At 31.4% G+C, this 52,107-nt stretch overlaps 8 protein-coding genes across 12 annotated transcripts; 2 read left to right on the forward strand and 6 right to left on the reverse strand.

Annotated features, from left to right (window-relative positions):
• Positions 1 to 617: 617 nt before the first annotated feature.
• On the reverse strand, positions 618 to 2,625 carry LOC126671243 (uncharacterized). The gene is made up of 4 exons (XM_050364997.2): positions 2,426 to 2,625; positions 2,109 to 2,226; positions 1,798 to 2,026; positions 618 to 952 (listed from the first exon to the last, which is right to left on the reverse strand). Exons 1-4 carry the CDS (start codon positions 2,575 to 2,577, stop codon positions 924 to 926), a joined length of 528 nt encoding a protein of 175 aa, XP_050220954.1. The 5' UTR covers positions 2,578 to 2,625; the 3' UTR covers positions 618 to 923.
• Positions 2,626 to 3,512: 887 nt separating this feature from the next.
• Positions 3,513 to 7,370, reverse strand: LOC126671532 (superoxide dismutase [Cu-Zn]-like). 2 transcript variants are annotated; one of them, XM_050365309.2, is made up of 8 exons: positions 7,265 to 7,370; positions 7,139 to 7,181; positions 6,953 to 7,047; positions 6,343 to 6,450; positions 6,157 to 6,252; positions 5,458 to 5,565; positions 5,275 to 5,328; positions 3,513 to 3,773 (listed from the first exon to the last, which is right to left on the reverse strand). In XM_050365309.2, exons 1-8 carry the CDS (start codon positions 7,308 to 7,310, stop codon positions 3,535 to 3,537), a joined length of 789 nt encoding a protein of 262 aa, XP_050221266.1. In that variant the 5' UTR covers positions 7,311 to 7,370; the 3' UTR covers positions 3,513 to 3,534. The 2 variants fall into 2 exon arrangements, with proteins under 2 accessions (XP_050221266.1, XP_050221268.1); XM_050365311.2 differs by lacking the exon at positions 3,513 to 3,773 and adding an exon at positions 4,801 to 4,944 and having other exon boundaries at positions 7,265 to 7,369.
• Positions 7,371 to 8,476: 1,106 nt separating this feature from the next.
• On the reverse strand, positions 8,477 to 11,038 carry LOC126674336 (superoxide dismutase [Cu-Zn]). Its single transcript, XM_050368773.2, has 7 exons — positions 10,919 to 11,038; positions 10,567 to 10,655; positions 10,370 to 10,471; positions 10,183 to 10,278; positions 9,871 to 9,978; positions 8,857 to 8,910; positions 8,477 to 8,726 (listed from the first exon to the last, which is right to left on the reverse strand). Exons 2-7 carry the CDS (start codon positions 10,640 to 10,642, stop codon positions 8,704 to 8,706), a joined length of 459 nt encoding a protein of 152 aa, XP_050224730.1. The 5' UTR covers positions 10,643 to 10,655; positions 10,919 to 11,038; the 3' UTR covers positions 8,477 to 8,703.
• Positions 11,039 to 15,138: 4,100 nt separating this feature from the next.
• Positions 15,139 to 21,743, reverse strand: LOC126674796 (coiled-coil domain-containing protein SCD2). 3 transcript variants are annotated; one of them, XM_050369308.2, is made up of 19 exons: positions 21,148 to 21,733; positions 20,924 to 21,064; positions 20,617 to 20,775; positions 20,132 to 20,496; positions 19,724 to 19,799; positions 19,166 to 19,207; positions 18,843 to 18,905; positions 18,688 to 18,737; positions 18,580 to 18,607; positions 18,339 to 18,407; positions 18,108 to 18,218; positions 17,943 to 18,003; positions 17,485 to 17,598; positions 17,227 to 17,351; positions 16,759 to 16,819; positions 16,609 to 16,650; positions 16,478 to 16,518; positions 16,277 to 16,403; positions 15,139 to 15,533 (listed from the first exon to the last, which is right to left on the reverse strand). In XM_050369308.2, the coding sequence occupies exons 1-19, from the start codon at positions 21,454 to 21,456 to the stop codon at positions 15,448 to 15,450; spliced, it is 2,070 nt and encodes a 689-aa protein (XP_050225265.1). In that variant the 5' UTR covers positions 21,457 to 21,733; the 3' UTR covers positions 15,139 to 15,447. The 3 variants fall into 3 exon arrangements, with proteins under 3 accessions (XP_050225265.1, XP_050225266.1, XP_050225267.1); XM_050369309.2 differs by having other exon boundaries at positions 17,227 to 17,348; positions 21,148 to 21,729; XM_050369310.2 differs by lacking the exons at positions 15,139 to 15,533; positions 16,277 to 16,403 and having other exon boundaries at positions 16,759 to 16,815; positions 21,148 to 21,743.
• A 2,092-nt stretch (positions 21,744 to 23,835) lies between these two features.
• On the forward strand, positions 23,836 to 27,059 carry LOC126675078 (protein CANDIDATE G-PROTEIN COUPLED RECEPTOR 2). The gene is made up of 6 exons (XM_050369654.2): positions 23,836 to 24,353; positions 25,525 to 25,716; positions 26,028 to 26,190; positions 26,278 to 26,380; positions 26,467 to 26,548; positions 26,705 to 27,059. Exons 1-6 carry the CDS (start codon positions 24,036 to 24,038, stop codon positions 26,780 to 26,782), a joined length of 936 nt encoding a protein of 311 aa, XP_050225611.1. The 5' UTR covers positions 23,836 to 24,035; the 3' UTR covers positions 26,783 to 27,059.
• Positions 27,060 to 27,920: 861 nt separating this feature from the next.
• Positions 27,921 to 29,808, reverse strand: LOC126674878 (acyl carrier protein 1, chloroplastic-like). Its single transcript, XM_050369399.1, has 4 exons — positions 29,663 to 29,808; positions 29,023 to 29,130; positions 28,648 to 28,770; positions 27,921 to 28,241 (listed from the first exon to the last, which is right to left on the reverse strand). Exons 1-4 carry the CDS (start codon positions 29,711 to 29,713, stop codon positions 28,113 to 28,115), a joined length of 411 nt encoding a protein of 136 aa, XP_050225356.1. The 5' UTR covers positions 29,714 to 29,808; the 3' UTR covers positions 27,921 to 28,112.
• A 6,258-nt stretch (positions 29,809 to 36,066) lies between these two features.
• LOC126674732 (vesicle-associated protein 1-2) lies at positions 36,067 to 39,857 on the forward strand. Of its 2 annotated transcripts, none has more exons than XM_050369223.2 (9): positions 36,067 to 36,339; positions 37,062 to 37,178; positions 37,509 to 37,579; positions 37,689 to 37,770; positions 37,997 to 38,112; positions 38,235 to 38,417; positions 38,595 to 39,143; positions 39,265 to 39,342; positions 39,497 to 39,857. In XM_050369223.2, exons 2-9 carry the CDS (start codon positions 37,130 to 37,132, stop codon positions 39,605 to 39,607), a joined length of 1,239 nt encoding a protein of 412 aa, XP_050225180.1. In that variant the 5' UTR covers positions 36,067 to 36,339; positions 37,062 to 37,129; the 3' UTR covers positions 39,608 to 39,857. The 2 variants fall into 2 exon arrangements, with proteins under 2 accessions (XP_050225180.1, XP_050225181.1); XM_050369224.2 differs by lacking the exon at positions 36,067 to 36,339 and adding an exon at positions 36,535 to 36,796.
• Positions 39,858 to 43,078: 3,221 nt separating this feature from the next.
• On the reverse strand, positions 43,079 to 48,481 carry LOC126673628 (sodium/hydrogen exchanger 2). Its single transcript, XM_050367843.2, has 15 exons — positions 48,129 to 48,481; positions 47,768 to 48,041; positions 47,086 to 47,204; positions 46,841 to 46,938; positions 46,365 to 46,424; positions 46,228 to 46,274; positions 45,938 to 46,132; positions 45,588 to 45,634; positions 45,176 to 45,242; positions 44,984 to 45,084; positions 44,794 to 44,895; positions 44,522 to 44,660; positions 44,369 to 44,431; positions 44,136 to 44,219; positions 43,079 to 43,715 (listed from the first exon to the last, which is right to left on the reverse strand). The coding sequence occupies exons 2-15, from the start codon at positions 47,939 to 47,941 to the stop codon at positions 43,374 to 43,376; spliced, it is 1,638 nt and encodes a 545-aa protein (XP_050223800.1). The 5' UTR covers positions 47,942 to 48,041; positions 48,129 to 48,481; the 3' UTR covers positions 43,079 to 43,373.
• Positions 48,482 to 52,107: the final 3,626 nt, after the last annotated feature.

Below are 52,107 nucleotides of genomic sequence, written 5' to 3' on the forward strand. Positions count from 1 at the left end.
CAATATTAACTTTTTATTTTATGTTCTTTTTGTAAATAATAATAATAATACTAAATATTAATAATGTAATCGTCAAACTCTTTAAATTAAAGAGTTATGATAATTTTAAAGAGTGTTTTGGAGATGCTATTAAATCTAAACCTTCACATCCATTGTCAATTACTACTAATTATATATTTTTAACTTACGAATCTTTTTAATTTAACCAAATCTGAACTTTTTTTTCAGTTGAAAAGTACTTATAAAAATTAGAATTACCAATCACAAAATTGAAGATGTGATTATAATTAAAAAAACATTGTATTTTGTTGATAAGTGAGTAGTGGGCTAAAATTAAAATGTACTTATCGACAATAAACTAAAATTGGCAGTTTTAAAAGCCTTGATTAGAATTGAACAATAATCGCAAAAGTTTGGCTTTTTTATGCGATTAAACAAAAATAAAGAACTAAATACACATACAATTATTTTAAATTTGCAAGTATACAATATAATGTCTTTTTAATGTTTTGGAACATAGCACTACAAGTTAATTCTTCTTCACTGAGCCCAATTCTCATAGCTAAAATGCAAAAGAAAACATATCCAAATAAAGTTCATATCAGAAGCTAACTATATAATCATAATAGCACACATTCTAATATAAAATCTTGAGTCGAGATTGAGCCCACTTTCATGCATTTCATGGCTGGCTAAAGATCACCTCGTGTGCAATGACTAAAGAGTAGCAGATATCAAGCTCAAAAGTGTATTTCAGTGTTACAAATTTGGACATGTTTTATGGACATCTATAAGAACTTCTGAAGTACATTTTCATGAAAAAAAGAAGGGAGGAGAAATAAAGTATCTGACTTGGTGATTGATTAATGAAAACATGCTCTCACATCTGAATTTCCGATCCCGTATTTGTTGTCATCATTCAATCAAGCCTTTATCCGGACGACAAATGAACCTGTTTAGAGTTAACATGGTCAGAAATGCAAATCCAGATGTGCCTCCAAATGGACAAAGTAAATTCATAGCATTTCAAGCAATGGCTTTACAGAAGATTCAGACAGTGCCGATGCTTGATGTGTGAGATGTTATGGGGAAGACAACATTATGTAGATAAGCATGCTTTAGTTGAAAACAAAAACACGTTCGTGAATATCTTTCAGAAAAACACTATCCTGAATACACTTGACAAAGTCATTTCAAGTGAATCCAAAAGAGAATGTGTTGAAGAGAACACGGGATGGAAGGTTATAAGTTATAACTGGAAACTACTAACATAAATAGAAGCCTTCAAAGTTCAAAAGATGGAAACAAAAAGGCAACGTACTTATGCGAACTTGAGGAATGGGAAGAGTGATTAGCTGTATTGGGTGGAAAATTTATGCCTAAGTAAAAGAAAATGATCTAAATTGGAAAATAAATGAAAAAACCAAGACAGTAACCATGGATGGCAAAACTGGAAGAAATTGATAGGATGAGCGATTTTGAAAACACTGGATCTCACGGTCTAGTAACTCTTTACAAGATGTTTAGATGTGAAAAGGATCATGATCTGGTAACCAACTGTACTAACAACGCAGAAAATAATACATATGCATTTCTGAAATCTGAACAGGGAGCAATACGCCCATAAAAGTTCAACTCAGCGAAATATCACAAGAAACCTAGCATCTATATTTGCTTCATACGTAAAATGGAAAAATCTACAGTTCCATATAAGATAAAATCAATTAAAAAGACTATAGTTATATATTCAAGAACGGTTAAACACGGAAAAATGCACATTAACAAAAGGTAACTCACATGCTGGAAGATTGGATATGTCAGCAGAAACAGCACAAGGGATCCCTAAGTTCGAAAGAGCTCCTCTTATGATTCCACAAGGAAAATATAGATGCATACTCATTGCCTGAGCAGACTTGCTTTCAGCTACAACATTAGGATCTTGCGACTTCTCGACAATTTCAGTTGATGGATCAACCGACATTCGTGAAAGCCAACGGAACTTATTATCTTGCAATACAAAAGTTCCCTAGAAAAAAACCACAAGTCAACTATACAGCTTCCAAAACAACGACATTAAAACAATTCCGAAATCAAAAACCTCGGCTTACTCGATGATTCGTCTTCAAATTATCTATCTGCTTCTTGAAAACCTCAGACCAAAAATCTTTACAAATAAACTTAATCGCCTCTAAATGATCATTAAAACGCGGTCGCTCCATAGTATACCTAACATGAATTAAAAATATAAAACAAAAACAAATACATTTTCAAAAATTCAATTCAATTGCTGACCTAATAAACACAATTCAAATTTAAAGATCTAACAAAACATCAAATAACAGTAATAATCATAAGATTTACACATCAATTAAGTAAATGAGGCATTAAAAAAACAATATGAAGAGATTTAGAAATAATTGTATACCGTTCGGCGAGCTGATGACCGACCTGATAACCGATGGCCTCGATCCTCCGGCCGGCGAGCTCCGGTTTATTTATATCGAACCGGTTGCAATATGAAGAAACCATCTCCGTCAGTAGACTGTCGATGCAGCTCTCCGACACTTCTCTTCCCATTTTAATTTTTTTGAAGAAAATTAATTTTTCTGAATTTTGTTTTGCTGCGTGTAGCTAAGCTAAACCAGCTCTGTAACTCTGGAACACCAAGAGTTAATGGGCCTTTCTCTCATCATATATTGGGCTTCTCAAATACATTGGGCCTTTAAGGAAATCCAGTCCGTGAATATTTACTTTTTAGAACAATCTTTTTAAATACTGTATTAATTATTGAAAAGGGATAGAATGATCGAATAGATTTTTGTTTAGCATGTCATTCGTGTGGATAGAGCTAGTTAAAATTTATAATATCATTGAATGGTATTATGTAAACTATAAAATTATTATAATAATTTTACTAATTTTATTCGGACAGATGCTTTCAAATTGATATAAATAAATAATTCATGTGGGAAAAATCCTGTAACCGCCACATTGAATAAATTAGAATCTCAGCTACTATACTTTTTCATAGGTCGAGTTTAGACATATTTTTATCAAATTAAACCAGTCATAACTTCAATAATAAAAATCTAAATCTAGTTTGAACATGGTTGGATTCTAATACCAATATAAAATTTATGTGGATTTAGATTTAAATTTTTGAATTTACGTAACATTTTATTTAAAATACAGCTCAAAATCCGCAAGCAAAAAGCTATTTAAAAACGGTCTTAATTTCAAATATGCTTAGTAAAAATAAAAATATATAAATTTGACTCGGTTGGTCGGACGTGGACGGGTCAAATAGATTCAAAACTCAATGATCGGTCTAATAAACAACTCAACCTTTACTAAATAAGCGAGAACAGATAAAAAGAAAATTAGTTCTTCAACATAAGATTTGAATCATATTATATACACTTTTTTCTTTTACAAGATTCAGAATGTTTTTGATGCCATTATTTTTATTAATCAACCATACTTATTACAAATATACCCTTCTTTCTTCCCAATATTGTAGATGAACCCACAAATCTAACCCCATTGACAAGGTAATGTAAGCATTGGAGTGTACTTAGAGGCAACTTTAGAAGCTTGGCACCGGCAAATAAAAGTTTCGCAAAATACACGTTTACAAGTTTTAGGGCATTGATTAATACAATCTGTGTCCCCATAGCAATTAGGGTATGGCTCTATATCCGTAGGGTTATTTCCTTTCTTCTCCACCTTCATCTCTTTTCTCATTTTTATTGATTCAATCCCATTAATCAAACCTATCAAAAACAAAAATTGAACTCGTGAATTTCACCATTTCAGTGTTAAAAAATTAATATTACAACCAGCGACGAGTCAGGATTACTATATAAAAGGTCAAATCGCAATATACGCAATTTTTAAAAGTTAAAGAGCCAAATCGCCATATAAAATAATTTTGTATACTAGTTTAGACAATGTTTAAAAGTTTAAGGGTCAGGCCCTCATGCCCCTTTAACTCCATCATTGTTTACACCTCATAGGTAAAATAATTTTATTCAAATAAAGAAAGCTATTTACACTCAAATTTATGAATTGTACTCGTTTTTATATTTTAATCATGTTTCATACACATTCATAATATATACATTGTTTCGTAGCAACCAATTAAAACCCGCTGAAAATTGATGACGTGAAGGACAAAATTGATCTCATCATTCACACATCAAAACAAACCGTTTACGAAATTCGGCGTCCACGTTATCAATTTTCACCGATTTTTCAGTTGATATATTGATTTGCCAAGGGGGCCAGTTTTTTTAAACGTAATTAGATTGTAGAAACATTATTTGTTCGTGAATTTGTATGTAAACATTTAATCCGAGAAAAACAAATCAATTAAAAAAGAGAGACTTACATGAAACAGTGAATAATAAGATGATCAAGAATGCTAAGTCGGATGAAAATGCCTTCATTTTTGGATTATCAGAAATGTTAAATGTTTTTTTGAGTCTGTATAGCAAACGTTAATTTATAGGGAAACGGCGTCGACACTTCATATTCAAATTGGCTAAGTACAGTTAATTAATAATCTAATTAGATTAGAATGGATAAACACTGATTTAATTCCTATTTTAATCTTCATTAATTTGTTTTCGTTGTATAGAGACTAAAATGCCAACTATGCTTTGTTACTCTCTGATTTATTTCCTTTTCTCCTCTCAGTTAAGCACAACATTTAATTCACCAAATTTTTTTAGTTAAAATTTTGGAAATTTCATCGTATCGAGTGCGGAACTAAAAAAATTACTATAAGATGAACAAAAATATAAAATGAGGTATGTTTTATTATAAGATAAAATAAACGTTTATTTACGGTAATACATAAATATATCATTCATTTTTTAAAATGAGGCCAACAAGCTCTATATTTTCTTCTTCATCCTTATTATTCTTCAAATGAGATGTACCCTGTAAATAATAAAAATGAATAAATTAATTAAATTTAATGTATAGACATATAAATAAACTTTATAGTTTAATATTAGTAAAACATTTATAGGAGTAGACGAGTAGTCCACCAACTAAGTTTAGGATCGACTTATAATTTATTTACTCCATAAATTTAAAATAATTACCATTTCTACTATAATATTTATTTATTTTTAACTAAAATCTAAAAGAGTTTTCGGTTATCTAATATCTAAAATTTAGTATTAAAATTTAAGAGAAGAATAATTTTGATATAGCAATTTACCCTATTTAATATGTAATTAACAACGTTAATTCACTACAACTTACCACAGGCAATTCGTTCTCCTGCATTTCCGGTGGTTTTGGATAGTTCATTCCCCCCTGCAAATAAATTAATGTATTAAAAAAATGGTCCAATGTGTCACAGAAAATCCCGACCGTTTAGCCCCTTTACAATTTCACCTCGATCTTTTAAGATAATGAAAGCCGGGAAATGAAAAAATTACGAACCTTTGCCGCAATCATCAGGGTTTGAATGGATATCTATTGTCATTCCCATAATATTATTTTTTCCGGTGAGAGGAATCTGATCCCCAGTAATTGTGAAATTGGCAGTACCTACAGTAGTATTTTAAGTGTGACTAAACCAGATATACATATGTTGCACCAGCGTTTTGTTTTTATTTTCATAATCGTTTCTAAAATGCCGGCACTGTATATTTGGAACATATTTTTATAAATATAGTGTGTTTATGTTTCATTTTTAAAAAAAATCTGTTTTAATATTCAGTTTATGGTACGCCATAAGTATATATTTTAATTTTTTGATAACAAAAACATTGGATGCATGATAGACCGATCTATATGCGATTTTATTTGGCGAATTAATTCATTAGTTTCAATAAATGAATCCATAAAAAATTAACTAATTGTTTTAAGAATAATTTATGAAATGCAGCTCATGAAAACATTAAAATTTATGGTCCAATTTATTTATAAATGTTGTACTATCATATGAAGATTGCTTTATTCTTTTAAAATATAGAAATATTTATAAAAAACATTTTTTAATATCATAATTAAAAATTATATATCTTGCAGTTTAATTTTTTATTGTATATATAAATATTATCGTATAAATTTCTGAATCCGCTAGTAATTTGGAAAGTCATATAAATATGATGAAGAAATAGAAACAAAAATCGATACCATCTTCACCGACAATAATATTTCCCAGATCACCGGCATGACGAATTTCATCCCCGGGGCCACCGTGTTCTTTCTCAGCAGGGTTAAAATGCGGCCCTGAAAAATAAAAAATAGAACTTCATATATAAATACTGAGTTTCGTACATAAATTAATAAACCAAATATTTATATATTTTCAGAAAGAACCTATTGATTTTGTTGCCAGGCAATCAATTCGCTCTTCATCAGTGTGGATATGCATACCGTGCAGGCCAGGCTGCAGACCCGATACCATTCCATGTAGAGTAGTAGGACCTTAGAGAAAAAATATTTGAAAATGAATTAATCCGAGACGATAAAATTAATAATTAATTATAAACTTTAGCGTGTTTAATTTTTAAATTACAAAAAAAGACCAACTTTAATTTTAGCAATTTCAATGTGACACAGTATCGGTCGGTTCGGTCATTAAATCAAACCGAACCGAATTAACATTTCACTAAATTTTTTGAATTTTTCATAACCGTGATTGAATTATATAAAAAATGATAACCCAGCTAAAATAATTATTTATTTAAGTCGGTTATTTAAGTCAACCGAATAACTAAATTTTATCAATATTAACTATTAAAAAAGAAAAAAAAACATCAGTTTTGGTAAATACAAAATTAATAAATCCTAAAAAAATAAAAACTTACTTTACCAAACTAAAAATCGAACTAAATTAAACTTTTAGTTTGGTAAAGTGAGTTAATTTCGTTATATCCAAATACTATACAGTATACACCCTTAGCAATAATCATGCACAGTACAGTACCTTCTCCTAGTTGACGAAAATAAATATCTCCTCTCACTCCTGCTGCCCTGCCTTTGATCTCAGCAGAAGCCTTCCACGACGTCGTATGCGGTGTACTGCAGCAAAGCTTAATTATTTAGTTATTTAATCACAGTCAATCCACTTTAATTACAGATTAAACAGAGGATTAATTAACACCAAAAAAACCTTAATATTTTATCAGCAGCATTGATGTTCCCTTCAGCAAAATCTAAAAAAAAATGACAATCAAGTCATATAAAGAAACAATATTGAAGAACATCGATTAAGAAATAATAGTTATCGATACTTAACTGGACGAAAATGAGAGAGCCATCACAAACATTAATATGATTGCCATTTTTCTGTTTATATTGTATTAATATTCTATTTTCTGATTTATATATTTTGTATATGCTGGTTCTCACAATTTATAGGCACTGATATTCAATTGGCAATTGATCATGTCCTATACGTAAAATGTATACAAGTGCATGCTTTTTATACATTGATTACTGGTTTAGTCAGTTCATCTCATCCAAATCATCATGCTTTTGTAGTGCATTGAATCATAATCAACTTCCATTTGATATTTGGTGGATTAAAAAAAATTATTTGTAAGGTTGATGGAGATGAAAAGATATAATTTAATGAAAAGAAGAGGAACGGTTTAGTAAGAAAAAGTATATTTAATACTTTTAATTTAAATAATTCCCTCATAGTTTAGAAAATTCATTTATAGTTTAATTAGTACTAATTTAATTGTGTATTAAAAAACTAGTACTATTAAAAAGAGAACATGTTGCAGAAAAGGAGGAAGCAGGGGAGGGGAGAAGGTGGTCTAGACTAGGAGGATGCTGTGTGCATTGACTGAAAAAATAAACTGAATTAATTACAACCAAATAGTACTCCCTCCGTCCCATTCTAATTGAGAAAATTTCAATTGCACATTATTTAAGAAATTTTAGTAACATTACTTTTATATCCTTACATTACATTAAATGCATCACAACTTTTCAAAAATATACTTTCTAAATGCATTAATTGAAGAGGGTATACAGAGAAAAGTAGTGTGAAAACTACTCTATAAATGGAAAGTGTCAATTAGAATGGGAGATCCAAAAAGGAAATAGTGTTCAATTAGAATGGGACGGAGGGAGTAGTATCTTTCAATTTTAGCTAATAGGCTGAAAATCTACCAGCTTTAAATTTATTTATTCAATACCACCATAATCTCGTAAAACGGTCAATTTTATCATATTTCGTAATTTTAACTTTCAATAGCACTCTAAATTAGAAAAATTAAATAATTTTATTACTGTAAGAATGAAAAATATATGTTTGATTATACCACCGTCTCCGCAGCAAGCAAGTCAAAATTACTGGAAAAATGAATTCCAACAACAGACAAGACAATGAATTACTACTCCAAGTATCCTAGTATACTTGATGGGTGGAAATTGTAGTTAGATGTGCCTCTAGCTTGTAATATAGACATTCACAATCCTTGCGAACTTAGAAGAAAAATACAACAAAATCGCCCACAATTTTTATTTCGAGAACATAAAGTATAGTTTAACCAAATAAAAACACTATTTTCATATCATGAATCATAACCAGCTGAGAGTACAGAACTGTTGTTTTATTGGAAAGGAAATAAAGTCCCATAATATTTTTGTAAGATATTCAGCCGAACAATGATCAACCATATTGGCGTTAATAAAATATTTTTTGATGCCTAAAGAAGCTGCTGTCTATCCTTGCAACCCAATAATACCTGCATAAAACATGATCGAATAAGTAGCAGCAACATTAATGATTCAGATAAATATAATTTTTAACTTATTCAAATGAATAGCTTAAAACGCTATAGTATACCAATTTGGTCAAGAAAGTTTACTACTTACCACATGCTACTCTGCCTCCTGCATTTCCAGTGGTTTTGCTCAATTCATGTCCTCCTGGAAATAGGAAAGAGATGAATCAGACACATTTATGATCAGAAATATCAGGAAAAGCAAACAGTTGCAAAAATATAGGAAAACTTAGTGATAACAATTCTGATAATATAGCTAGAATGAATGTGAGATTGCATTCACGAGGAGAAAGGAGGGAGGATTATTAAAGCGCATTTAAAAAATAATGATAATATAGGTGGGACGAAATTAGGAATTTCTCATCTAGATCAGGTCTTCAGGGGCTCATACTCATCAGTCCATTATCCGAGGACAGTGGATCTCATACGACTTTAGTCCATCAGGATCCGATCTAGATAAAAATTCCCTGAATCTAAATCATTGCAATTGCTAGGAGAGAGGAGGCTGGACTAGCAAAAGGCGGATCAATGCATTAACACGGACTACTGGTGCAACTGCAAGCATTCTGCTTATCCCATAACACTACTTTGATGATGGAGAAACAATAAACTCAGAGAAGACTCTACAGCAAGAGTACATATTCAGGTTGCAATTTGAAAGGAAAAAAAAATTGATGCCACTTTTTTCCCTGTTCAAGATATAAATTTCGAGACATTGGAATAACAAGATGATACTTTCAACCAGAACTAAACCGACAAAAAAGTGGATGCACAAAATGAAAAGACGGAGCAATGCCCTTACAATATTGAGAAAATATAGCAGCAATAGATTTACGAAAGCAGGATTCTATAACACCAGTAACTTCATCTCAAAATGAAAGATAGAACACTAGTGACAGACTCTAATTGGGAATCTTTGCTTAACATGTTTACTGAAGTTTACTCTGTATTTTAAAGACCGATAACGTTGTTAGCATATCTGGGACACTCCAGTCATGGAAGTCAGTTCTATCACATAAATGGAATATTCAGCTTGCTTACTGATGATATAAAGCAACAGTAAGAACTTGATTTTTTTTTTCAAAGCTAATAAGTTAAACATTACCCTTGCCAAGATCATCAGGATCAGCATGTACGACGACTGCTCTACCAATAATGGAATGGGGGCCAGTAAGAGGAATCTGCTTGTCAACAATTGTGAATTCAGCAGTGCCTGCACCAAGCAATATGCATAAGTACTACTCACGCACAAAAAATAGCAAGCACTAAAACAAGAAAAATAGATGATCGGCTATAATGGAGAATAATCAAATAACGCAAAACAAAAAAATCTCTATGAAACAAGATACTAGCTTGTTCAATGTGACAACAATAATGCTACTTCAGGGGGGGAAAACGCAGTTTGCAAGACGCATACCTTCAGCGCCAACAGTGACATTTCCCAGATCTCCAGCATGGCGAATTGCATCCTCAGGAGCACCATGCTCTTTTCCAGCAGGGTTAAAGTGTGGTCCTGAAAATAGATCAGTCGCCCTAAGATTAATCAAACTAACAATCAAATAAAGCATGAAACACAATAACATTTCCTAGTAAACGATCTATACCAGTTGACATGCATCCGTTGGTTGTGTCTCCAAGGGCATGAACATGGAAGCCGTGGGGTCCCGGCTTGAGACCGGAAACGCTTCCGGTCACAGTTGTCGGACCTGACAACAAACGTATCAGAAATGATCAACCACTCTAACAAATAACAATTACAAATAAGGAATCCAAATTTAAATAGAAACAGCATTAATAATACCATCTGCTTCTTGAGTGAAAAAGATAGTCCCCTTGACTCCCTCACTGCTGTTGAGAACGGCAACGGCCTTCACCATTGTTCAATGTGATCTGCTCAAAATCAAAAATTAAAATTAAATTCCAAAGTCAAACAGCTGCATAAAAACAATTAAAAACAACAAATCTAACAGATCGGTTAAAAATTGTATAATCAACAATCAAACATCAAGCAAAGAATAATTATATACAGAAAAGAACCCTAAAAACAAATTTGAAATCGAAGTAGCTCGTACAGAGACAGCCAGATATTGATAAGAAAAATTAAAATCAGATTAGACAAGCAAAAAAAATCTAAAACCAAACAAATTAATTACCTCAGAACGCCCCTTTAGAGAGAGAAAGTAGATAGAGAATGTAGAGAGAGAAAGAGTGAGAGCTTGGTAGCGTGGTTCTACTGGCTAGCTTAAGAATATAATGGTGCCGCTGATAGAAAAATACGTGTGAATGGAATATATTCTTTTTACATTATTTTTTTAAAAATATTTACATATTATTAAAATTGTTACAAAAAATAAAATATTTGAATTAAATATGTGTATCACTGTTTATATATAAAAACATATTACATGACCAACAAATTGTAGTTCAAATGGTATAAACGCTGGACAGTAAATTGTTAAAGTCCTGGGTTCAATAAGCGCACGCTTCTCCTCAATTTTAAATATAAAAATACATTTCATGACTGTTTAAATAAAATAGTATAACAATTTTCTTATATATAAAAAAAATAGATTTTAATATGAATAATAAAATTTGTAAGAAGTGTTTCGAATTTTCTAGGTATTTATTATTTTGAAGTTTGGACATTATCTTCACCTACTCCTTTCGGTTTTTCTGAGCTAAAATTTGCATGGGAATGGCCTCAAAGCCCATACAGCCCGATAAGATAGAACTCATGCCTAGTTTGTTAGGCATAATTTTGGAATTTTCTCAAAATGAAATGAGAAGTTATAGAGAATTTGTTGTTTATATGGTTGTCCGTTTAAATTTAGATTATTACTACCTAAAATCTTCATTTTAAATGATAGTTAATCACTGAGTGTCTGTGATAAATTAGACTTGCAATAAGAACCAAAAAAATCAAAATAACATTAGAAACAAATTCATTCATACGTTATGACACCAAAAAATTTCATTCATTGTTTTAGCATAATGCTCGTTTCGAGACTGACAGACTCCTCTTGGTTCAAGCTTTCAACTCAATTGAAGAAGATAGACCGAATCGAATTGATAGTTTTTCAAGAGTACAAGGAGTTGGTTAAGAATTTTAACAATGATTCTTTGAATCTATTAGAAGATCAGAGAATATGATGGTTCACTCGTTAGGTAGAGCGTCGGTGCCTTATTTTGTCAATTGGATTTTTTTTTAAATTGAGCCTGACTAAAAACTAAAGTTATTTATTTATAATATAAATTTGAACCTTCAACCATCTATCAGATTCATTTGAATTAACTTGTCAATTTTGACGGCTTCCACCCGCCTGCCATTAGTATTATCATAGTCACCTCACCTGCCTTCCTATTTTATCTTTTAGCCCGTCAATGTTGAAAATTTAAACCATGAATTATAATTGCTAAGCAAAATCCTTGGCAAATATAGTTGAAATTTTACATTTAACAGACTCCAGATTGTGTAAAACATCAGATTATTTCGGGTTTTATTACGGGATAGCTCATGATGTTCATATTACATGTTAAAATTTTGCTTTCAGCATATTGATAGATATAAGAGAACCTGCTCAAATCTAATTACATCTCTCTCTCAAGTAATTGAATTTATCTTGAATAGCAGATCCATGAGAGAAAAAAGAGGTCTAAAAGGACCAAATCTTTATCATTATACTCAACAAGAGTTATAGAAATTCAGTCCATGTTGATCCCTTTTCGAGAGTCTTGCCATAACCGGCTCTCGATGCTTAACTTCCTCAGCTCCAATAGTCCACGCTCAACTGTTCATGTGGTGAAGCAATCACCAAACAAAATAAAAATCAAGCTGATACTCCTTTTTCTTCAAAGAATCTTAGAGATAGTGAAGGGAACAAGTCTTTTTCGTGCATGAATGTGCATTAGTAGAGGTGTGCAGAAAAACAAATCAAATAGAATGATCGAACCATTGGTTCGGTTAGGATTGGCAACTTCAAGAAAAAGTTGATTTTGCCAAGAGAACAATATTAAAAACACGACAGCAAAAAAAAAATCATACCAAGAATCTAATCAAATTTGAGTTGCCTAAAGTAATTGAAACAAGTTCTGACTGACTTCTGAGTAAACCTGAAGTTGTTGATAGAGGATTGGATGGATAATTACGATGGAAAAATAAGCAACTGAGTTCAGCAATTTGCTACAAACAATATCATAAGACAACAACAGAGAAACAAAGTGCTAGAAAGACTCCAGTCTACAAGTATGAACAGATTCAGATAAGCGTGGTGATGAAGAATTGAAGACAGACTTGCATAGTAAAACGAACATAGTTTTTGCATTTCATAAAGCATACAAAGAGGAAAAAATGAACACAATCAACCCCAAGTATAGATTGGAAAGTTGCAAGTATATGTTGACGCCAAAATTCAGTAAGAATCGCAACAATGTATTCATCGACAGTTAAAGAGGTGAACACAATCTAAGAGATGTTATATGCAGATGTCTATTGACTTAACTGAAACATCAAATACCGAGAAAAAAGAGAAACGAAAATAAAATTAGTCTCCTATAATGTAAGCCTCTTGTACGTACACTTATTAGTGCTTGTCCTGCTTGTGAATGTCTTTTTGAGGATGCTTTGATTCAAGTTCCTTAGGTGTTGCCTTGTCCGAAGCCCTGAATAAAATTCATTAAACACATTTCAAGAAGCAACATAAACGTTTTGACAAGTATAGAAGAAAACAAAGTTACTTAGTGGCAGCAGTGGATTCTTCTTCGAGCCAGTTACGGATATGCTTAACGTTTCGTCTAAGAATAACAGCTGATTGCTTCACATCGCTCCTTAATAAAAGAACCACCGCGCTTACTCCCGCCACCGTCAGTATAAAGTTCGTCACTCCCATCTTTCTAATACTGTTTATCACAAGATTTTATTTTGTTAGTTACTAACAAAAACTCAAAATTAGGCTAAATTATCTTTATATTTCAAAATTATAAACAAAATCTCTAGAATACTAAAGATCCTAGCAATTTTACTACTTTCAGCTGCTAAACATTGCATGCATTATCACTAGACAGTTTTTCACATCAAAATCAGACACAAAGAACAAAAAAAGATGATCTTTTATAGTTGGTCAACTTAAGAAAGTAGCTCAACACAAGCTTTGAATCTGCAATAAAAAAAATATCATAGCACAGACCAAAACAAAAGCAATTGATCAAAACCCATCAAAATTAAACTAAAAAGCGCATACTTCGTGACGAAATTAGGGTTTAAATGAGAATAATTATCGAAGGAGAGCTTACCAGAGGAAAGGGAAGGGATTTGGGAGCGAAGGAAACCCTAGAATTTGGGGATTTTATCGAAGAAAAGAGGAACAAGGACGTTTTGGCAAATAAAACGGTAAAGATTTGGCTATTAATTACCTAATAAAACGGCATAGAGAATCTCTCTAGTTTACATATAAACCAAATATTTGCGGGTTGCTGCAATTTTAACAAAAGCTTTTAAAATTTGTAATAATAACCTAATATCGATATTTAGTTACAATTGTAGCCAATTTTTTCTAATCAATTGGGTTGTTCTAATTTTTAGTTGAATTTATAAGAACTTCATAATTAATAAAATCTATTTTTCAAAAATTCAAAATTTAACTTGTACTCTTAAAATGAAAAATAATGACGCGCGGAAAGATTGAAAAAACTAAATAAATCAAAAAAATAGTTAAAATTGTAACGATATGTTAAAATTAAGATATTATTATAAAGATTTAGTCAAAATTACAATGAGCCGCAAAAGTTTACATTTATATTGTTATTAATCCTAGTTAGTTCTTATTGTTCAATTCAATCCATTTAACTTTAGATTAGTTCCGAGATACTACCTAAATTCCTCACTTTAAATTATAGTTTCCAATGAATCACTGAGTGTCCGTGGTAATCTATGCTGGTCTCGATTAGATTTGCAATTAAGAACAAAAAGATTAAACTAATGTCAGAAAAAAAATACATTCATTCGTTCTGATGCCAAATATTTCAATCATCATTTTCGCACAATGTTCGTTTCAAGGCTGATGCGCTCCTCTTTTGTTCAAGCTTTCAACTCAGTCGAAGAAGATAGATCGAATCTGGGAGTAGTTTTTCAAGAGTGCAAAGAGTTGTTTAAGAATTTTAGCAATAGTTCTTTGAGTTCTATTAGAAGATTTGAGGTCTGTCAATGTCGGATTTTTTCGACAGGATTTTTTTTTTACTTGAGCCGGACTAAGAGCTATAGTTATTTATTTATAATATAAATTTGAACCTCAAACCATCAATCAAATTCATTTAAATTAACTTGTCAAATTTGACGGCTTCCACCAGCCTGCCAATATTTTACCTTTTAGCCTGTCAATGTTGAAAATTTAAACCAAGAATTATAAATTGCTAAGGAAAATCCTTAGCAAAGACAGTTGAAATTTTACATTTGACAGAGTCATGATTGTTTACAACAAATCAGATTATTTAGTTACATGTTAAATTTTACTTTCAGCATATTGATAGATAGAAGAGAAAAAAACATACTCAAATCTAAAGTTGATTCCAACCCAAGCAGCATTAAAAGAACACTTATCTCTCAAGTAATTGAATTGATTCTTGAATAGCAAATCTTTGAGAAAATAAAATGTTAGAAATGACCAAAAGTTTATGATTGTATAGAATTTCAGTCAATGTCGATCCCTTTTCGAGAGTCTTGCCATAGCTGGCTCTCGATGCTTAACTTCCTCAGCTCCGATAGTCCACGCTCAACTGTTCATGCGGTGAAGCAATCACCAATCAGAATCAAACTCAAACTGTTATACTCGGTTTCTGTTTCAAGGATTCTTAAAGATAGTTGAGGGAATAATTATTTTTAGTGCATGTATGTGCATAAGTAGAGGTGTGCAAAAAAACAAATCAAATCGAACCATTGGTTTGGTTCGGTTAGGATTGATAACTTCGACTTTTTTTGATTTTTTGGTTCTATTCAATAATGGACATGAAAATAATTTCATTTTTAGTACTAACCGGAGAGGAAATCAATTGAAATTGACTAGTTTGGTTCGGTTTGAAAATGTTTACACATAGTGACACAACCAGAACCAGAACCATAATTAGTTTTTACTATATAGAGGGTCAAATCGCAATATGCATTATATGTAAGGAGATAATTTTTGGAAAATGGGGGAGAATTTTGATAATATGTGGAAGTTGGGGGAGAATTTTGATAATTTTTGGTTTAGTTCAGATTTGTTGGAACCAAATGTAAACACAAACCGAACTATTGATTCAGTTAGGTTTGGCAACGGCACAAAAATTTAATTTTTCAGTTTGGTTCAATTATGGACATGAGAAAATTTCAATGTTAGTACAAACCGAACAGAAAAATCAATCGAACCGATCAATTTGGTTTGGTTTGAAAGAGTATATCTTTATAAATTCGGATTCATTCATTTTGATTTGAACCGAATGGAGACCCTATGCATAAGAGAGTGAAAATAGAAACATTTTACCATCAACTGCATCATGTGATGTGAGTGACCGACTCGTGTGGTTGATCCAGAACTGCAAACGCTCTTCTGCTAAGTCCGATTCGATTCCATGGTTTTTCGCTCTTCTCCAGAAATACGCAAGCCAAGCCTGCAGTAAAAAGTGATTCAGTTGACCAATCTTGTATTGTTAGAAATGTAATTCGCCTGACAATGTTATAATACCTGCTTAAACCGCACGTCATCAGATTCCTCTTGGCTCAATTCTGAAATGGGAATAACATTTTCTGTATCAGTCATTTAGTAAAAACTAACCATAACCTTTGACTTGATTGTTGAGTTGAATAATAACTCACCAAAAGCATCAAACTGTCCTTCAGCTGGTAGCTTCACTTCATCTTCAACCATTATAATAAAAAAAAAAAAAAACTTGCAAATTAAGCTATCAGAATAGGCTGCTTATTAATGACCAAGAAAATTCTCTATTGAAGTTGTTTAATACGTACCTATTCTCATAAAACTTGGACGTCGTTTTTGAGCCATGGCAAGTGCAACGGCATCCTCTACCTTCGATTAAACTTAAAACGGTTAATAGCACAGAAACAACTGCTATTAAAAGTTTCATAAAACAACAATTTCAGATATTAAACTTTCATGTGTACTAATATAAAGTCAAAAACCTGCACTACTAGTTTCCGGAATTCGTTCTAGATTCGGGTGCAAAAACTAATGGAGACAAAATGGCCGATGATGCAGAAGAACAATTAAAAAAGCAACTATATGAAAATATTCTCATTTTCTCTCCATCAAGCAGAGGTGCAGATGGAGAATCAAAACGGCAAACTAGGTTTGTTGTAGTTCACCGATTAAAAATGAATGCGTTTGAAGTTACCACAGCGTGATAAAATGGTAAAATCTGTTGAGATGGCAGCTAATGTTTAGAAATGTATATAACAAAAGGGTGTGATAGAAACCTTTAAAGAAGCCATTTCTTGCAGACCCATCTCTACTATAAGCATGCTTTCAATATTTCCATCTCCGAAAAATTCATTTACATCCCGTATGGCCTTCTCCCCTTCATTTGTATCACTATTTGCTGCTTCAAGTTACATGAAGAAAACATACATTAAAAATTTACTTTTCCTTTAATACAGTATGATAAATTCAAGATGTTGCGTGAAAATGACTTCCAAATATCTTGGAGAAAAGCATGCATCCAAATAAAAGCTTACCTGATGAGTTCTCATCTTTAGCTCGCTGTCCTGCAGCTAATACAACTTCAACAGGAAGAGGCGCAAAGGATGACCAGTACTCGTGTTTTGCTTCCGCAATCTCCGGGTGTATACCTGAAATACACATTACAGTGTGCTTAAGAATTAAGTCGGATGTCATAGTTCTTTTACTTATTCATTGTACAAGACTTGCAAGTCGGATGAGTTGAGCATAGAAGCTCACAATCTAGAGTCTAGACTTAATTACTTCGTCCAAACTGTTCTTGCGTATTATTAACAGCTACTCAGAACACTAACAATTTTCTGCATTTATTTTCATCATTTTTAGAATCAAACAAGAATTTACAGATTAAATTGAACCTTGTCAATGAAAGAAACTAGTTAAAATTTCACAGTTAGACAAACAGCAGGGAGTGGGATTCATGTTCTAAAGAGTTTGCCAGTGAAAGTGACTTTACCATGTTCCACGCATAATCTCCAATACCGTGCAAGCCAACATCTCTTTAGAACAACTTCTTCCTAAGATGAAAACTGCAAATCATGTCACTATGACATAAAGAAGTACGAAAAGGAATGTGAAACCCTCAATTTATTAAATAAATAATCCAAGATTGAAGATAAACCTTCTCTTCCTGAGTCAGAATCATTCTCTGTGTCATACTCCTGAGCGATTTAACTTCAAACTCTGATTCCTGGAGCTGCTCTAGAGCATATGTTGCCTCATCCTTAGCAGCCTAATGATAATTCCAGAAAAGAAACCGCTAAAAATTAAAGGGACCATGCCTTGTCATTCCACATTAAAGTGTAATAAAAGAGAGAGATAGATTAACATACAAAACAAATATTATCAATACCTCAGCTTCTGTCCTGAGAGCAGCAATATCTCCTGGTTTGCTAGTTTGTTCTGCCATTCTCAAAGCAGCCTATTAAAAATATACCCTCATACTTCAAATTTTACTTTAAATATAGATAGTTAAGTTAAAAAAGATTTCATTTTATCAGAAAGAGAAAAGCACTCAGTGCTAGTGAAGCAAAAAATAGTATGGCGAGCAACCTAATACATCAAAGAAAAAAAAAACTCTTGACGATACTGACCTCCCTTTGTTGCAGAGCTGCTTCCTTTCTGTTTAGCAAAACAAATATAATAGTTAGCAAACGAATAACATGATTCTTAGATGAAAACGTTTTAATACTAAGGCTTGCCTGCTTAACAGTCGAGCTTCTAGTGTTACACCTTCTCCAAGACTGGCAACCTAATGAAAAACACGCATCAATTTCTTTTTTTTTTTAAAGCAAAAACAATGGTTTGGGGTGCTTCTTAAAATGTGGATTGGTCATTTCAGCCTTTCGAGAGATACCTGTTTCTCAAGCTGCCTAGCTCTTGCCTCTGTTTCCTCAAACCTCTCCTCTGCAAGTCGAAGCTGAATGGGCACATATCATGAAAGGAAACCAAAAAAAAAGCATATAACAATAGTAGAAAATTTAGAAATTTACAGTCAATTTCTTGGCCAAATTTTAAAAAGTCATCTTTTGTCAAGTGAGCATGTTGCATTAGCAACACCAGGGGGGGAGTAGTCAATGTCCATCTATCTAATCAATTAAACTAGAGCCTCATGAAGACAATTATGAGCAATTGCAAAGAAAAACTAAACATATATAGGGACATAAAACATTGGCCCACCTTTTCAACGAGATTGTCATTCTCTTCCTGTAGCATATCAACCTGGAACATGTTTTGCAGATTATCTAGTCAAAGTTTAAACACGATTTACAGGGAAAAAACTAAGTTTAAGAAATATATACTGACAACTAGCAAAAAAGCAAAAATGAATATCTTTATCCAAAACCATTTAAAACACTTTTTTAAGGGCTTAATATATAATTTGACCCCTCAATTTGTACTCTTTTACCTATCTAACCCACAAACTTAACGTCTCACCTATCGAACCCCTGAACTTGTTAAATAACCCGATTTGACCCCCGAACTTGATAAATACATAAACATTGAACCCCTCCGTACACAATTTCTTCTAGAATGTTTCAAGTGACAGGTGGACATGAAGGGTTCAATATTTACATATTTATCAAGTTCAGGGGTCAAATCGGATTATTTAACAAGTTCAGAGGTTCGATAGGCGAGACGTTAAGTTTAAAGGTTAGATGGATAAAAGGGTACAAGTTCAGGGGTCAAACTATGTATTAAGCCCTTTTTTAAGCTCAGTTAGCAAAGCTTCCATACCTCATCCTGTAACGCAGAAGCAGAATGATTATTGCTAGAATCTCTTAAGTTTGCAGTCCCAAAATCCATAGGTGATCTGCAACACAAAGTTGAATGTACAAATTGAATAACTGAAGGAACTACATAATCAACCCAGAGGGCAGACATCCTTCTTCTGAATTGGCTGTCAAATAAAACTGATACTAGCTATACTATCCTTGTAGATAATTAGAGATATCGGCAAACTTCAACTAGCAAATTCAAGGCATTGTTGACTGATCATAAACGTATTTCATTGAAAAAAGTTGAAAGTCAACAGAATTTATTTAATCTGAGAGTCGATTACTCTATTTGGTTGAGAAAGATTACAAGAAGATAACTATAATTCTTTCAAATAAAAACAAAAACAGGTTGAGATTCTCAAAGTACCTTTTATCTTTCCGATTTTCCAGTGAAGAATCTTGTGAAACTGAGACTGGTCGTAATGAAATAGGTACACTGGAAGGCATAGGAAGAGTCTTAATATTGGGACGGCCAGCTGAAGTAGCACGAGCAGATGGAGGTTGTTCACTGGAATTAGGTAATCGAATAGACAATGATGAACGACCAGACGAAGGCAGCTCTATGGAACTAGAAGGTAATCGACGAGCAGATACAGGTTGTTCAGTCGAAGTTGTGGGCGGTGAATACAAAGAAGCTGGTGATGAATGTTCTACTAGGCTAATAGATAGTGATGGTCGAGTACTTATTGCTGACTGAGTAGTAACAGGCTGTTCTTGTTTGGTCCGAGCACCCTAAAATAGATAGTATAGCAGATAAACAACGTATAAACCAAACATAAATAGCTTGGAAATCACAAATACAGAGATCAATACAAGATTGTGATAGTATCAGTTCAGTAACAAGAATATTACCAAAGGCGAACGAGCTCGCATAGACCTTCCACCAGCACGGCCAATGGTGACGGGACCAGTTACTAAGCCATAATCATCATCCTTGTCATGGTCATCATCCCCTATAGCTACAGGTTGTGGTTTCCTCACTGGTGCTGGACTCATATGTACAGCTTTAGCCTACACTTTACAGTATATTTCTTTGGTTAAATTAAATCTGCATTTTATAATTCAACAATCAACTCTACATTTAAAAATCGATGTGTTTAAAATGTAACAAAATGCAAGAATTCAAATTCTAACATCAAAAATTAAATTAATTAATTACCACCGGAGACTTCGGCCGCCGCATTCGTCTTCCACCTGAGAATCCAATGCTTCCATAATCATCCTCCTTATCAAATTCATCATCTCCTACAGATTGATGCTTCCTCACTTTCGCAGGACTCATCGATAAAGCTTTAGAAGTCTGCACTTATACAATTCAATTCACATTCATCTATTGATCAAATCAATTAACAAAATCAATTCATAATCAATTGAATTGCTTACCACCGGAGATTGAGGACGCGGCATTCGTTTACCGCCGGCGAGACCGATGCTTCCAATACCGCTAGCGTGATAATCATAAGCAAAATCGTCGTCGTCGTCTTCATCGTCATCAGCTGGTTGATGCGACATAACATGCGCGAGCCGTTGTGCTGCGGCTTTTGTCTGTGCTTTTTTCATGTTAGGCATGCCGGCTGATCCCGTACGGACGTGGCGAGGGTGTAACGGAGACATCATCGGCGACGATGGCGCCTGCGGCGAGTCTGCCGCGCTTTGTTGCCTTAAATATACCGGGTTCAATCTCCGATCCATTAAGTTTTTTCAGATTGAAATTAAATTGAAATTTAAGAATTGGATTAAAAAACAGAGTTGATCTGTGTAAAAATGGCCATGTAACGTGATTGAAATGAGAAAATGTCAAATGAAATCCGCCAATAAAATTGAAAAATTCAAACCATTATTCAAATAAAAAAAATTAAACAAGTATTAAATTATGATTTAATTTAACTTGGAAATAAAAGTCAAGAATGAGATGTTTAGATTATTCTTCAATTTCATCATTGAAATTTCTGAGAATTTGGATTAGGATGAAATTATTATGATATGATCCGATTGGGATGGCAAAAACGAGGGAAAGAATGAACAGAACATTATATTTAAGAGAAGGTTTTAATTTAACGGTTAGTTTTGCAAACAAACTTCTTTGACCAAAGGGACAATTTGGTGCCTAAACTTATGATTCAACATAAAATAAATCCCTTTCAACTATTTTGATCAATTAAGTATAAAATTGTACATCATACACAATTTCCAACCAAAGTGATCTGATTTTATTAACTACTTAAAAAATAGAGAGTACTGTCTATCCTTAATTAACTTTAAAACATAAAGTATTATTTTTAATTGATTAAAATAACTAAAAGTGACTTCTTTGAATTTAAATTATAAGTTCTGAGATCAGAATGTCTATTTATTTAAACTTCTTTCTATATATTTGACCTGTTTATATCTTTTAATTTCAAATTTTGCCCCTTATTATGTAAACTTACTCATTGCTCCCCTTTATAAATAAAGAGTTAATGTCAAAAAAAATCACGAACTTTACATATTTTCTCATTTTAATCACGTAGTTTAAATTTTCTCATTTTCATGCACGAACTACCATTTTTTTCTCAAATTCATGCACGGTGCTGGGGTGACACTCGTTCATTGGTGTAAAATGACTTCCACCTCAGCAAATTATACCAATGGAGCCGTGACACCTCAGCACCGTGCATGAATTTGAAAAATAGTGATAGTTCGTGCAAGAAAATGAAAAAATTTAAATTACGTAATTAAAATGAAAAAACATGTAAGGTTTGTAGATTTTTATGAAATACATGTGATCAATAAAATTCAACATTAATTTTATCTTTTCTTAACAGTATGGAATTAGTAAAACTAAACTTAAAATAAGTTTTTATTATTATTAGTAGAAGAGAAGATCTAACCATATGTATCTCATATTAAATTTACTTTTTAATAAATATATTATTATTAAGTTAAATTTTAAAATGAAAAATGAAAAACTTAATAAAACTATGAAACGAATAATAACTTTAAGGAGATGTTGCTGACGTTTTGCGATTTGTAAAAATAACCATAGCAACAAATGTGTGTGAATTTGCGGGTATTGCCAGAAAGCGGATTTCAATTTGTAACTTGTCTTCTTAAAACAAAACGACTGGGACTTGTTTAACCTTATAACAAGTATTCCAACGAGTAATGTTAAGAACTTGAATAGAAAATATAAAATTCAACTGTAAATATTTTTACTAATTGAATAAAATGAAAGTACATGTGTTTGTGTAGAGAATACAGTAATTTAATCATAAACTTCTTTATTTATTGAAGAAAATTGAAATTGCAGAGATTTGAGTGTTTTAGTGTATGGGCGTGTTTTTGGGATGATAGATCGGGGGATTTTCTCTTACTGCTCTTCTCTTATTTATAGTCTTTAATGTTTTTGGTAACTGTTTGTCTTCAGCTGCACACGTTCTCACAACACTTCCCCACTTCTACAAATGTGGTTATCTGCTTTAAAAACACGTGCTTTTTGCTTTATTCTTCTGACAATAGTATTTTTGGGCTTTTAGGCCATTTAAAACACAATTTGGCCATTTTAAATATGGACTTACTCTATTAAAAATGGACTTGGGCCTTCTGAATCTTCTGAGAATTACCGGTCAATTTCTGGAGTCTAGAGTCAAAGCAACTTCTAAATTTAAGTGGAGTCAACCTCTGGAATTCACTTTTGGAGTCAACCTCTGACCAATTAATCACAGTAGCTTTTTCTATCTTTTGCGAAGAACATACGCTTAATGGCTTTTAGCCATATTTTTAATTTTGGTGCAAACATGAGAATAAAGTTCAATTACACTCATATTTTATGTTCTTTAATTTTAATTGTTTATTTATTTTATTATATTAAAATAGATAAAATTCTCTAAGTACATTATTTTAACAAATAAAAAAATATATAATTGGTTTCATATACTTATTTTTATCAAATTAATAAAATACATCTAAAATTATTAATAGAAGATAATAGAATAAATCAAGCTAAAATTATGATAAATAGATTGAGACAAAACAATCATCAAAAGTTTGTGCTCCCGTGTTAAATATAAAAAAGAAATTCCATATGTATATGATTGTGTGGAGAATTTGAAGGTTTGCTAGTAAAATTAGCCATAAAACACATAATACCGTCGCCTAAACTCCAGTTTTAAACAACCATCGTACACCACATCATCACCATAGCAATTTCCCAAATACTTCACCATTTCAATCCCTAAAATATTCCACTTCTTGATTTCACTCTCAAAAAAATTTCAATTAACTTCCAAGAAATGCGAATTCTCGAACAAATAACTCAAGATTCACCGTTTTCAATCCAAATTTCGCAAAACCCTAATAATAATAATTCCACTATCCACCAAGAAACGGGATTTTTTGGACTAGGGTTGTTTAATTGGCTTTTCGAGTGTCACGGATTCTTGCACAATGTGATCTTGATATTGGGTTCTATTGGTTTTATACTTTACTTGTCATTTCAGGCTAAAAAATGTCTTACCAAGCTATCACATGGAAGATCATATATTATGATTGCTTATTATGGCACTCTTTGGCTTGTTAGCTTGCTTAATCTTGCTTGGTGTTGCTTTCAGGTTCCTTTTTTTGTTTCGATATGGATAATCTTATGTTTGACAATTTGATTGTGTTTCTTGCATTTGAAATTGTGATTCTTAGTTATGATTTCGGTAGTTAAATGTGTTTCTTGAGTTAATTTGTAGTTTAGATTGCCAAACTGTACAGTTGTGATTAATTTGTGTAGTTTGTGCGCTTCTATGTATTGATTGTTTACCATGATGTGAATGGTTAGCAACTTCATGGATCATTGAAATTTAGCAATTAGTTTATTACATACATTATTGTGACTTTAGATTTGTGATATCGGATGAGCTTCACTTTCTAGGTGCCCTTTCTGTTACCACGATATAGGGTCTTTATAGTTTATTTGAAACAAAGATATCGATTTCTACGATGTTGATAGTGGTATGCATTTGAAGTTAAATGATGAGCATGTTGATTGGCATTTAGGTCAAACTGGTTTTGGATATGCAGACACTAGGGATAATCAAATCAATGGATCACACATTTTTTTTTGTTGAGTGTTCGGTTAAATTTGGAGCAACATTATATATATATTTCTATAATCTTGCTTGCAAATGGGACTTTTTCTGCCTTCTGTTACAGTAGTGAAATGCCTAATAGTCACCCGATCTTTATTGGTTCATTAATACTATAATTGTGGTCTTAAATGAAGCTCTTCTAGCTTTAGTTATGTCTATTTAGGGACATTAGTTTTGTTCTCTTAGTATTGGCCCCTTTGTATGTGGTGTGTGTGCATTTTGTGTACTTTGTCATCCAAGAAAACCATAAATTAAAAAATTGAGATTACAACTTTCAGATCATGATAGTTGATGTTAGATTTGCCTGCAACACGCACTGTCAGTATAACACTTAACATGTTTGTTGATGGATACCCTACTGCACATACTGCAATTTATAAGATAAAATCTTTATGATAGATCACCGTCTCTTATTCAGCATCTGTGTCATGAACCATTCCAAGTTTTAATCTAGTTTGATCATTTCATTGCTGAACACCGTGATAAATCAAAATCTGCTAGGCCGTATTATTCATGTATTATACACGAAAGTTTCATTCATTAGATGTAGCATAAAGGTACCAATTAGGAAATGAGGTTCATCTTGCTCAGTATTTTTTTAGGCCCATCATATACAATTTAGTAAACTTTTATCCGGTTGACACAGGCATGGGAGTGCACCCCTGGAAAGGAATTACCATGGAATCTCTTATCTTTGTTTACTACATCCGGAATGCTCTTTTTGGAAGTAAGCTTGATTTCCTTTTTGCTCCAAGGAAATTATGCAAGTGGGTTGGAGGCTTTGACGCGAACTTTTGCTGTCTCAGCACTCATTGTTGGTTTGGACATACTCCTCAAGGTAATACTTTTTGATTGGAGATCTTAACGTTGTTCCTCAGACTAGCTTTTCCTGATGGTTACAATTGTCACTAACATATATGATATACAGAAAGATATACATTTCTATTTTGACATGTTGCATTTGTAACATACCCATTATATAGTCAACCAAATGCACGCTTTGTATAATCTGTATTCAGAGCATGATTGGACAACATGTTTTAGGCCTTGATGCTCATAATCAACAAATGTTACTTGAAATATGTATGCTTGTGTTTTGTTGATGCAGCATTCCAGAAGAACACTAAGTTTCTGATTTTACTCTTATAGGCAATTTATATGTTTGGACTTGGGATTCCTTTATTCATCGACAGCCATGATTCTTCACATCACACGAAATGGAGCTTGTGGGTTATTCATAGGCTTGTGTTAACTGCTGTATATGGTGGTATATTGTTCATGTACCACTCTAAGTGGAGGGAGAGGTTACCTGGTACGTCTATCAAATGCATATATGCTATAAATTTTGGAGCTTTTCATTATAACTTTGTGACCTTTTCCCTGTTTTAAATGTTTTCAGCAAGGCCTGCATTCTACAAGTACATCGTCATGATGTTCACTTTAAATGCTCTAGCCCTATTTGCTTGTGGGCTTACTGGCCACGGAACTGGCTTTGGTTTCTGGTAAAGTTAGATCAGTCTCTCACAATCATGCATTTTAAGCAACCAAGCAGAAATCGTAGTTCTTATCATTTTCTTCCCTTTTGCAGGTTGTACGGCATCACAATTGTTTGCTACCATGCATTTTACCTCCCTCTTCTGTACAAAACATTTTTAGCAGACTTTTTCCAGGTTATCATCAGCACTGCAACTTTTTCTGAACTATTCTTGATTGTGTATTTACCATTTTTTTACTTCAGTTTCGTGGAACTGTTTTTATTTATGTGTGATTTTTTGATATTCACCTACCCCGTTCTTTATCAACGGCTGTGTTTGTTATGATTATAGGAAGAAGACTTGCATCTAGAGAATGTTTATTATTCAGAGATGAAAGATGCTGGTTTCTTTGATGCTGATTGGGAATGATGCAGTCACACTCTTGTCTGAAGTTATGTATATAAAATTAGGTAATGCTTTAAGATTGGCAAAGACAACCGTTTGTTCAGTGCTACTAGTTGTATTACTGTAGATGTGCTACTTTATGCAAAATGTAACTCTAATAGGGTTGCATTGCATGTTATAAAAGTGTATAATACAGAATAAGCGAAGCATCGTGTAATTTTTTTCTTTCTTTTTTACATTTTTTTCAGTTAAGCTAAACCAGGATATGCAATGAAAAATAAATTAGTTGATTTTCCTCTCTTATCTTATTGTTGATGTAAAGACTAATTCATTTTCATTTAAATAAGCTTAAGCTTGATCTTGTGTGTAGTATTTGAAAAAGTTGTGTGATTATTGATTACTAAAAGTTGCTTAAGAGTTCTGAGTGTAGGACCATGGGTTTGTTGATGCTGATAAGGTTGAATCTTACCCCAACGCCCATATCTTTGTAGGCCAGCTTCAGGGCAGTCACTTACTGAAATTCTTTTGAGCTCCTGCCTTTTATAGAAAGGAATGCATATAACTATAAGTCATTATTAAGAGCAAAATAGCTTATTTGGTTTATTAAATATGCAAATAAAACTTTCCATCGAATATATTATTTTTATAGTATATAAATATATTTCAATTTATAAATTGTATAAAATTTAAAACTGTTATATTATTATAATAGCTATAGTTTAATCAAATTATCAATCAATATTGATGCAATACTTATCAAATTATACTATATATAATTCCTTTTTATAATTTATATACAGTACAAAATATACTAAATAATAAAATTTCTGCAATACTTATCAAATTTCACAAAGATAAATAAAAAAAACCCACAATTACTCGATAATCTAAAAGGTTTAAATATATTTTTAAACCCCAAAAAGGTTATCTATACTTAATGATAATTTTCTTTCATTTTTTACGCTGGTTTTTATTATAAAAATACATAAACATATTAGATGTATTCTGATATCTATCATATGGAGTGTATAAAGTGAAAACAGATGTATAAAATAATTTATTTAAAAAAAAAACATTTTTTGAAAATATTTAACCGATTTTAATCCATTTTTATAAATTTTCCAAATTAATAATAAGAGTCGCAGCCAACCAAACAGATCCATTATTAAAAGCAAACTAGCATAATTTAATAATATAGCAATTGATGAACTTCAAAGGTTTGACACATTAGACATTTTCATCACAAAACCAACAAAAACATAGTTCACAACAAGACTGCTGAGCATTCCTAAAGCAGGCTAAACAAAAAGCATAGTTGGAAGAAAGAAAGAAAAAAAAGGAAATCTAATTCCTTCTAAGCACCCTTTTTCTCAATAATTTCCTCAATAAGATCAGCTGCGTCCTGAACCGTTGCAATGGTTTGCGCTTTCTCCTCGTCCACACTGATACCAAATTCCTCTTCGAGTCCCATCACAATCTCAACCTGTAAACAGGAATCATCCGGACAAGTTAGTGACAAATATGTAGCACATTACACAAATATGGGGAAACAGTTAAGACACGTTTCCGGTTTCCGAAACAGAGAAACTTTGATTGAATGAAGTGTCTAGAACAGTAATGTGTACTATGGAATAAAGAACAACTATGATTTAGCATTCAAATTTATGGAAACCCGAAAGACAATGCTCAAACGCGACACCATTTGATGTTACCAATCCTCGCATTTAACTACATACATTCTAAGAATGAAATGGAACCACACACTTTGACCACTGGCATTTGAGAAACATAAACAACTAAATACAAAGCAAATACACCATAACCAGCCAGAGGAAAAACATCAGATCTCCAAAAAACAACTTTTCGAAAAATTAATAAGTAATACATACTGTATCAAGAGAATCAGCTCCGAGTGCTGCGAATTTGGACTCGCCAGTAACAGCGGTGTCTGTCGATAATGCCAGCTGTTTCTTCACTATACTGCACACCTTGTCTACTGTTGCCGGCTTGGCCTGTTCAATATATTGACTACATCAAAATTCACCTTCTAAATTCAAGTATATTTACTCTTAACTGTAAAAATTTCTGATTCAACTTAAACTCAAGAGCTATGTTAACATAGTCATTCATTCATCCGTTTCAGCATTTACATTTCCGTGCAACATAGCTCTAAATCCATGGCTTATAAACAAAAATCTTAGTTTTGCATCAATTCAAACCCCTCCCCCCCATAAACAACAACAATATGGAGAACAGAAACATACAGCGCAAGAAATGCGAAGGCGAGCTGGAACTGGTTGAACCCTGAAAGACATAGAAGTTCTCTGATTTGGAAGAGCAAATGACTTCAAACTAGAGAATTTGGCTGCAGCCTGTTCAACATTATTCAACACAGAAAAATAATAATTCACTCCACTTCCAATAACAAAAAATAACATAATCAAAAATCACAACAAAAAACAAATTTAAATTCAGTAAATTGTATAAAACAGCCAATTATGAGTCGATACTAAAAAGATTCAATCTTTACAAAACAAATATGAATTCAGTAGTGTAAAAAACAACCAATTATCAGATAGGTAGCACGGAAACTTCATTCAATCATCGTTCGGACACGTGATGTTTCCAAACTTCAATTTTTACATAGGAAACTTTAAAATAACACTGTTTCTCCGTATCCGTGCTACCTAGTCTATACTTGAAAAAGATTCAATCTTTACAAAACAAATCAACATTTCACTGCGCTAGAAATCAAACCCATCAACATCCAAGAGCTCAACTTGATTCACAGATCAAATAAATCTCGAATAAAGCTAGTACAATGAACATGCAAAACATTGAAAACAGAGATCAAATGAACAGATCTAACGTAGAGAATGAAGAAAAACAGTAAAGGGGCGTTACCAAGGTAGAGCGGGAGTGCATGGAGACGGAGGAACCGGCGGCGGCAGCCATTGGAGAGATGGGTTCAGAGGAAAAAAGAGAGTTGGGTTAGAGTTAGATGTGAAGAGACGGCAAAAACGAGGTGAGTGAAAATTAGAAAGAGATCGGCATTCTTATAATAGGTGAACTACTTAGGTGTCACTGTTTGTTTGTGTTATTTTTGCCAACTGCCAAGGGACTGTTTGTTTCTTCTTTTTTAATTTTTTTAATTTTTTAGAATTTAAACAAAAATTAAACTATTTATTTTTTTGGAAAATTTAAACTATTTAAGCAACATCTTTTTTTAGTATTTTAATTTTACTATAGATTAAATAAATATTAAATTAGAACTTTAGGTTCAAACTATAAAATAAAATTTTAAAATTTAAAATGAAAATAAGAATATGAATAAGAATGATAATAAAATCAAAAATAATTTATTTATTTGTATTATCTTTTATAATTTAATATTATTATATTGTGGGTTAGCGCATAATAATTTATAGGCACAAATCAATAGTGATTATTTTTGTTAAATTTTTACTTACAAATGATAGTAATTTTATACAAATAAAATTACTGTTGTCTCTATCAATTATAGCTTTAAAAGTAGTATTATTATTTTTTAAGAAAAGATATGAATTGGAAACATCGGAATACAAAGCAAAAGATAAAAAGTCTGGAACAACAGACCCCAAAACTGAAACATCAGACATAGAATTGGACGCCCGAGCAAAAGTATGGGCTACCATATTCGCTGATCTCTTAACATAACATAACACAACGAACTATTAATATTATATAAAAAAACTAAAAGAATTAGTACTGTTTTCATTATATTGAAAAAATCACACTTGTGGGAGAAATTGTACTCGTAATTTTTAAAAAATATTGTCGAATGCTTATACCATTTGAATTAGTTAAAATATATATTTAGTTCGTCAAATAATATAATATTAATTATTTAATTTATAAATAATGCTAGTGTTATTCATTTAAAAATAAAAAAATGATGATTTAATTGATTAAAAAAATATTTGAATTCCAAAAAAATAATCAAACCAAACACGAAATGATAATCAGCTATCTAGAGTTTATTTTTGTTCTCTAATATTTTACATTTTGAGCATAATTTTCGTGAAATGTGAACTATAAAAAAGAAATTAAAGGAATAATAAGTTAGAGCCAAAAATATTAGGTGACCCAATTTTAGAATTTAGTATTTAATGAAATGGGCACCTCATGTCCAGGGTCAGATAAAAACATGAAATAGTAGTTGTTTTACACTAGTTTAAGGCTGAAGGTCTGAAAAACTACCCACCTTTTAATTTTTTTTCAATTGCACCCTCACCTTGTAATTTCTTCAATAGCACCCTATTTCGTATTTTTGGCTTTCAATAGCACCCCGACCTTGTAAAACAGTCAATTTTACCCTATTTTGTATTTTTGACTTTCAATAGCACCACAAATCATCAAATTAAACTCATTTATCGAGGACTTATTTGAATATTTTTTTAAGTTAAAGGACTTGTTTAAAAGTGTTCAAGTAGAAAAAAGTATGATTTTACCTTTAAATTCAGTTTTTTGAAATTTTTTATCCTTATAGCAATTAAATAATCTAATTTTTTTAATTTAGAGTGCTATTGAAAGCCAAAAATTCAAAATAGGGTGCTATTGAAAAAATTACAAGGTGAGGGTGCTATTGAAAAAAAATTGAAAGGTCGGTAGTTTTTAAGACTTTAAGCCCTAGTTTAATTGCATTAAGAGACTATTTAAACAAATTTACAGCCATTTGATCTGCCCATCAAATCAGATATTTTGATACGAAATAAGGTTTTGATGAATCCAACGGTAATGAGTTGAAGCATTCAACAATGCATGTGATAATTACTCACATTCTGCTGATGTAATACGTCCATTTCCTTCGATACTAACGAGGAATGTGGTTTCAAATTTCAAGCTTCAGCCTATGGGCTTATTACAGCCTATGGTTTTAAACCCAGCCCATGGTATAAAGTCATGAATCTAACCCATTTTGTAAAATCAAGCCCAATAAAGTTAACTTCATTTATTGAATGAAGTTTGTGAATCTTGAAGTCAAGTTCTTTAAGAAGAGCAATGTTGGACCCAAGTTTGAAATAAATTCCTCTTTTCACTCATTTTAGATATCATCATCATTAAATTAAATATGTGAAAATTATATAAAGATTTATTAATATTTCATGGATTACTATATATTTTTCTAACTCATACAAATATTATATATATTTTTTGCTTTAAGATGTTGGAAGCTTGTATTACTTATGTGCTGGAAGTTTGGGTATAAGATTAATTATTATTAATTCTCCAAATTTAGGTTACAATTATTATTTCTTTTGTCTTGCATTTTAATATAGTTAAATCAGCTCTCTAAAAGTGAATTCTATGGGTTGTTATTTTACATAACATAATTTTTTTGGCTGTGGCTCAAGTTTTGACGAAGTGGTGGAGCCGATTATAGTAGAAGCACTCCGACTTCTAACGTCGATGGGATAGTTTTTGCTTAAAACTATCAGCATTTAATCTTTGAAGGAGATTGTTAGAGTTTTATAAATATACTAAATTATTTTTCAAGTGATGATAGATATATTTAATAGTTTTGAACGACAATCTTTATTTAGCTTTCCTATTTTTAGAAATTAGGTTACGGATAATTTGATAATTGTACTTGGATAGTCTATTTGATGGTTAAAATAATCTTTACAAATAATTATTTTACAATATTATTTTTTTCTTTTTAAAATTGTTCACTAGTTATTATTAGAGAGCCATATTTTTTTGATATTATTTCTCCTTCATCCAATGAAGTTCGAGACTTTCACAAAAAGTAATAATAATGCTATCCTATAATCCATGTAGTTACTTAGGACTATAGTATATTTAGGCCTTATTTTGGCTTGGAATACAACTGCAACCTGCCATTTCAGGAATGAAATTGCCTTGCACGCTTCTCCATTGCTGTTGTAAAGTTCACTAGCCACCATCGCAGGTGGTGCGCGGTGGTCGTCCATTTAGAACCGTTCATCGGCAGCTCAATTGGAAAGGTTCGATCTCAAGCAGTGTGAAACTTTCAAAAATCTATTCATATGTTGTCCGATTTTTAATTACCGATTATCGTTTATTGTTTCAATCTAAGATATAAGTGTGGGATATAACCGAATTAACCGACGAATTAAACTAAAATTTTAAGTAATTCGGTTCAATTACAGATTTAAACTTTTTAAAAGTCTAGTTAGTTCAGTTTTTCGGTTTGGTTTTAGTATAAAATTTCCGTATTAACTGAACCGATCAAAATTTAAAATATGGATATAATTTTGTATGAGACTTAAATATGCACAATTTGCCTCATAAATTTATATGTAATGAAATATTACCACCAACCTTATTCTATCTTATTATTTTTGTAAAAGTAAATGATAATAAAATTTGGTTATAAACCGAAATGATCTACCAAACTAGATAATTATCTATGTTCAATTATAATTCGGATTTTACAAATTTCGATTAAAATTTGATTAAGAAAAATTAGAGGATTTAAAGTTTTAATTAATTTAGTATGGGTTGGTTCAATAATTGAATTGATTGATGCACAACCTAATGGATAAATGTGAGTGTGTTCTTTTAAAATATATGTAATTGACGTACGATATTACTATATTTTTTAAAATATTTATGATGTCGCCCATATTAATTTATCATTCTCTAATTTTTATAACTGTCTCATTTTTTAAGTAACCTTTTTATAAATTCTGTTACTGTATAAATAAACTATATAATTTAATAAATAATATAAATATTTATAAGAAATATTCGTAGAAAATTCATTACATGTAAGAATTTTTGTCCACATGTATCTTGAAATTATATATTGTTGGTCCAGTTATTTAACTTTCTTGACGTGTGCTCCTCTTCTTTGAAAGTGGACTCAACTAATCAGTTGGTTTGATTTCATTTTCAAGCTACTAAGTTTTTAATAGTAATCTTAAAATCTTAATATATACATTTTGAATTTTATTAACCGAACGCATTTAATATATTTATGTAATTTTTCTTAATGCTATTGGTAAAATGAAGTGTTTTAAAAACCGAACACTAGCCGAACATGTTCACGATTGCAACCGGTTGAACTGGTTCAATAATTGGTTCAACCAGTTTAATAAATTAAAAAAAAAAAAACTGGTTCACTGGTTTTTTTTATCGGTGCAACCTCCGGTTTTTTACCGGTTCAACCATAAATTTTATTTTTTATAGTATTAGATCGGACGTGGCCGGTTCCTGGTTTAATTTGTTCGACCGACCAGTTTGATCCGGTCCGGTTTTTAAAACACTGATAAAATGTTTTAAACGTGCTAAGAGTGATATTTATAGTATAATGACGTGTTAGATCTCCAATTTATTATTAAAAATATCGTAAATTACATTAAATTAATCAAATTCTTCCTAACATTTAGTATAATTCGAGCAAAATTATAAATTCTAGAAAATAAAGAGTTGTAAAGAATAAAAAAGAATCATAACTCATAAGTGGATACGGTGAAAGAAGTTAGTGTGTTATTCCTTATTATCGATCACATATAAAGTAAAATTTAAAAATAAAATACAAAAATATGGTATATCAATTTCAAAATAGAATACATTATGAGTCGTATTTTTTAAAAATAAACGTTGATTTAATTTTTCCTACAAGTATTTTTCTTCTCTAGTCATGAACTAAATAAATAAATTTGGTATGTGAAATTGCATTACCTTGTTGCTCATGTGTATTGTAACACTCTGGTAATTGGCGGTCGCATTCAGGGTAATTATCATTGTTAGTGACATATAAATCAATTTCGTATGATAGACATTGGATATATTAATTTCGTCTACATGATCATATTTTTGAGGCTTAATCACTAAAAAAAGCCTCACCTTTTAACCCCTTTTCAATTGCAACTTGACATTGTAATTTTGTCAGCTGCACCCTAATTCGCACTTTTGGGTTTCAATTCCACCCTTAAAATCAAATTGGACTCTTTTTCACTCGGAAAAAATTCATAAAAACCCTTATCAAGTATTTGTTTGAACTCTTTTCCACACTAAAAGTTTAAAATGGATGACTTATTTTAACTTCTTTAAATGGAAAAAAAATCAATTTAATACTTGAGTCAGGGTGCAACTGATAAAATTGCAATATCAGGGTGCATTTGAAAAGGGCTAAAAGGTGGGATTTTTTTGGCGATTAAGCCTATTTTTGACTTTAGAAGTATGAGTTTTATTGAATTGAATAATAGTGTCTTAATTTTTTATAGAGTAATTATTATAATGAATTATGAATGCTATTTTCTAAAAGAAATCTAGGGACGACGAGAAATTTTACAAATAAAAAATTAGACCGAATCTAGTGGGACACGCAAATCCAAAAAAACTCAATTAAAAGTTCATATGTGGTGCATGAAGGTGTAAAGTAAGCAATAATTATTAGCATAATCTATAGTGGACAGCATGAATGTATTGTGACAAACTGAATATTTTTTATTGGCTTGGCAGTTGAAACCTAAGGTAAAAACTACAGCCAATGTTAAAACTAAAAAAGATTTAAATGTTTTAAAAATATCGAATAAAGAGTAAATCTGAATTGTAATATGTATTTCGGAATCAACTAAGTAAAAATCCAACTTTATGTTTACTGATTTTTTTTTTTAATTTTATCAGATTGCTATTTGGATGGGGAGTGTCCCAAATGATATCAAACAATTTGTATTGGCTGATTTAACAGCTCTTTGATTTATTGAATATCTTTTACCTTCAAAAAAAAAATCGCCAAACTCTTTTAATTTAGATAAAATAATCTCAACATTACATGTCTAAAACGCGTACTTATTTGGCCTAAGATACAAATTTGAAAATCTGATTGATTAAAGTAATATTTGACTTAAAATACAATTTTAGGATCTAATTGACCAAAAAAATTAAAATATATTTATCTAATCTCAAGATACAAATCTAAAAGCCGGATTGACCATTTATTCTAAAAATACCACACTTTGACATCTGAGGTCATAATTTATCAAACTTTTTAAAATTATGTCATCTAGTCCGTTTTAAAAGTCTGTGTGTCAACTATAAATAATTTTGAAGGACCTAAATTAGTTTAATTTAAATTTCGGTTATTGCTTAATTTTATTTAATGAGATAATTAATATCCAAAATAAAACTTCTTTTAGTCCAAATTAAAGATAAATCCTCTCATAAATCTTTATTATCCTAATATTATGGAATATCTCTCACACTTAAAAAAAAATCTAAAAAATTCAAATTTTAAAAGACTTCTAAAAAAGTGGAAACACTACATTTTTGTTACCAAATGATTAGTGTATTACAGTAATAAAAAAATGTATAGATTAGCATAAAAGGGAAAAGCAGAGGAGATCACGTAACTCAAAGGATTCAATTCTTTTAGATCAAATCAAACACTGTTGACGGCCGGTACAACCGCCACCACCACTCTTTATAACTACCGCCACCATCACCTCACTCTTAACGTACCTTTCACTTCCCCGTCTCCTTCTCCGTCACCAAACGATCATATATATTTGGAACCGCAATTTCTAGGGTTGATCAGTTGTTATATGTAACTCGTAAGTTTTTTTGTTTTATTTCGTTTAATGGTAACGTAGAACGAAACGTTTCGTTTTCCGAGAAATAATCGGAAACGGACACGTTGATTTCACGCTATTCAATATTCTGAATTTCCGTTTATCTGATTCCATTCTCTCTCTGTCGTCTGTACTTTTCTAGTGATGTATGATTTAATATACGCTGTCGTTTTGTGTTTTTATTTTTTTAGTAGTCGCCATTTGAATCAGTGTACTCTGTGACGTGTCTAGCTGGACTTGACGGAGAAAACGGGAAGACGATCCTATACGTCGTCGTTTCCTTTTCTCTGTCTGCTATGATTTGTGCTGATTTTTGTTGATCGATGACTTCAATGACGCTGGTGTTTTTTGTTGACTGTTTTTGACTTTATTTCATACTCGGTTTTTTCGAAGAAAAAAAGCTTCTCTGATTAACGTAAACGACGGCGTTTCTTACTGAGTTGAGTTGATGTAATTTGTTTCAGTGTTGTCCAGTATTTGTTGGTTATTCTGACTCCGATCTGAATTTGTAGTGTAATTTGATTTACTGGAGGTGATCATACGGTGAATGATCATGACATTGCTATAGAAAATTTGATTTAGATTTGATTGGATACATATTTTTGTTTCTGCAGTTGAATTTTGAAAAAAAAAAATAGAGTTCAGCTTTCTTTTCTTTTTTGACATGTGGGTCTGATTTTTTTATGCATTCATTGATTATGCAGAGAAAGTTAGCTTTTGAATACTGGGAAAGAAGATTGGCTGTTTTAAAATCCTGTGAAAAAGAAGAATCATGAGTACTCAACTTTTGGAAATCCAACCCAAGGAACTCAAATTCATATGTGAGTACTATTATTATTATAATTATTTTGGCCCCATCTTAATAATAGATTATTTACCCTTTTAGTTTAATTATATTTGTTGGTGTTCATTGATGTGTAAGATAATCAATGTTTCTGTTTGATTAACATCATTAAAGGAAGACTGTCAAAGTTTTTTTTACTTTTATCTTCTTTAGAGAAAAGAAAAAGAAATCAAGGAAATGGTTTCATCGTGAAATGTTGTTGTTTATGTCACTTTTACTGGATTGAAAATCTGAAAGCTTGTAGTTTTTCTTGATGTTAATAGCTTTGATATGTTTATTTAATATATAATCTATGTTTCTTTTGTAGTTGAATTGAAGAAGCAGAGTACATGTGCAGTTCGGCTTACCAATAACACTTACCATAATGTTGCTTTCAAGGTTTGAATTGTTTAATTCTTGATTTTGGCTTTCGGAAGACACTTGTAGACACTGTAGTATTTTTTTGTCGTGTCGTGCAGCTATATGATTCAGACTACTATATTGGCAGGTTAAGACTACTTCCCCTAAGAAATATTGCGTTCGACCAAATGTTGGCGTTATCTCGCCAAAATCAACCTGTGAATTTACTGGTAAGCAACTCCTATTCCATCAAGGTGATTGTAACAGCATTTGAGCATCGTGCATACATCGATGCTTGCTCTTGGCTCAAATTAACATTGTCTATATATTCTTTTTTTAATATAAGCTTTATTGGTCTTAACCAGGGACCAATATAATTCGTTGTAGATATCATGATATAACACTTTATTCTCATAGCTTTATTGTTTGATCCTCTTGGCTTTGACATCGATGTAGTTACAATGCAAGCCCCAAAGGCAGTTCCAGTTGATATGGTTTGCAAAGACAAGTTCTTAATCCAAAGCACTGTTGTTCCTATTGGGACAACTGACAATGATATAACACCTAATATGGTAAGAATTTGTGGTGTTAGTTCCCTCTATTGATTTATGGCTCTGTATATTGGTCTCACTTTAATTTACCCCTCTTTTTTCCATCTCATTTCTTCTCGTTTTCTACCTTCAATAATTGTCAGTTTAGCAGAGATGATGGCAAGCACTTTGAAGAGGTCAAGCTGAGAGTAGCATTCATGAGCCCTCCTGAATCTCCCGTATTGTCTCCAATTAATGGGGTTCTTAACCAGGGACCTTTTTTTGAGCCTCCTGTTCTGAGAGACCCAGGATTGAATAAATTTGAGAATAGCACTCCACCACACCCAGTGAGAATTCTTTCTTTTAATGTTGGTATTTCCGAGGAACTAAGGGATAACATTTTCAGTTTAGGATTTTTATTTGGTAACTGATACAGGGTTCCTCGTAGTTTCTTGATTTTTTTTTCTTTTTAGTTGAAGTTGCTTTTATAACACTTCAATTTTTTGCTTTTCTTTTCGTGTTAGGCTGCTGAGAATGTAGAAATTAGAAAGATTTACAATTGGGAATCTGAAATGGAAAAGAATGTGGAGCTGAAGTCGAAGAAGAATGATACGGATTTTCTGGAGTCAAAGCCTGCAAAGGACACAGACTTTATGTCTATTAGCGATACAGTTAGTTTAGAGGAGTTGAGGTATGAAGAGTTAAAACCAGAAAAAGTTGCCACTAGTGTTAAATTGGCAAAGGCTCCAGAGTCTCCTCCACCAATAATTAGAGTTAAGGATGCCGTAATTGATAAACTTGAAAAGGAATTAGAATTTGCTCCTCAAGTGAATCCTGTGATTGGCGTCACAAATGTTAGGTCAGGAAATGATTCCGAGCTCCCTCTAGCAAAGAATGCAGTAAAAGATGCCTTAGATGAGAAGCTGGCAAAGGAGATAGATGTCCTTGTTCCGGAGAATGACGATAAGGATGAAGATTTTGTAGTCGTAAAGCCTACAAATGAGCTAAAGATAGTTAGTGACATTGAGGAGATGAAATCTAAACTGAATGTACTTGAATCAAAGCTAAATGAGGTCAGTTTTTCCCATTCTTCGATATATTCCTGGTGTTTTTGCTGATTCGAAACCTGTGTGAAAGAAACTGAATCATAGTTGCTTAAAATTTAATACTGTTGTTTTTGGGATTTCCATTTAGGCGGAATCAACCATTTCAAAATTGACGGAGGAGAGGAGACTAAGCATTCAGGAGAGACAATCGTTGCAGGAAGAACTGGTAAGTACTCTTTACCCGGAAAATTATCTCAACTCACCGTCGCAAAAATGCATGCTCTCTACTAGTTTATTTGTCCAAGGAAATGAAAACTTAGTTGTCTTATCGTGTTTTTGTTTGTTAAACGGGATTTGAAATCCGGTAATTTCATTTGCAGGCGGTGTTGAGGAGTAGGACAATTAAAAAAGTACAAGTGGGATTTCCTCTTCTTTTTGTTGTTATGGTGGCACTTATCAGTATATTTCTTGGATACATTTCACAATGCTGAACATGACATCCTATGAGAGTTTACTAATGTTTGTTAGTAGTTAGAACTTCAAGGTATATGCTCCAGTTATTCGGGGAATAGCTTCGGGATCAACGTCTTTTCTGACAGTTATCGGTTTTTACTTTTTAGCAGGTTGAAAGTATACAGGAGCTGAAAACATTGAATGTAAAAATGGTGGTTTATGATTGAAAGAGAATAGAAATTGTTATTGGAAGTAAATAGTTAAATAAGTAGTACTTTTTAAATATCATATTTTGCTGTTTGTATTTTCATTCTTCCTATTCTAAAGATTGGGCAATATATTTGTAGTGTAGTGTAGTGATGCACAAATTGCTTTTTGCATTCTTTTTCATTTCATCTATGAACTAATGTTTAGCTGTTGGTATTATTGATTAGGTGTGTGCAATTGATTTTTGGTTCAGTTTGAATTTCTTTTCAATGGATTGGTTGGTTGATGAAGAAAATAAAAATTCAACCGAATTAGAAGTGTGATATTTAATTTGTTTCATTTTTTACATTTATCGAGTTACAAGAGTATTTTTTCTATTAGTAGTTTTATTTTTTTACTTTTATTGAGTTACAAGAGTATTTTTTATATTAGTAGTTTTTTTTTTTTTTACTTTTATCGAGTTACAAGAGTTTTTTTTAGATTAATTTTAATTTTTAAAATTTTAAAATTAAACTGAAATGTCTTTTTTGTGATTACAATAAATAAATTGATTCCGAAATTTTGGTGCTGAGCTTGCAATAAATTGTTATTTTTCTTTAATTTTATTAGGCTTAATTATTGAATAATATTTTTTTCCGTTTGCAATTCAAATTTTTTAAAATTGTCAATTTTTGCTCATTTTTAAATGTTCAATTTCAATTATATTTATTTGTTTAAATTGGAGCGTAAAAATATTCAAATATACTATTTATATTTGGAATTTTTAATGACAAATTCAAAAGAAAAAAAGATGTGGGTGACATTATGACTCGAGTGTTAATTAGGAAGATTTTTACAATTTTGTTTGAAAAAGTAAATTGAAACAATTTAAAACAATATAATAAATGTCTACAATTAAAATTGAAATTTAAAATTGATTAAAATTGATTAAAATTAACAATTTTAAAAATTTTAATAATAAAAAAAGTCGAAATTAGGAGATATTTTTGAATGAAAAAAGGTCAACACAACCTTTAAATTTATGTCTCGGGATTAAATAAGTCCATTTTAACTTTCTGGGTCAATTGGATTCAAAATTTGTGTTTCTGATTCAAATAAGTCCATTTTAACTTTTTAAATTAATTAGACCCAAAACCCTCTTAATTTAGATCAAGTAGCCCCAAAATTGTAACTCTCAATGCAAATTTGAGAGTCTAATTGACACAAGTGACTTATTTGACTTCGTAAATACAAAATTTGAATCCAATTGATTCAAAAAATTAAAATTGACTTATTTGATCCCGGAACACAAGTTTGAGGGCCGCGTTGATCTTTTGGTCAATTTTAAATAGAGAAAATTAAAAAATACTCTATTTTTTAAAATAATATGATTTCTACCTCAACAAATAAAAAATCGAGTTATTTTACTCTAACTATATTTCTTTTATTCTAATCATATTTATTAGACCATTAGTCACCTTTTTTTTTCTCTCTCATCTCTCTTTCTCTGTTTCTTCTTTTTCTCCTTTTTTTTCTTTGTGTTATTTTTCTTCGTCATTTTTCTTCTTCTTCTATATTTCTTTATTTTTTCTCCATTTTTTCTCCTCGTCGTTCCTTCATCGCTCCGCCTTCGTTTCGTCGTCATTCTGCCGTTATTTCATGTTGATTTTAGTGATTTTTTTTCTAAATTTGTGATGATAAATATGACTTATTTTAATTTTCATATCTAAATAAATTACTTTTGATTTTTTTCAACTTTAGATTTAAAAACCTGCATAAAAACAATATTATTATTAAAAAAAAAACGATTTTCTGCATAAAAAAACATTATATGTGATAACACAGTAAATGGACCGACCTCAATAAGAGGCATTATAACCCGAGGTCACCAATAACCAAACCGTTACAGCCATAATCCAAACTGAAGCGACATAATCCGAAGCAAGACATAACCGAACTAGCACAAACCAGATCAGAACATATAAACATAGAACAAAATCCAAATCAGGGAAACATAAACGTACTATAAAGAAAACCTCAGTGTATAATGCCTCGGTTCCACTGAGCATAACCTCTCTGATTACTAGGCTACAGCCTGACAGAAGGTATTCTGACATTTCCGACAACCTTTACACAAACAAAGAGAATTACAGCAAGACTTGTCGGGCCAGACAAAGAGAAATAAAGACATAGTATAAAAGACTAAAAAAAGTAGGTAGAAAGGTTAATACTCTTTTTCTCTCAACTCTTAACTACTTTTCACTTCTTATTCTTTCTCAACTCTTAAAATTTTCTGCAAAAAATAATGTTTGATTATCATATTGTTATCATAATATTATCATGTCGTTATCATAATATTATCATGTCGTTATCATAATATTACCATATGACACCGAGATGATAATATTTATGGTACCTACATGATAATGTTATGATAAAACAGTGTGTGATTATCATTTCGTATCACTACATTATCATGTTGTTATCATAACACTGCAGTATGATAATGAAGTATGATAAGGTTGTATGGTAATTGTATGGTAACCTACGAAAAAAATAATAAATTACAGAAATATTTATAATAACCAGATGATAACGGAGTAAAATTATAAATATTTTAATATTCAAAGTAAAAATATAAATTTGAAAAAAAAATATGAGGTACTTTTTATAATTTTTACATGTTGAGATAAAAAGTGTAAATATTTTTATTTTTGAAATAAATACTTAAATTTCCCAATGATTTAGTCATGTTTATTATCCAGGTGGCAGCTCCGGTGCATGCTTTCTTCAGCTAAATTAATTCTTGATGTACAAGATCTTTTGAATTCCAAACTCAAATTTGTTTTTGATTCATCCATTTCAATGTCCTCTTCATTACCCCACCAACAAGAACACCAGTCAAGCCCCACGAATAATCTTCGTAAAACCTTAAGAAACCTCAAAAATTATACTGCTCCTTAGATCTTCATTTCATTAAGGATAGGACAAGACAATATTATTTTAAGATTTCTTATGTAAAAAAGAAAAGTTTCATGTTCGAAACGCCAAGTTTCCGATACGTTTTCAAAATGAAAAACGTTAATTTTATAAAGTGCACTGCTCACGAGACTCGAGCAGAAATTCTACACAACACATTTAAACGGTCTTTATACAGCAAATTCCACATTTTATGAAGTGTCAAATTCTGTTATTTTTGTTTATTATTAGTAAAGCAAATTCTTTGTCAGGACGGTCTAATAAGAAATGTCGATTGAACTCTCTTTTCAAAATTTAACACGTCAAATTCAGAATTTCATATTGAATCAACAAATCCCAAAAGAGAAAATAACATTCAATCCACTCAAAAACCAACTTATCATCTTTGTACAGCAGAATGCAAGGAATATTTGATAAATTCATCATAAATTACAGGGAAAGAGAGCTGTGATTTGATGAGAATAATACAGTAAAAACCAACCATAAATGAAGCGATAGACACCGTATACTACACTGCAAAACTAACAATCATGTAAATCTTGGCAAAATTTTCAGTAGCAGGTTCAAAGCCGAATGAACCTTTATCGTCTTTGCGTTCCTTATAACTTTACATATTTTACACATTTCCCGCCTTTCTTCTCATTGCCATTGCTCGGGGGGGACACTCCGCTCTGTCGGAGAGCCAGGAACAATTGGAACAAACCCTCGGCCACCAAACATAGGCCGCATAAATGCATCATCAAACTTACGCCAGTAGTGATGGACAGTATGAGTTGGAGTTGTCAGAAATGCGCGTATGCTGTTTGGACGATGCATACCGTTGACACCAAGATCGTCTAAAGAGTCCTGATTTTCGCCAAGAAGTGGCACCATAAATGATTTTGGTGTACTTTGATCTGATGATATAGACAGGCTTCTTAATGGGTGTTTTGGTTGTGGCAGCAAAAATCTTATAAGAGGTTTAGTCATCAAACCGAACACCTGCACAGAATTTAAAACTTAATTTAACATAATTTGAGAACGATTATGCACAGCAGTCAGCACAAATACACAGACTTCTGTAGCTGGTTAATTTAATCCGTTTAAAAAATAATTGTTTTCACTGAAAATAAGACGTCATTAACTTTTCAAAGTGAACTTTAAACTCATTAAACACTGACTCGAGCACAATAACTTTTCCTATTGCATCGTCATTTGTCATGCCACCAACCATAGAAGATGTAATATTAACTCAACTAACACTTAAACCCAAATCAGTATGAGGAAATTTAAACCAAAGATAATTAGGTTACATTAAAGCAATAACTAAATATAGCAAGAAAACATGCACACGACATGCTCCCAAAACGTAAAAAAAGGAATGTTCAAAACAAAAAGAATGAGGAGAGGAGAGATTTTTACCACAGTGCTGAAGAGAACAACAGTTATGGTACTGGTAATCATTATTGCATTCTCTCTTAAATTTGTATGTCCCAAGCTTGTAAACTGAAATTTTCAACAAGAATGATGATCAGAAACTCATCGATGTTAGTCAGCAAAAGTAAAAGCATATGTATTTAGTAGTGGTTGTACAAATGTTATATATGATTCCATGTGAAGGAATCTCCACAACATTCTATATCCTTGCACCCTACCTTATTATATGCAAGGGCAATTGACACTGCACCTCTCATTAGACCGGCCCACCATATCACAACCTGCAGAGATTAAGGTTAAAGTTATTTGATAGATCATTAAAGGAAAAAAAAACATGAAGCTGATTCGAGTAAAGAAACAGAATCAAACACCTGTTGCTTCAAGCCAATCCTATCAACGGGTGATTTCTTGGTCAAGTTGGATATGAAGGATAAAGGAAAAACAAAAGCTGCTCTTCCAACCATCACGAGCGCCATTAATGTTGAACTCACTGCAACCGATGTGCCAGGGCTGAAACAAATAGCATCAAACACCATACATAAAAACTTAGGCATGTTCCAGCAATGTTGTTGAAATTGGGCGCTGCGTGATTTCTAAAAGGAAAGAGTCCAAAATGGAGTTGAAAATTTTATTTATATGATACCTGTCGCTTACAAATCTCCACTTCTCAATGTCCATGGCATCCATTCCGACGTAAAGGAAGATAAAAATCTCAGCAACAAAAGACATAGTGGCAAAAGTGTGCCTGTGGCGATTAGATAAAACAGATTATTTATTCATACTAGAAAATAAAAATGATTGCAAAATAGAAGAAAATTCGAGATAGGACATACTTGCTAGTGACTCTTGAACTCTCGGTTACATTGTGCCACGTGTAATGGGACATCACAATCCCACAGAAAAATACAGTGAGAATGCCACTCAAATCTAACAGCTGCGCAAAAAATAGGAGTTAGCCAACGTAGTAAATATCAAAGTGTTAAAAAAAAGAGTAGGGTCTTCAGGCAAGGGAAGACAAAACTTACTTCAGCCAACATATATGAAAGGTACGCCATGAGCATCATGAGCGCAAACTCACGATCTGTAGAGTGCCTGAATCATGTAAGACACAAAGTAAATACAGTATCATCATGGTACTGCAATTCTAAAGCTGGCATGGACGGAAATATCCATGTCATCTGTCTAGTAGCTAACAAGCATCTTTAGTCAAATATTTACAAGTTGAACCATTCTTCAAAATCAAAGCATATGAAACTAGAGTTGCACATGTCATAAGTATCTGCTGGAACATGATTGAATGGCTTCATTAAATCAATTTCCCATCCAGTTGCATTTTAATGTGGTTTTTATTTTTACAAATTTATTTGACTGCTAGACGGAAAATTACAAATCAAATATTGAGAGAACCCAAGAAACATGATTCCAACAACAACGTACCTGCCGATATATAGCTTTTTGATAATGTAAGCACTCAGTAGCCCAGTCTGCACAAAAAAAAAAGCTCAGGCATTACTGACGATATTGCTCCCAGGCATACAGATGCGCAAATAAGAGTGCTTGTTCCATGGGGTAGAGGTTTTGAATTTATATACTCTACTCCACACTAGGTGAGTTACCACCTTTATGATGAGTACAGGGGGATAATGACTACCCCATGATTTGTAGCCCCCAGGCCAGTTGGTCTCCATTAATTAAAAAAACAAATGTACAAATCTCTTCAAGCACGCCCATGGTGTGCCTTCAAGTGTGCAGTTGAGAAAGAGAAAGAGAGAGAGAAGAAGACTTACAAAAACTCCCAGCAAAGTGCTTGTGAGAAATAAATAGAAGAAATTGCAAATAAACTGCCATGCACTTCCAGTATTTAAATGAGTAAGATCGATGCTCTGGATTGCATTGAAAAGCACTACTGATGTGGCATCATTTACAACACCCTCCCCAAATACCAAACTGTATAGTAAGGGTGTCTCATCTTGATTAAGCACCTGTATCAGAAGATGAAACAAAGCTTTCAATTGCTAAAAGCTATACCACAATTGACCTAAATTCATGACATTCTATTCCTTTTTTAAGTACCAACCTGCAAAGTGCATACGGAATCTGTTGCAGCAAATATGGTACCGATTGCTGAAGACGGTAAAACAACAAAGTTAGGTCTCAAATAAAAAATAAACGAAAAAACAAAATCAAAATTAAAAGGAGTTATAAATTCAATACCTAGATAATCCCCTAGTTCAAGCTTTAAAAGATCAAAATGCTTGAAGAATTGTATAGCACCTGTTAGATAAAAAATAATAATCAATATAGAGTATCATTTTCCTCAGTCTAAGCCAACCCAAAAACATGTTGACCACCGAACTCAACAAAGACAACAATCGTGAAAACAAAGAATGCTAACTATTCTGCTTTACGTTATAGATTATAATTCTGACTAGAAATGGAAAAGCCAAAAGCTGATCACCATTGAGATTCTATGCCAAAATTTGGTTAATCAAAGATTGATAAAATATTAAAGGTGAACTGATCACTGAAGTCCAAAATGCACCTAAATGTTATAAAGGATTACGGAAGAAGATCTATGTTTGGCGTTTACACATTGGAAATCAAAACGATACAGTAAGAATATTTTAATAACAACCAAAAGCTGGCCATGCTAGTTGTTTATGAACTGTATGAGTGAAGGGGTTACATACCTACAGATATGATAGAGCAGGAGATTAATGTGCCGATGGCACCAAATAGTATGATAGTGATGAAATTACGAAAAAACTGCTTCTTTTTCACCTGAAACCTGGAACAGAAAGCAAAAACCACAAACAAAAAGATCAAAATCAAATCAACCTCGAGCAAGTCGCCTTTTCAAGTAACTAGCTTCAATAATTAACTATGCCTTAACATGCACATCAAGAAAACAAGAACAAGAAACACACGTACATACCCAGCATTAAAAATAATGGGTGGCAGAAGATATATAAAGAAAAGATCCTCGCTGAAGACTAAAAGATGAGAGCTTTTTCCACCACTAATAAGCAGAATAACGACCCCAGTACATACACCCTGCCATCAAAATAGACGCCAATCCGAAATTTTTAGTTTAAGAATCAAACATAAACACAAACCGCCTATAGAAAATTTCAACATTTTTATCTTGTACTCTGAAACTGAAAACCGAAACAAAAATGGTTATTGTTAATATATACACTCACCTTTCGCGTTTTTTCTCTGATTTAAGCACAATTAGAAAACATGGCACCATACATCCCAACCTTTCATTTTGTGGCATATATAGCCTACGTGCCTTATATGACATCGTTTTGATCATCCACACGGCCAAAAACAACACCAGGCTATAACATGAAAAATTTGAGAAAGGTTGAGATGCAAGGTGGGACATTTTCTAGATTGTGCTTAAATAGAAAAAATGCTAAACTGTGAATATATAGTAACAATAACCCAACAAAAAACACTGAAATGTCATTATTACAAAAATAAGACTATAAATACAAAGTTTCCGAGTTCCATAAATGGACACGAAATGCCAAAACATAATACTCGAATGAGTTCCGCGCACCATATGTACAATAACAAACCGGGTTGAATTCAAATATAGAGAAACTTACAATCAAAAGAGCTGTAATGGACTCATTCATCCATCGATTCTCCTCAAGAAGATGACCAATCACAATACAAGCACAAAGCAAAGTAACAAACAAGTTCATAGACACCACTGAGGCATGATCTGATGTTGATACCATATTCAATTTCGACATCAGTATTCCTAAATGTGAAGCCATAATATCCAACCTTTAAGCCACACACAATCACTTGTATATGGCTAAACTTATACCAATTCAAACCCCAAAAATCAATTCAAATTACTCCAATTAAATCACCCTGCAAAATAAAACAAAAAAAACACAAAATTAAACACTTTTAGAACAGAAACGACAATAAATTAAAACGAAAACGCCAACAATTTACCTTTTTCGCATTTCCAAAACCTCAGGAATTGAAAAACAAAGCCAAATATAAAATTAAAGGAGAATTCGAGGACTGGAACATAAATAAATCTCAGCTACGAATCTCTTTATTACAAAAAAGATTGGTTTTATTTGAACTGATTGATTGATTTAAAGGCTAAAAAAGGAATTTTAAAATGATTTAGAGAGAGAATGAAAATTCTAGAGAGAGAGAGAGAACAAAAAAAATTATAAAGCCGTGTTTTGCGGGATAACTAACAGGGAAGGCAATAAGATGAAGAAGAAGAGGCTTGGTTTTTAAGGTAAGGGAAGTGATATTGTAATAGAATATGGAACTGGTTAATTAGGTAATCGTGACCGTTGGATTTGTAGAGTTTGGTTTTGGAAGGAAGGCAGATGGGTGGCGGTTTGGGTTTGAGATGAGTTAGTATGAGATTGGATGTAGGGGGATTTGTTTTAGTGGAGGGAAAGTGATAGGTTGTGCTGTTGCTGTTATGGTATGTTTCTTTTATTTTATTATTACTTTTTACTTTGGGTTATATAAATTAATTATTTTGTCTAATTCTACATTATAAATTTAGTTTTTTGTTGGAATATTTTTGGGGAAATTACATGATATTATTTCGAAATTTTGCAAAAATACAGTTTCTTTATTTTTTGACAAAATATGATTTTAACTTTTTTTTAAAGATATTCTTTTTAAAAAAATATCAAAAGCGTATTTTATAAAAAATTGAAAAAAAAAGATATTTTTATTGAATAGTATAGTTTTTTTTCTTTTTCAAAACAGTTTGACGAAATTTATATTTTTATAAGAAACCTAATATTTATTTTAGAAAATAAATGCAATAGTTTGAACAAAAATGGAAATTACATGTAGAATTTATTTGTTTTATATTTTTTTCAAAAACATGTACAGAATATCTTCGTATAATTTTCTTCGATAATACTATAAGTGTACCCAAAACAAAGGGACCTTCCTTCCATGAAAGCTCACTCATCATGCAACATTTGTATTAAAAAATATTTAAAAATCTATAAAAATAGTCTAAAATAAGTTAGAAATTTAACATATCTTTTATATCTATTAAATTTTTACTTTATATCTAATTTTATTTTATTTTATATATATTTCATATTAAAGATGTATTAAAGTTGTACTAGAAATCTACCGGCAATGTATCTTTAAGTTATCCTATATATGTATATGTAATTTTTATAGATAAAAATAAAAATATATTAAAACATAACTTTTTAAATAAAATCAGAAATTTTAACTAAAATATTTATTTAAAGATTAAGAGATTTTTTCAATAACATACAATTTTTCTGTAAGTATATTTTATAAGAGGTCGGATCCAAAGCTGGATGAATCATCAATAACTTTTAACCTTTTTGAGGAAAAGAATAGTTCCTGAAGGTGCATGAATAGGAGTTAGAGTTAATGGGAATCCCATGAACAATTTTAACTTTTTGTTTTTTTAAGTTAGATGGATTTTCACGGATCAACTACTAAAGCAAATGTTTTTTAAAAATATTATTAACTGATGGAAATATATTTTTTAGTACTCTTAAATTACATACTATAGGTTTTTTTTTTTGAGTAACATACTATAGGCTATCAAACAGCTAAAAATTAAAATTATTATAAAAAATAAAAATTATTATATATTTTTCGACGATTGTGGTAATAATATTCGAATGAAATATTCTTCAAACAAAGAATAAGTTATAATCTACATTTTTATTATAAAATATATGGTGTAGATTTATTTAATATAATTTATATATTTTTTAGTGTGAATTGTTTATTTTGTATTGAATAGTGGTGATTAATTGAACATAATTGACCATGTTCAATTAATTTAATCGGATCGGATTGAATATAATATACTAATAAATTTTGAAAATGATATGAACTTTATAGATGTAGTAATCTAGTTTTTAGATCTTATTGAAAATTGGCATCTTTTTTTGTTGTCTTGTTATTTAGAACGTAATTGAGGCACTTCGCATGAGATCCTTGTCATTCCACGTTTTGGCAAGTGCCAATGGGCATCTTCACCTTTTCTTTTATGAACAACTCTTATTACCTTCAATAATTGCTTCGTGAATTTTCATTTTTTTGTTTAGCACATGGTTTACGAGTTTTTTTAAACGGATCTCAACTATAAGACGGCACTTTTAAACTTTACATATTCAAATTAATTTGCAATCGAATAATGTAAGTCTCTTGTAAGAGGTAGACTTTGACTTTAAATTTTAAACGGCTGCATAAACGAGTATAGTTCGCACCTGCGACTTCACTTAAGTTAAGATAGCATCTTATCTACTCACTTATATTTTGAGTCGGTGAATTTTCATTTTTGCTGAATGAGATTATTCTTATTTTTAGTCCAATCAAATCTATTTGTCTTATTTCAAATTAAGATATTTGTATAATATTATTAGTAAGGTCTAATCGCTCAAAAACCCCTCAGTTTTAAACTTTTTTTCAATTCCACTCCGACGTTGAAAATTTGTCAATTTTACCCACTTTTGAATTTTCCGTTTTCAATTGTACCCTAATATTTTAATTTTTGTTAATTTTTTTACTTAAATGATGAAATCATTCAATTAATTAAGTCTAAACATGAAATTAATTTTTTTTTATTCAAAAAAGTACAAATAAGTCCTTTATTTTTAAAAACTAACTAAAAATCATAATCAAATTAACACTAATTTAAATTCTTAATTAATTTAACTAAATTTAAATAAATTTTAAAAATATACAATTAATATATGCGAGACATGGAGAATGTTTTAAACAAATTTCCAAACGCAAAAGAAGTTAATTTAATTTTTCAGGGTACAATTGAAACACAAAAATGCAAAACAGGGTAAAATTGACAAATTTTCAACGTCAGGGTATGATTGAAAAGGGGCTAAAAGGTCGGGGTTTTTTTTAAGACATTAGGCCTATTAGTAATTATAAAACTTCATTCATTTCTTTTGAAAAAAAAGGGCTTTAATTGTAAAAATAAATATTTAAACTAATTTATATTTTAAATTTTTAATAAATGAGCCAAATTCTACTATACAACAATGAACTAATAAAACAATTATTAACTATTTAAAATAAATTATAATAGTCTATTTTTATTTATTTAATATAAGATAATTTAAAAAATTATCAACCTCCTGAAGTGGGATCCAATTATTCTTGGATCGCAATCTGTAGTTGAATTTAAAGGTAAATGGTGTACATTTGAAATTATTGTTTTATCAAATCGAATCAGACCACCCAGGTCAATTAGTTCAACCGCAAATCAAGAATCAATTTGGTTTGATTTGTTTGCTTTCTAAATAATAAAAGCATAATTCAACTTTTTTGAAAGAAAAAGCCTACAATAACCAAGAATCATTGAATCGGTTAAACTCGTGGATCCATATAAATTAAACCAAATCAAACTATTAAATTTGGTTTATGTGCTATTTTTTTTTTTACTTTTTTAATAATTGGTTTGATTTGCTATTATTTGAACTTTTAATATATATTTTTTGCTCATAGGCTAAAATTTCATTAATAATAATGAATATTATATAAATGAACAGTTTCTCAATAAAATGAGTAAATTATTCGATCGTAAATGATGAGAGCTGTATAAAACAGTCATCGAATATGGATATATCAACCACCAAAAGACACCCAAATATCAATCAAAATAAATTACAAATCCAAAAGATTACAACAAAAATCTTAGATCTATAATAATCTAAAATTTATAAATTTTAGAATTTTTAATTTTTTGGGTCGGTTCATTTTAGACATATTTTTAAAAGTCAATTCAAATAAAAATAATTAAACCAAATCGAAAAACTTACTAACCCGATTAGTTTGATACGATTTGATCAGCTAATTTTTTTAATATTGCGGCCCGGTTCAATTTGAACCGAATGTACACTCTAAATTAAGCTGTAAAAACTGTTAATTTCCTTCA

Source organism: Mercurialis annua, linkage group LG3, assembly GCF_937616625.2.
Source record: "Mercurialis annua linkage group LG3, ddMerAnnu1.2, whole genome shotgun sequence".
NCBI lineage: Eukaryota > Viridiplantae > Streptophyta > Magnoliopsida > Malpighiales > Euphorbiaceae > Mercurialis > Mercurialis annua.

Excerpts from the sequence above, each read along its gene's own strand:
- LOC126674878 (XM_050369399.1), bottom strand. The coding sequence starts at position 29,713 with ATGGCTGCCGCCGCCGGTTCCTCCGTCTCCATGCACTCCCGCTCTACC. Across the intron at positions 28,771-29,022 it reads GCCTTCGCATTTCTTGCGCT|GCCAAGCCGGCAACAGTAGA; the intron begins GTATGTTTCTGT and ends TATATTGAACAG. Across the intron at positions 28,242-28,647 it reads GAGCTGATTCTCTTGATACA|GTTGAGATTGTGATGGGACT; the intron begins GTATGTATTACT and ends TCCTGTTTACAG.
- LOC126675078 (XM_050369654.2), top strand. The coding sequence starts at position 24,036 with ATGCGAATTCTCGAACAAATAACTCAAGATTCACCGTTTTCAATCCAA. Across the intron at positions 25,717-26,027 it reads GTTTGGACATACTCCTCAAG|GCAATTTATATGTTTGGACT; the intron begins GTAATACTTTTT and ends TTACTCTTATAG. Across the intron at positions 26,191-26,277 it reads GTGGAGGGAGAGGTTACCTG|CAAGGCCTGCATTCTACAAG; the intron begins GTACGTCTATCA and ends AAATGTTTTCAG.
- LOC126671532 (XM_050365309.2), bottom strand. The coding sequence starts at position 7,310 with ATGGCAATCATATTAATGTTTGTGATGGCTCTCTCATTTTCGTCCA. Across the intron at positions 7,182-7,264 it reads GGCTCTCTCATTTTCGTCCA|ATTTTGCTGAAGGGAACATC; the intron begins GTTAAGTATCGA and ends ATTTTTTTTTAG. Across the intron at positions 5,566-6,156 it reads TATTATTGTCGGTGAAGATG|GTACTGCCAATTTCACAATT; the intron begins GTATCGATTTTT and ends ATACTACTGTAG.
- LOC126673628 (XM_050367843.2), bottom strand. The coding sequence starts at position 47,941 with ATGGCTTCACATTTAGGAATACTGATGTCGAAATTGAATATGGTATCA. Across the intron at positions 45,635-45,937 it reads GCACTTTGCTGGGAGTTTTT|ACTGGGCTACTGAGTGCTTA; the intron begins GTAAGTCTTCTT and ends TTTTTTGTGCAG. Across the intron at positions 44,661-44,793 it reads TGGAGATTTGTAAGCGACAG|CCCTGGCACATCGGTTGCAG; the intron begins GTATCATATAAA and ends TATTTGTTTCAG.
- LOC126674336 (XM_050368773.2), bottom strand. The coding sequence starts at position 10,642 with ATGGTGAAGGCCGTTGCCGTTCTCAACAGCAGTGAGGGAGTCAAGGGG. Across the intron at positions 10,279-10,369 it reads CAACGGATGCATGTCAACTG|GACCACACTTTAACCCTGCT; the intron begins GTATAGATCGTT and ends ATCTATTTTCAG. Across the intron at positions 9,979-10,182 it reads TGTCACTGTTGGCGCTGAAG|GCACTGCTGAATTCACAATT; the intron begins GTATGCGTCTTG and ends TGCTTGGTGCAG.
- LOC126674796 (XM_050369308.2), bottom strand. The coding sequence starts at position 21,456 with ATGGATCGGAGATTGAACCCGGTATATTTAAGGCAACAAAGCGCGGCA. Across the intron at positions 18,738-18,842 it reads CTAGGCAGCTTGAGAAACAG|GTTGCCAGTCTTGGAGAAGG; the intron begins GTATCTCTCGAA and ends GTTTTTCATTAG. Across the intron at positions 18,004-18,107 it reads TTCTGACTCAGGAAGAGAAG|GAAGAAGTTGTTCTAAAGAG; the intron begins GTTTATCTTCAA and ends TTTTCATCTTAG.
- LOC126674732 (XM_050369223.2), top strand. The coding sequence starts at position 37,130 with ATGAGTACTCAACTTTTGGAAATCCAACCCAAGGAACTCAAATTCATA. Across the intron at positions 37,771-37,996 it reads ATCAACCTGTGAATTTACTG|TTACAATGCAAGCCCCAAAG; the intron begins GTAAGCAACTCC and ends ACATCGATGTAG. Across the intron at positions 38,113-38,234 it reads ATGATATAACACCTAATATG|TTTAGCAGAGATGATGGCAA; the intron begins GTAAGAATTTGT and ends AATAATTGTCAG.
- LOC126671243 (XM_050364997.2), bottom strand. The coding sequence starts at position 2,577 with ATGGGAAGAGAAGTGTCGGAGAGCTGCATCGACAGTCTACTGACGGAG. Across the intron at positions 2,027-2,108 it reads ATTTGAAGACGAATCATCGA|GGAACTTTTGTATTGCAAGA; the intron begins GTAAGCCGAGGT and ends GTTTTTTTCTAG. Across the intron at positions 953-1,797 it reads CATATCCAATCTTCCAGCAT|GTTCATTTGTCGTCCGGATA; the intron begins GTGAGTTACCTT and ends AACTCTAAACAG.